Here is a 72,089-nt window from a genome sequence, read left to right as displayed (position 1 = left end):
TATACAGTTCCTTAGTCTTTCTAGCTTCATTTTATTTGACATAAATATTTCCAATTTATTCCAATTATATTAAAAGTTTTTCAATAAATAAGTATCAGATTTTAGGTTTAAATTTTAAATTTAATGCACAGCCCCCTTAGTCTCCCTGGTTTCATTTTAAGTGCCATAATGTCTCATGGCAGCAATGTCTAAAATGCAGAGTTCTAGAAACACAGGCTCTGTGCTCATGGGATTCACATTCCGTACTCACGGGAAGCTTGCTCTTCCAGCTCTCTGTTCTGCTTCTTCTCCCACATCGCAGGATGGAACATATCTTGTCTCTAGACTTTTTCCCATTTATTCCAGTTAATTGTGTTTTGTGCTGTGAGAGGTACACATTTCCCCTATTGAGATTCATCCTTCCTTTACAGTGAAGTGTCAGCCCACCCAGAGAAAACCTTTTTAATTATCTAAGCAAGAAATGTGCTGCATACTCTTAATCTCTGTAGCATTTGCATTCTGCCTTTCTTTTGACACTGATCATATAGTATCCTGCAGCACTTGAAGTCATATAAACCCAGTTTATATGATACTGGGTCCTGCCATTTGCTGGCTATCTTATCTTTGGCAACTTCCTTAACTTCTTGCAGGTTCTCTCCCTGCCTGAGTAAAATGCTGGGTTTTTTCATTATCTTTACTGTTATACAGATGAGTTTTGCAATATCCAAATGAGATTGTTAAAGTGATATAAAATTGAAAACATTACTTATTTGAGCAATGAGTCTATATGTAATATTAACTGAGCACTGAGTCTATATGTAATGTAATATTAACATATTCCTTATTTACCTAAGTATAATAACTTATAAGTAATAAACACAACAAAGAAAATGATAATAAAAATACATTTGTGCCAGGCACTATTCAATTGATTTATATATGATGGCGATCTTTCACATAGCTATATTGAAATATGAAGTATTTACTCCCCATTTCACAGGCGAAAGCTAAACCAAGAAAGGACTAGGAAGCTTGCATGTCACACAGCTAGAAAGAAATGCAATAACATTTAAGTGATACAAAGAGTGGAATAGAGCCTGAATATTTTTTATTAATGTTTTGCCTAACCTAGTTTGTGAGGTGGTGCATGCAGAGGTGCTCAGTAGGAGGTGAGCAGAGGGTAAGTGAACGGAACTTCATCTGGACCTACAGCTGCTTCTCACTGCTCACATGAGTGACAGAGTTCTGCCTCCTGTCAGATCAGAGGTAGCGTGAGATGCTCACAGGAGCGTGAGCCCTGCTGAGGGCTGTGCCTGTGAGGAGGCTGGGTTGCATGCTTCTTCTGAGAATCCAATGCCTGACGACTGGACGAGGAGCGGATGTGGTGACTTTACTGCTGGGGAGTAGCCACAGAGACAGGCTAAGATTAGGAGAGAGGCTTGACTGCGCAGATACCTTAATAAGTCAATTACTTGGATGCTTATATCAAAACTTTATCTGGGAATTAGAAGTGACAAATAAGCTGCATCTTGTGGCATGACTTAAAAGTGACAAATGAGCCAATGTACTTCAACTGTGCACCTGCTTCTGGTGATAGGTTTTAGGGCAGAACCTGATAACTATTGTAGCCTATGTGCGTGCTGTTATTTTATTTGTCAGTAGTATCTTTGCCTGTTTTCCACACTGCTTTCTTGTCTCAGTTTTGGTTTTGTAAACACAAACGAACCCTAACTAAAATGAATCAAGATACAAAACGAATGTCATCAGAGATTTTCTCTGAAAAGAAGATAAGATTCAACGATGAGACAAGAGAAGTCTCAAAGACTATCAACAAGACGAAAGCTGCATTTGAAAGTAACAAAAGTCCTACTTTCATTATGGATACATTGCAATGGTTGGTTCACAATCTCCAAGTCCATTTTGTGTAATAGGTGGCAACTGGCTAGCCAAAGAAGCTATGGCATCTTCCAAACTGCTTTGCCATTTGGAGATGGAATACCCTGCATTAAAAGACACACTTTTGGAGTTTTTCAAAGGAAAAAAAGTGAACATGAAGAATAGAAGTAGTTTTCTTATTGAGGACTGCCACTTTATCAAATCTCTCTGCCTTGAGAGCATCATTTTTAGTGGTTAACCACATTGCTAAAGCTGAGAGTCCCTTTATTATTGGTGAACACTTGATTCTGCCCCTGCAGGACCTTTGTTGTGAACTTTTAAGCAAGGCTGCATTTCAATAGGTGGCAAATGTCCCTCTTCAAGCTAGCACTGCAACTTAACAAACTGGTAAAATACTGAAGGATATTGAGGAGCAGGTGTAGAGGGGATTAATAATTCACTGTCGTATGCAATACAGTTTTATGTATCCTCCAGTGTTGTCAATAAGGCAACAATGTTTGTTTTTGTGTAATGGGCTTTTTTCAGAAAGATATGTACATTTTGCTAGTCAATATCACAACTGCAAAACTAAGTCTTTAAATGATTACAAGTCAAGAAAACTGAATTAGTCATTTTGTATTATTTGTGCATGCATAGAGCAGTTACCATGACTGAAAATCTTTCTGGTTTCATTAGTTGGATCAAGATGTTCCTTTTGAACATAATTCTTTGTGTTCTGTCATATGTTGATGCTTCCTACATGAAAAATGTTACCTGAACTTTTAACATTTTTCAGAATGTGAGTAAAATTATCAGCCACATTAATGTATATACCTTTAATGCACATCTGCTTATACAACTCTAGAGGGAAATGGATGTAGAACACAAATGTTTTCTGTTACACAGAAGTGAGAAGGTTTGCTAAAAGATCACTAACAAAGTTTCTGAATAATGAAAGTTGCTCCAGAGATTTCTTTTAGGAAAACAGTTACTGCTGGTAACAGATTAGTGACACTGAATAGGTCACATAACTTGCTTACTGGTATGGCATGTTGAACCTGATTAACAAGCTGAATGTGTCACTTTATGAGAGAAGGACAACTGTCTTCAAGTAAGCAGCTAGAGCAACTGCAATGCAAGCCAATTGGATCTATGGGACTGACCAGGCAGCAAGGGATTTTAGACATGTTACAGACATTAGCAGAGATTTGGAGGAGACTAAGCTGAAGCTTCTTTGTCTCAGGTAGTGCATGATCATTTGACTCAGTTTTGAGAAGAGTTTTAGCATTAGTTTCCAACTAGAAAGTACATATAAAGTGGGAGGAATGGGTTCCCGATCTATTTTTGTGTAGTACAAGTGAATTAGCTTGTTTGTGCTGGAAGATCAACTGTCTGAGATGGAAAATAAGAGACCTTAACAGTTTGAAGAAACATCAACTATCCATACATTATAGATTAATGGAAAGGTGGGATAACTTGAGAGTGCCCCAAAAACCTGAAAGATCTGCTTGCATTTCCACATCTTAGCTTTGTAAACAGGGTTTACTGCAGTGACAGCAACCTAAACATTACTTCAGAGTAGACAGGACTTAGAAAGACACTTCTAGTGTCACTGTCTCTCCCCAGATGGAACAATCTACTTAGCGGAAAACAAGCTCAGGACTCCCACTGACCCTGCACTATGGTGATTTGTGAAATTATTTTATTCTCTATTACAGTGCAGCCATAAAAGAAATGAAGTGTATAACAAATTTCACAAACTTGAATAATCCTGGGGCTCCCACTCTAGTCCCTGCGGAAAAACTGTCTTCCACAAGACTGGTCCCCGATGCCAAGAGGTAGGAAATCACTAGTATGAAGGGTTCAGCAAACTGTCTTGACCAGTGATATCTGACTGAATGCTGACCGTCACTGATTAGATCTATTTACTCAGGAAACTTGTTTAACCTCACTTAACTACACGTCTGCTTCATAAAATGGAAAAATGAAGCTAAGCAAACAGTCTACATGTAGAAGTTATGTAATGTTTATAGGCTTAAAGTTTAGTTGAATCCTTGAAGTTATTAGTTCTGATGTATTTGGCCAGTTAATCTCTGCTCTAAAGTTTTCTTATCTGAAGAATGCAAAATACGATGCTAAAGTTATGTTTGTTTTTAAGACTGAATGATGCAGCCTCTATAAACACTTCAAATTATAGCTAGACATAGTAAACACTGAAGAACTATCTAGGTAAAATGAAACCTCAAGGACTCTATGGAAGGGACTATGTAAGTCCTGTCATTCTTTAACGCTAAGTACATTGAGTTAATTTTCTCTTTTTTCTTCCTACCATTTTCTTTTTATATATTTATATGTTGTATGGACTATATTACTGACTGTTGTATATATATATATATATATATATATATATATATATATAGTCTCACAAATTAAATGATGGAGTGTCTTGAATAAGCTTTTATATTATTGGTGTTTTTATACAAGTGCATAAGTATTATTTTCTAAAAGTATAAAGTAGTTGCATATGAACCAGAGACAGTAAATTGTGAACAGCACATACTACTTCACATTCCCTTGAGCAATCAGTGACTTAGTCATGTTTGAGGCATTTTGAATTTCACATGCATAGAACTTCCTGCCCCTTATTCAGTCATGGCTAAACGGTTGTTCGGCTCTATGCCACATGGTCTTCCGTCTAATTCTGATAATCTTAAATTAGAATATCTTTCAAATTCAACTGCAAGACAACACAGTACTGAAAATGAATTCATAAGGGAGGCAAATATTGTCAGAAGCAGAAACAGAAAGATTTGAATAATGTAAAGTGTTACAGTAGAAATCATAGTCTTGCAATGAATATTACACATATTGCTTCTACTTCGTAAGTATGAACTTTTTTCTCCTTTGAATTTCTTTTATTGTTCTTCTAATATTGTTTAGCAATTGTTATGACCTGTCTAATCTCTGAGCAAAATCAGTCTCCTCTTTCTAAAATTCCTGAATTTCTCCCACTATTTCTCAACAGATCTTTATTTCAACTCAGTCTTTCATAAATGAAAATACCCATATGCCTTTTTCAAAGTGGAAACTTAAAATTCAGTGTTCATTCTTCTGACCATGAACAACCTACACCACATGCTGCAGGACAATCTTTGATGTCTTGGAATTCAGTCTAATGAGGGTGACATCACATATATAAATCTAAAGGAGGAAGAGAATATATTCTATCATACAGAAAATAACAAAAGGTTTGGAAATATGCAGAAAGCTTGAGAAAGACATGAATTTTATTGGCAGAAAGCAACGGACATTAGAGGTCTTAGCTGATTTGACCTTAAACCATGCTTAGACCCTTTCACTTACAGGGTCGACTGTCAGAGCATCTTGAGCGAAGATATTAAAAATGGAAAGAAGAAAACTATACTGTCAGTGAAGTGAGGTAGAGCACAGATTGGGAAAAAATCAGAATCCAGCTTTGAAGAATATTGTCAGCTGAAGTTTATAATTTCTTTTGATGTATTGAGACTCCATTGTGGGTTCCCAGTTGCCTTGAAATAAAAGTGAATTCTTTTGAAACATTAGAAATTTTCATTTTTGTTAATGAAAATTTAACCAATATTATAAAAATTTACTATTTGGTTCTGATGTTGCTTAAATTGAAAATATTAATAAATATTTTAAAATTTGAAAATATAGGTGACTATTAATCAGCACAGCTTTTTAAAATCACATTTATTAGTACAATTGAGAGATGTGTAATGATTCATCACAAAGAATTTGATTTGTACATGACAGATGTTATTTCCTCTTTTATTCTTCCCATGCCCCTCCCTTCTAAACTTTTCTTTTCCTCCGTATTTACAAAGCTTTGTTTACATGTTGTCTTTTTCTCTTGTGTTTTTTGTTTCCTCCTCTTTCACACCACCTTTCCCTTTTCCCTTTGAACAATTTCTTTCTATTTCACAATATCTATTATATCTGTATCTATATATCTATATCTGTATATGGTTTCTTATTTATACTTTCAGTTTCTCATATCCGAGAAATAATGTGATATGAGCATGTCTGTTCAATTTATTTCTCTTAATATTATGGTCCCAAGGTGTATCCAATTAATCATAAGTATCGCATTTATCCTTCTTTTTGGCTGAGTAGTAGTCCATTGCTTAAAAAGACACATCTTTCTTATCCATTCATCAGTTAATGGGCATTTGAGTTGCTAGCTATTACAAACTATGCTGCAAAAAAACATGGCTGCACATATATTGTTGTGGCATCATGCTTTTAATTATTTTGGGAAAATATCAAGATGAAAAGCTAGGTCAAAAAGGACCTCTAGTTTTAGATTTTTGAAGAATCTGCAGACTGATTTCCACAGTGCTTGCACTGGTCTACACTACTATCAATAGACGAGAAGGGTTCATTTTTCCCTACAATCTTTCTAGCATTTGTTATTGGTTGATTTCTTGATGATAGTCATTATTTGTGGGGTGAGAAAGAATTTCAGCATTGTTTAAATTTGCATTTCTCAAATGATCTGTGATGTTGAACTTTTTCTTATGTATTTATTTGATATTTATACTTATTCATCTGAGAAATGTCTATTCGTTTTACATGCCCATTTATGGATTGGGTATTTAACTTTGGGAGACTGATTTTCTCAGTTTCTTATATAGTCTAGATATTAGCCCTTTGAAGAATAACCGACTAAGACTTTTTTTCATTCTGGGTTGTCAGTTGACAATTAATTAGAATTCTGTTTAAGAACTGTCTTAGTCACTTCTCTTTGCTAGGATAGCACTCCCAACTTAAAAGAGAAGTTCATTTAGGCTCATCATTTTTGGGGTTCAGTCCAGTCTGTATTCCACTGGCCCCAGGAAAGGAAGGTCATAGATGGAAGGGTCCTCTTATTCATGATGGACAGGAAACAGAGGGCATGATAGGAGGAGCTGGGATGGGAGGGTTACCCTTCCAGGGACTACCTCCACTCTCACGGTGGCCACTGCTGAGGAGGCTCTGCTCCCTGTCTGCACATTCAGCCAAGAACTAAGTCATCTGGACTAATCTACTGCTAAGTACAGTGCTCCAATCATCCTCTGAAAGCACCCCACGCCGAACCCATGAGGCTTTAGCGACCACCTTAGATATAAACCATAACAGGAATGTACCTTAGTAACCTTATTCAATGTAGTAAACCGAAGAATTGTTTCTAAATCCACTTTTTTTCTGTTTGTTGTATTATAGTTTTCCTAAATGGAGATTGCACAACAATTTCTGTAATTTTTTCTGCTACATGATTATATTGGTTTCTGGTTGCTGTATAACACATTATTACAAACAACAACTGCAAACAAGATATTTCTTATCTTATGCATCTATGGGCTGGAACACAACAAAACCGGTCTTCTGCTCAGATTTCTACAAGGAAGAAATTAACATGGCAGCCAGATTGTCTTCCAAAACTCCACACTTTTCCAAGTCCTGTTAGATTTGAGTTCTTTTTTATTGGCTCTGTGTTCACGGTCACATTAATTTGCTACAGGTCAACTTTAATTTTTAATCATATGGTAGGAATAATTTATTCTTATAATAGCACAATTCCTTCTCTCTGGAAGAATTACTGAACTTTCTAAATGTAAAGATCTTTATATATGCATATATACATATTATTTCATGTACATATAAATTTATATATGTGTACACATATATATGTATTTACAAGATATGACCATAGTATCCGTCAGTAACATTGTATGTATCAGTAAGAACAGAGTGAATCATTTTAATGACTGTATTGTGTTCCATGATACATTTGAAATATAATTTGTAACTGTTTTGTTTCTATTGGTTATTTATCTTGCTTAAAATTGTCTATATTACAAATAAAATTGGAGTTCACATATATATCATACATACTATGGCATGCACACTTGTAGGATAGATTTTAAAGTGTTTAAAGTCAAATTTTGTACTGTTGGTCATCAGTACTTATATTTAGGAGATCTCCATATTTGTGTTGAAACAGTTTACAATATAACTAACTGTACTTCTAGAAAGTTACCAATCTTCTTCATAAAGTCAACAGCTTATGAAAGTAACTAATAGGATTCAGAACATATTGTTAATCCCACACATTTAACAGGTGTTTCCTTTATGCCAGAAATAAACTGTCTTAGTAGACACTGAAGTCTCTCTGGCAGATAGGAGCATGTATAACACAGGTAGAGAAATTTGGTTTTTCAATAAAAATTGCAAATCTCGTTGCTATATTATCTGAGAAGCTCTGCATATCTATTTCCTCACTTGTGTTTTTAAAAACATTTATTTTTTCCTTTTAATAAGACAAAACAACACATAACAAAGCAGATCAGAACTGTACAATGTAAGCAACACAGAGTTTCACTATAAGACAACCTTTAATTAACAGTAACTACCACAATGTCTCTTCCTTTGAGATAGCTGAGTATAACTTCATATGCAATAGTATCAAACATAACCAAATAGTATAAAACATTCAAGAGAATGAGAGTATCACAGGGCATTTAGAACCAAATAACAGAAAACAAACAATGGCTACTACATTATCTCATTTTCCATAGAAAATTTGTTTATACTTTCACATGTAATATAGTCCAATAAGGTACAACATGATAGAGCCAATAGCAACATAAGAGCAAAAGCATGGTAGGACTTCATAGTAGGATGATATTATAACAGTACTGGCTATTTAATGACTTGTTTTCCTCAAATTAGCTATTTATACCATCATAGTTAATAAAATCAAACAAACAAGGACAAATCCATTACAACTAACCAACCAATGCGATCATTATAAGGTTTCAAAACAATGTAATGGGAATCATGATTACCATAAACTCTTATGTACTCTTACTATTTCTCATACTAGGGAGACTATATGGTGTTTATACATGTGAGTTTGATTTATTTCGCTTATGAGTATGGTCTCAATGTGTGCCCATTTATTAGTAAATATCTCAACGTGATCATTCTTTATAGCTGAGTAGTACTCCATTGTATAAAAATACCACAACTTTTTTTATCCATTCCTCAGTTGATGAACACTTAGGTTGTTTCTAAGATCTGGCTATTACAAATTGTGCTGCTATAAACATGGGTGCACAAATATCACTTCGGTATGATATTTTCAGTTCTTCTGGGAATATATCGAGAAGTAGAATAGCTGTATTGAATGGGACTTCCAATCCCAGCTTTTTGAGGAATCTCTGGACTGACCTCCACAATGGTTACACCAGTCTACACTCCAACCAACAGTGCAGGAGAGTTCCTTTTTCCCCACAGCCTCTCCAGCATTTGTTGTTGGTGGTTTTCTTGATCCTGGCCATGCTTTCTGGAGTGAGATGGAATCTCAGTGTTGTTTTAATTTGCATTTGTCTAATGACTAATGATGATGAACATTTTTTCATGTATTTATTTGCCATTTGTATTTTTTCATCTGATAACTGTGTATTCATCTCAGGTGCCCATTTTTGGATTGGGTCTTTGAATTTCTGAGATCAGATTTTTTTAATTCTTTATATGTAAAACATTTATTTCTAAGGCTTTAAATGAACTAATTTCTTAGGTCAACTCATGGTAATTGCTTCATAAGATTCTAGTTCTTTCCTCCCTTCTTCCTAAGACTGTAAGAAACAACAGGGTTGACTCTGTCAGTTCTTTCCAGGAGGCAGGTACCCAGATTCCTTAACGAGGTATCATGTTGAGTGTTCATTTTCCTTCTAGCAATTCCCTGTGAATTCATGCTGACCACTTTTGCTGACTTACTTTTTAACCACGTAGTATTCTCAGTCACTTAGGGTGGCCTAGAATAACTGCAACAGATGTGGAAGATGACTAATTTGTCATTAAAAAATTTGATGGCTATAAATATGATCTTGAATAATTCTATTTAAATCATACCAGTGCACTGTAGGAGTATCAACAGTATAAATCATTTCAAATTATGTAGAAGACTCGGTGAGATCACATGTAGTATTCTATTTGAATGGATGTATATTTTCACATTTCCTTCCTCCTAAATAAATAGAATGAATAGTCTCTAATACATATTCAACACAGCGAAGAAAATGACTCTAATTTTGATTGAATCAAAAATTATTTTGCTATGTCTTAAAATGGAATGCATAAGTCTTGTTAAAAGCATTTGAATAATTATTTACGTTCAAAGTTGTATTTGTCAATGCCCCACAAAAACTCTTTCCCCGTGCTCTGTATCTTTATACTTCTAATTTGATTTTAATTTTAATATAATATTATTTAATTTGGTCTTACCTTTTAACTATTAAAACCTGTTAAAAACATCCACTATTGTGCTTGCAGCAGTAATATGGCCTTTGATTTTTGAAAATGATCTATTTTAATAGCATCACTGTCAAGTAAAATGGACTTGTGCTGTGGACAGGTATGTAGTCATTGTTCATGGAATGTTGGTCTTTGCCTCACCATCACTAGCCACACATTCTGTTCTTTCCCTGTGGGGCCTGGCAATGTGAAACAGACGTGACGTAGAAAGTCAGAAAGGTTTTCAGTTCACCTCGTGCTTTTTAACCTATGTTTAGGTTATGCAGTCTAAATTTTTTTTTTTTCAGTGCCAGGGATCGAACTCACAACCTCGCGTTTGCCAAGCAGGCACTTTCGCTGCTGAGCTAAACCCCTGGCCCTAAATTTTAAGTCTTTAACAAAGTTCTCAAGAGCATGATGATCTCAATAAAATGGCTTCACTTTCTCTATTGTAGATGCTAGGGTCTACTAGATAGTGAAAATATAATATATAGTGGACAAATGTAGGTTTGATTTAAAGATAATCCTGGATTCAGTATCTGAGTTCCATTGCTTCATGGCTGTATTACATTTTGCAAATTATTGGCCCCTTTAATCCATCTATTTCTTCAACTATAAACTGAGCATTCAATGTTTGATTTGCAACTTTTTACAAATGAAAAGCCTATCCGTTCCTCTATCTGTCCATCCATCTAGTGTCTACTCATCCATCTACTAAAGCATGATTCCTGACAGTTATTAAGCACTTTGCTCAAGGGTCAAGTTGCCAAAGGCTTTGGCTACTGTCAGAATCCTGAACAGCTGAGCAAAGCATAGTTTAAAGGAGTATGTATTGCCCAAATATTACTTGGAATGAGAATATGAAATTTAGACATCCAAAAGCATTTGAAATTATTGCAGTTTTTAATTTCTACAGACAGCATATAAGTGTGGTTTCTGCCAAGATTTCTTCAAGGAATTGCACCTCCCCTGTGTTTTTCCCCACAGAAAACCAGTTGGAATAGTTAAGATTTTTCTTGACTGCCATGCTCTCATTCCACTCTATATTAAGTTTAAGAAAATACAGATAGATGGGGGCTGGAGGTTTAGCTCAGCGGCATAAGCGCCTGCCTTGCAAGCAGGCAGTTGTGAGTTCCTGAAAAAGAAAATACTGATAAGAAATTCTGTGCTAATCTTTAGTCCTATTTTCATTTAATATAATTGTCTATATTGTGTATTTAGATCTGACATATTTCTGATTAATTTGTTTATTTTCTTGCTTTGGGATTTTTAAAATTTTTTTCTTTTTAATCCTCATTTATGATAATCAATTCTTGTCAGTATGTTGTTTGAATACTTCTTCTGGATTTATTGTTATATATGTGTCTATTGTTTGTTATTGGTTTTTCTAAGGATTGTGATTTGTCTGTGACTTCAGTATTCTAAGAATTCACATTGGAGGCTCTGCTTCCGGGTGAGATGGGATAAACACATTAACCTTATTCACTGAAAGTAACTACAAGTACTTGAGGGACTACATGAGCAGCATTTTATGAGCTCTGAAAAGTAAAGATTAGTACAGAAACTAGAAAATAATACCAGGTTTTGAAGTATACACAAAACTTGCAGAGTTTACCAGTGTTGTCTCTCTAGAATCTTTGACCTTAAATTAATTCCAGTCCAAAGATCTGATATGAGAATTGCACGGCACAAAACAGAGAAAGGCAAAAATCCTCCACTTAGGACTTGAGGAGTAGAAAATAGGACTCTAAAGCAGCAAAGAAAAGAGCACTGTTTGTTTTCACTGTCTTATTCAGTCATTCATCCTCAGGATCAAACCATCCTGCAGTGAATGTGTGGTGTGCTGAGGAAGAGTGATCTTTATTAATCTACAGTGGCCCAAGGCAGCTACGGCCTGCTGCTTTACCTCTGTTCATCTTGCTAGCTTTCCTCTATGTCAGCTGGGATGCAGAGCAATTAGAGAAGCTGGCAGTTTCTGCAGAAAGGATGAAAAGTGAGTACCAGGGAAAGAGACTTCTCTAGAGGAATAGCGGAAAGGGTGTGTGTCAAATAGAGGACAGTAAGACATACGCTTGTCTTGCATGAAGGTAAGCCTCATCCTTATTAGGAGAACTAATCTAGGTGTGAATGGTTGTTGGGAAGTAACCTGTAAAAGAAATTCCAGTAGCTGTGCATAGTTCCCATATTTAGCAAACAAAAATACAGAATGTTAATCACATTTGAAACAGAGATAAATAATTCATATACAGATCTTTAGTATGTGTGAATCTCATGTGATATTTGGCATCCTGTATTTTATCTGGCAACCTTAAATAGGAAGGCAATGCTAGATGATTTGACTTTGGAGCCATGTGCCACAGAAATGTCTTGGGACCTATGGATTTACAGTGTCTGGATGAGAGATTGTTAAAAAAAAAAAGTGTTGACATTCTCCAAAAAGTCTAAAAGATATAGATTTTTATAAAGTAATTTTCAAAGTATACAGGAGAGAGTAAAAAAAGAACTAGTCTGAAAACAGTCACATTTTTCTCAAATTACTTTGGAAAATATGAATAGCAGATGCAAATGACAAGACAAAAATTAGACAAAGACTTTAAAGTAGCTAATATAAAGGACTTGGGAGCACAATCACAAACCCTTTCTAATTAAAAGTCAAAGTAGAAAAGATACATGAGAAAGCATACTGTGTACAGAGAAACAAATGGAAATTTTATACTAGAAAATATAGAATGTAGATACATACCTACAATATTAATAATGAAAGAAAAATGAACAAGTTATTGAAATATAAGATGTTTGTTTTCTTGAAATTTTAAAAATGTATTTGACAATTGAAAACAAAAAGGATATTATATGTCCAATGCAGTTTTCAATATATATTATATGCATATATATATATGTTTATGATAACTATAAAATAAACTACTTAACTATAGCATAAAGAAGGAAGAATAATGGGACCTGTTTAATGGTAAATATTCTGAATTACAAATGGCAAAATAATGCAATAAACTATGAAAAGTTAAGTATGTATTTTGTCACTAAAATATGACTAGAAAAATGACTACTAGAAAAATGACTAATGAAATTTTACCAAGGAAAAACTCACAGTAAAACTCACAACAAAGAAATTAAAACAGTATTAAGAGTAATCATTGAATTAGTTCCAACAAAGTACAGAAAAATTTTAACTCTATCATTTCAATTACCTAACATCTTTGCTTCTCTACTGTAATAGCTGTTATGGCTGCCTCGATGTCCAGAATCAATTCAGAATGTTTGCCTTTCATGGTCATTTTGACTTTAGGGAAGAGCCAGGAGTCACACAGTACCAGACCCAGCGTATCGGGTAGATAAGGACACACTGTACTCTTTTTACAACCCTGCCTTGCAATTAGATGGTACTTGCTAGCTTCGTTTACTGTCGCTGTGGTCATTCTTGGTACTAATACTCATGAGGCAGGACTTTCAGATCTGCTTCAGAAGTGTCAAGAAGGATGTGACATATGTAATAAAAGTTAGCATGTGTGCTGAGGAGAGTTAATGACAATGTGGCCTTGTACTGTAATAAATTAAAAAATTTTAAATGCACATAGTAGAATTTGAATAGCTTTTATATTGATATAATTTTATACCCACAGACCTGTACAACATTATAATTTTAATACAGTGCTATAGTTTTTTACTTCATCTGTTATATGACTTTTAAAGAAATTAAGCAAAGAAAAAAAAAATACACGTAGCTCATGCACGTAGCCTCTTACGGAATGATAGTATGTGCCAAACCAGAGAAATGAAACAAAGAACTTCCCAGCAGAGATGACAGTGTGGATGAAGTGTGTCATGCACTTTGGCAAAACTTCAATTAGCTTAGTAAGGATGGGACAGAGCGAGTGAGTCAGGAGTGATGTGAGGGGACATAAAGGAGCTAGACAAGAGTCACGTCATCAAGGATTGACTGGCGCTTCCTATTGCTATGCTGATGGGTCTATCACCTGAAACTACCACAATGAGTAATAATTGTGTCATTTTTGTTCCAGGTTATAATGCTAGCAGGTAGCTTAGTGCCCACGTGAAGTAGATGCCCAACAAATGTTGACTGAGTGAATAAGTGAAGTGATTTCTCAATGAGGGTAACTCTCACATTCTGAGTTTATGTACATCACTCCATTATAGGTATGTACAACCTTTCCTTTTTGTTGTACTTCTGTGTCTATATCTTTGCTGTGGACTGTATGCCTCTGGAGGTCTATCATCTCACTGTTCCTATTTTAGGGGAGTGGGATGTCTCTGAAGCAAAGGAACAATGTATACAGTTGCCATATTTGGAATGCTTTGGGGGACTTGATAACTTTTCTTATGGGAAGCAGGATTTGTTATTATTGATATTCTCATTTTTTGAAAGTAACTATAGAGCAACTTTTCTGGGAAAAAGAGACACAAAATAAGAAAATATTAAAGAAATACAAGTCTAAGAGAATGTTTTCAAGCTAATATATAGAATAATATTTTTTTAAACTTTTCTCCTAGAATATTGCTGGTTTTGATTGTGACACATACATTCTAAAAAACTCCTTCAAACTGTGGAGTCTGTGTGGAATCAGCTGTAGTATTCATCAGGAAAGCTCACTATGGAGCAAAAGGCTTTGCACTCTATCACGATCTACTTAAGTGTTAGTGACTAGTACTTAAAGTACTAAGTTAGATTTGAAAAGTCTCAAGTTAATCTTTCTATATCATTTCCTCCAGCCTTGAGAGTATTGTTTGAATAGTTTTTGGATTTTAAAATTTATTATTTCATTTATTTTCCTAAAGATTAATTTATTTTCTAGGATAAGACCTAGTTCTCCCACTGTCTTTAGTCTTGAGGACTCTAAGTAAGTCTTATAAACAAAATATTCATGTTTGAAGATTATTGCAAGTCTGATCATGGATTAATGTGGTCTCCGGGGCATTTAGAAGTTAGGTACGTGGGCTGAGGCCATAGCTCAGCGGCACAGCACCTGCCTGGCAATTGCGAGGTCAGTCCGTACACGTGGTGAGAAATGCACAACATTTTGCCACGTTACTTCTACTGTTGCAAAAACAAATAGGAAGAAAAAAGAAAAATGATAAAGCAATTTCCACTGAATTATAGGTTTAAAAACCAAATGAGAAAATAATACAAAAACACCCTATTTACTTTAAATGTGGCTTATTTCAGTTTTAATATTTTATGGTCACATTTAACTTCGACTTCATAACATAAAGATTAATAGTCCTGGCTAAACTCAAATATATTTTATCCACTTAAAAATGCATTGACTAACACTAATTAAATTTGCTTAATCAATGCTACATGCTGTTAGTCATCAGAAAGTAAGTACCATACATATTTTACAGCGTGTTCAAAAGATTTTTTTCTGTTAGGGTATCCAAGAGTTCAGCCATCCATTATGTACTTTAATTTTTAATAAAATATTATTATTCATCTTTATTGTTAATCACATGCCTTACAAACAAAACAAATTTTATGATTATTGCTATCATTTTAACTGTACTGCAGGCGAGGAGAAACAAAAGAAAATATTTTGCATTCAGTTGTACCACCTTAATGTTTGCAAACTGTTTAGCTTCAGTGGCAGGAAGACATAGGTGTTACGCAAGTATTATCTAATATCAGATTATCCACACTCGCACTTAATGACATTGGCCTGATACTTCCAGTGCAATGAGCTTTTATTTTCACTGAAACAGGAAAACGTGATCCCCCTTAACACCCTGAAGGACAAGACAAAAGCTACGTCATTCTTTACCATGTTTAGCTTTTATTCATTTTGACTAGCTAATCACATTTTGACTGTTTTAACCCAGACCCTGCAGATATACAATAAATCATGCCTGATAGGGCAAGACTACAGCCTGCTGCTGGAATTTCCTTCAAGGTGCAATGAGCACAAAAACAGGGCTTGAGACAGGGTCAGATTCAGAATGCAGAGAGGTGAATGAAGTTCTCAGTACAGAGAAATTGTACATTAAACATACTTAGGGGGAAATTGGAGCCAAATTTCTTCAATGTTAATCTCCAGTGTCTTGATATGAAGCAAATACTTCCAAGGTGACATTTTAAGAAGGATCATAATGCTGGCAAAGAGGAATATGACAATTAAAGCTCAAGCATTAAGTGGATGAAGCATGCATTAAGTAGCACTGTGATGATGATAATACCTAGCATGTATTGAGTATTACTGATTGTCTTGGTTAGTCTTTCCATTGCTGAGATAAAATACCTGACACCCAGAATTAAAGGAGAAAATGTTTATTTAGCTCACACTTTGTGGAGGTTTCTGCCTGTAGTCAGCTGGGTGGCATGGCACAGGGGCAACACTTCAAGCAGAAGACAGCAAAAACAACCATAGCAAGAAGGGGAAAAGAAAGCTTCCTTTCCTCCCTTATATTTTAAGCAGACTACCCACCCTCCAGTGAGTGTGGCACTTTAACCATTTCTTTGCCTTACTGTGGCACAGCCTCAGGATGTTAAAAAAAAATTGAGGCACCTGGCCTGCTGCTGAGTCAATTAGTTAAACTTTAGACTTCTCAAGTTGACACAAAGTATCAACCATTATACCCATATACCAGATAGTGTGTTAGGTGCCTGACACATATCGTCATTCTTCATATAACCCTTTGTGATAGCCACTTTCACACAGACTTTTCAAAAAAGGGGACAGAATGAGGAGAGTTGAACTTCTCCACAGTCATGAGATTTTTAGCCTTGCAGTCTGAGGCTGGGTTCTCATTCATTTTGATTTTCTAGGGAACTAACAAAGAAAGCAAGATATCAGTCAATATTTGCTGCCTATTTGAGGGCAGCAGCATTCTTCATAGAAGATGCTTAATGATTATACATTTGAAAAATGTAAAAGTTAAGACAACTTTTAAGAAAAAAATCATTTAAGAATTATACTCCAAAGACTATGGGAAAAATGGAACAATCTAGAATTCTGGAAAATAACAAAACAAGGTACTAAAATTTAATCTTTCTTGGCAAGACCCTGGGTAATTCCTTTTTTTGCTAATTAAATATATTCCCGGTCCCTCTTGCAACAAAGAATTGAATGAGACAAATTAAACAGTGTCAAGGTTTACTTGAAAACTAAGGGTGAGGGAGAAACTGGCCATGCAGAGCAAACTAGGGACAAACAAGAGAAAAACACAAATAAAAAGAACACAGCCCTGGTCTGAGAGACACAGGGTGGGCTGCTATAAAGAATCATGATAGCAGGCTCCTTGTGGCATCTGTGTATTTGCATATCATCCACATCTTGTAGGAATCTGCAAGAAGTTCTACACATGGGGTCCTGGGAGGCAGAGCTGTGTAGATCCTGGGACCCCACCACACTTCTCTCCAGCCTGCCTAAGCTGTCCCCTACATCCTGTCTCAATGGAGTCCAGTGACATTCCAGTTTTAGGGGAAGCATTTATTTTGAGAAGACTAGATTTCCCAAATGTTCATGGAAAAAGTTAATTTTGATAGTAAAAGTCTGATAATGATTATTATTTACTTCTAGAGAGACAGAGAAGCTAGGTTTATCCTCTAAATTTTCTGAGGCATGAGTAAAAGCTTTGTGAGGAAGCACAAATGTAGCGTGTGACATGGCAGAGTAGCCAAAGCGCTCTAAAGATAAGAAGCATAGTGTGAGCTGCAAATATTTCAGTGGGTTCTTGGAGAGTGAGAACTCTCCGGATGTCCCCTCTAGTTATTCATACATATAGAGAAATTGGAAGGTACATCTGATTGTGAGTTTAATCATGCTGCAGTGTCTGTGTTTATTTCAGCAGAAATAAATAAATTAAAGCTGCCTTGTAATATTGTTCTATTGTAGAAACTATAACTGAGGAAATATTTCTAACTTGAATAGTTAAGATCTGATGCTTGAGATGACAATATTCATATACATTTTCACAATTTAAAAAGCAGAGTTAAGGGCTGGGGATTCAGTTCAGCGGCATAAGTGCCTGCCTGGCAAGCTCAAGGTCGTAAGTTCGATCCCTAGTACCAAACAAACAAACAAAAAAAATTTAAATTGAAAAAAAAAAAAAAGCAGAGTTAATGAATCTTATTTCTAGGGAAGATTCTGCAAAAAGCAACTGAGCACAGTTAGGGGGTAAGCACATGGAGAGAGGAGAGGCTGCTTCCTGAGCTCCTTCCTCAATGTGTTAGCATTGCATGAGCAACATCAAAATGCATTCCAGTACTCACCTGACCTTGCGGAGCTGATCATTAGCTAGGGAGGCTGAAAGTGCATAGACTGTAAAGGAAATCAGCCATAGTATATAGATGTCATCATTTGTTCCTAAACCTTATGCAGGGAAACTTTCAAGTCCTGCTTCACTTTTTGGAAAATCACTAGTTGGGCATTTTAGCTGCTGTTAGCCAGACAAAAAATATCTTCTATTTTTTAGTTTCGGTTCCTATGACAAGACTTTTCCTAATTATTTTTTCTATTATTCAGATCCAGTCCTTATTTTAACTTTCTGAGAAATATAGTTTCACAAAGTCATTCTTAATACAGAAGTGTTCGTGCTTAGGGCAACACATAGTCATTGTTTCATTTGTTTTGAGTTTATGTCACAACAAAGAAAAAAAAGTCTTTTGGGTTACAAGTCTTCCTTTCGAGTGGTAGGCATCCAAAGGCTTTTAATACTGGAAAGAATCCAGCCTTCACTTAGTAGATGGGCCAGAAACTTTTTCTCCTACTCCTTTACTAAACGTCCGGAAGGGAGATGGGAAAGCCAAATTCTTCCTTTGAAATCATCATACTCTTAATTAATGGCATGTGAGGATGCACCTGAAGACCAAGACTGTGGGAAAGACTAGGTTTAATTTTGTCTAGGTACAGGCAGATTGAAATCGAAGTGATACTGGCAAATATCTGGAAGGGAGGCTAGGTGTATATAGGGTTTGGGGTTGGGGGCTGTAATCTCAAGCAATCTGGGTGGAATGCTTGAGGTGACAGCTGCCAGGGCCAGCAGCACAGGTGTGACTATAAAGCTGAGTCTTCTGACATCAAGGAGACTGCATGTCAAGTCCTAAATTTCTTTACGGCCATCAGTTCTGTTTGCTGAAGGCAGCACAGATTCCTGTTGTTTGTAGAGGCAGCATGTTTTATAGGGAAGGTCTTACTCAGGTCAGCCCTGGCATATACCATGAAGTCTAAGAGCGTGGGCTTAGGGGAGCTTGGATTTAAGTTCAGTCTCATTATTTCTTAATTTGTGCTTTATACTGGTAAACAACTATGTGTTTCAATGGTTTAGATCACCAGATACATACATTAATTTTCCCTCTTAAGGTTGTTGTATTAAATGAGGTGAGATTATGGTTTATATCTAGATGTTTCCCTAAAGCCCCATGCAGTGTTATATGGTGTTTTTCCAGAGGTGGCTGAATCTAGAGTGTGGCATTAAGGGTGCATGATTAGTGAATCAGTCCACTAACTGGTTTGGTGTAGTTCTGGCTGGGACTAAGGGTGTGAGTGCTACACCTGCCTTAGGGCAGGTAGCCTACACACAGTGTAAGGGACCAAAAGAGTCTTATCTCCCCCTCCTTTGCTGCTTTTGCTATCTTCTGGGCACTGTGAACTGGATCCGATTTATTGCTTTTGCTGTCTTGCGGGGACCATAAATTGTTATCCTCTGGGATATCCCTCTGTCATGTGCCACTCTGCCTTGAGGCCAGCAAACTATGGACTAAAACCTCTACAAATTGTGAGTTAAATAAACCTTTTCTTCTTTGAGTATTGGATATTTCATATTAGCAATGAGAAAAGTAACCAAAATAATGTATACAAACTAGCAAAATCAGTCTGGTTGGTGGCTCCTGCCTGTAATCTCACTACTCCAGAGGCTGAGGCAGGAGGATTGTTGCAAGTTCAAGATCAGCCTGGGCTACAAAATGCACTCAAGCCCAGCTGGAACTGCATAGTAAGACCCTGTCAAAAAAAACAAAAAGTAGCAAAGTCCATTAAAATTCCATAAAAATTATTTTGTAGCATTATTATAATTGTGACATATATGTTTATGTTAAATGGGAGAAAACAAGTCAAAACATACATAAAACTTAAGTAGAAATTTTCAGGATTTTATAGGGATGTTCTTAGTATCTCTGGAGCATGCTCTGGAGCTATTTCTTTCCAGCAAACTCAATATTAATTGATGTTGCTGTGCAGGCAAGATATATTAATTTTATTCTATGTTTATTTACATGGTTCATTGGACATTAATAGTAAGGAAAACACCTCTTGGCTTTTCATGCATAGAAAATAGAGACAAAACCATTATAGATAGTCAAACAGGCTTCATTGTTTTTCTCTTTAAAGGAAAAGTGTTAGAATTTAAAAAGCTTGTTCTTATTAACTATGCATGCCTAAAGCCATAAAGGCATAGAAAAATGCAAAAAAAAAAAATGAACTTGGACTTTTAGTTCTTTCAAAAATGATACTTGCGCTCAGAGAAGCATTTCCAGAAGGCAGAGTATGTCGAAATGATAAGTAAGCTACAGCAGCTATCATTAGCATTTATCATGCCATCTGAATATTAACTTTCTTTACAGAACCTGGAAGCGAGGAGAATTAGAATTGCATAAATATAATTAACTAGGTATTTTAAAAAGTGTGTACGCTTATATGTTTTGAGCCTTTTGGACAAATTGGACAATTTGTTTGGGACAAATTTTAATTCACAACTCAGATTTCTAAGGTGCTAAGCACCTAAGCTTTATGTATAAATGCCACATGGGATAAGTACCAGGGCATGTAAGCATTTTTTAGGAGCCACTTTGTGTCAAATGGTGCTTTCTGAACATGATGCTTTGTGTCAAATGGTGCTTTCAGGGTGCAGTGTAATCCAAAGTGGGGGCCACTGCCGACAGACAGCTGTGTCCACAGAGACAGTTGCCTATCCTTACCTCCAGATTCCACTCTCAAAAATCCCATCAGGATTTCATCTGCGTCTGAGAAGCCTTGAATTGTATGTCCACATAATTTGCATCTCTGGCCTTGCTTAGCTCCTTGCTATTAGTTTTTTCTGGCTCTGTGACTGATACTTTTCATTGTCTCCCATTGGCTTGGGAGTCTTTTGGATGCTCTATTGATTTTTGCACTTTTTACAGCCCAAGGCTTCTCTGAGTTACCTAACAGAATTTTCTAACATCTCTACTGATACAGAAAGCTAATAAGGAAGCTGAGGCCCAAGATAACTTTCTTGGTTTCTTGCTCCAATATCTTTTAAATAGGTTGTCTGTTACATATACAATAAGGTAGCTGCCTTATCCTGAGGGAAAAATAGGAATATGAACCTGGAGTACCATGGAACAATTAATGGAATGAGATGAAATGGAATAACACAGGTAAACCTTATAATATAGAACCAGACATGAAGAAAAACTCAGTAGATTTGTGTACAAGGGTATATTAGATATTTTTATTTGCACATTTGATTATTTTCTGATGCCACGGTAGAGTGTATTTGTGAAACTGCAAATGAATTTGAGGGTTTCTAACTTAGGTTCCAACAGATGAACTGTTGCTTAATTCCTCCCAGAGAATATTAAATCACACCATGTAGTCTGCTCTCACCTCACCTGCCTGTGAAGTCAGTACTTCGTCCTTGTGGGCTTTCACATATTTGCTTTTGTCTCGCGGAAGTCAGACCAAAAGACAGTAGAATTTAGTTGTTTGTTTTATTCTAGAGCACACATCTTAAACTTGGATGTGCATAGGAATCACCTTGACATTTTCTTAAAATGCAGATTTGGATTTGAAAATCACTGGCAGTGGAGCCTGAGCTTCTGTTTCTCTAGCAAGCCTCCTTCCATTCACCTCTTAGGATGCTGTTGGTCTGTGTGTTGTGCTGTGCATAGCAAGAGTCCAGATCTTAACTCAGTCTGAGTTGTGGAAACTGAATAAAGTGAGATACAAAATATCCTTTCTCTGCTGGGAAACTAAGATGTAAACGTTTGTCTTCAAGTAACAACTCTTCACTTCAGAAAGCAGGAACTCAGCTATAGATTCTAAACAATACTTCAGTGTCTCCACATTTTAAAAAGTTCCTTCTTGTACTTCTTAAATCAAGTTTAGAATTCTTTTGAGAGAAGGTGCTGTGGCATACTGTAAGTTCAAATGAAGGTAGATATATTCCTTTAGCATAATATAACATTGAGCATCATTTTAGGATTTAGATAATGAGCAGGATTGATATTACCTTTCTTATTGCTGACACAGAACATCTGATACAACTTAAAAGGAGAATAGCTTTGTCTTATTAATTCTTTTCTCATTACTGAGATAAAATACTGGACACCCAAAGTTAAAGGAAGAAAATGTTTATTTAATTTGCAGTTTTTAGGGGTTTCAGTACATAATCAGTGGGTTACAAGGTGGGAGTTGCTTGGCAGAGGGACAATGCAAAAGAGAACAATTCACAGAAAACAGAAGACAGGAAAAGCAAGCAAGCAACCTTAACAGTGTATTTCTGCCCTTTTAACACTTTTATGTAGGCTATTGTGATTAGAGTGGTGTCAAACCAATCAGTGATGTGATTTAGATCATCACATACTCTACATCCCAGTATCACTACACAGACTCAAACGCTTCTAAAAAGCTTTATGTAAGACTACATGAGGCTTGGGGGGACATCTAGACATAGTGTTGTGTAGAAGATTCAATTTATAGTCAGCTGACTTTAGGGCAGGAAGGGCATGTTCAGGGAAGTTGGTCTCATCAGGGTAGTCAGGAAGCAGATAGAGATAGGAGGACCTGGGGATGGAGCTATGGCCTTACCCAGATCATACCCATGGTGAGCTGCCTGTTCCAACCAGGCCCTACCTCTCAATAGGTGGTGTAGCTGTGGATTCATCAGTGGATTAATCCACTGATATTTACAGTGACCGCCAGTTGCTTTCCAAAAGCCTGTCCTTTGAACAGATGAGGCACTGGGGAGACATTTTAGATCTACAGCACAACACTGTTCATAATGACTTTAAGGAAAAAGAAAACAGGATTAATCCATTGACAGTGAACCATACCTAGTATTATAAAAATAGATCAGATTACTTAAAATGTGACAGATAAACTACCTTTTATAGGTAGTTGTAAACAAAAGCATAGCCAGATTATATATGAACTTTGGCAAACAACTGAAAATGATTTCCAACAATTTCTATGGCATAATACACTTTTTCACAAACTCAAAAAAAGTTCCATATTCAATCCTGTGCTTCTGGTTCATTTTATCCTTGAACTATCAAAAAACATGTTTGTAATATTTGTATCAAAAAATACTGAGATTATAACTCTCAGTCCCCTTTTTCCAAAATATAAACAAAATTCTGGTCTAGTGATTTTTAGTGTTTTCCTCATACAGAAGAAAAATATATTTTAAAAAAACTTAGACAGGGGAGTTCCCTGGTCAGCTATTATGGGTCCCAGAGGCACTCAGCTTACCTAGCCAAGAACAGCCCAGAGTCCTGGCACCATCCATCAAGGAAGTGCCTAAGTCAGCAGCACAGGTCTTGGAGGTTCTGAGCTCCACTCAGCCGTGGAGTCATCATGTGAGTATGTGCCACAGCCTGTTGCACAGGTCCAGGAGGAGTTAAACTCACCCAGCCCACTGCAGCACCCTAGCACCATCCACTGGGGAAGTGCTCCAACCAGCCATGCAGGTTTGGAGGAAATGAACCCTGGTCAACCAAGTGCATTACCCAGGTGCCATCAGTTAGGCACCCAGGGGAGAGGTGTGGGTCTGGAACAGCCCCAGTTGGGGATGCTCTTCCATTAAGGAAGAGTCCTGGTGAGCCTAGGAAGGGCATAAGCCACACTTATCATTTTTCATCACCCTGTTAACTTCAGTTCAGAGGCATCCAAGTGCCTGGCTCACTACTTTACAAAGTGGGATGGTTAGCCAGCATGGGAGGTGCCTTGGTCTTAATCAGCTGGTCTGGAGGAACCTAGGAAAATGACAAAACAAGTAAATGCAATCTCAGACATCCAGAGCACCCAGAACAAACCCAGAAGACATGGAATAAATGGGAAGTTTCACTCTTGAAATTTTTGAAATCATACCAAATGAAGTAAAAAAAAAAAAAAAAAAAAAAAAAAAAAAAAAAAAAAAAAAAAAAAACTCCACGAGACTACAAAAGAAATCAGATCAGAAATAATCTCTTAGGTGAACAAAAAAAGAAATGATACTCATTATAAAAGAATTACTGAGTATACCTAAAGAAGATGTAGATAAAAAAAATGAATAGAGGACCATAGGACAATGACAAAAACCTTCAATAAACAATATAGGAAATAATTAGGATGCATGAAACAAATTTAAAAAAATTAAGAAAATTAAAAATTTAATTGAATGCTGGCAAAACTACTTGAATGAAACTGCAGATGGACTCTCAGACCTTGAAGAAATGATGGAAGCTAGTGATAATAAAAGGAACGATGTCTTAAAAATTACAGTCAACCAGGAAACAATTCAACAACTGAAGGATGATGCAAAGAAAAATAATATAATATTGATAGGTGTCAACAAAAGCAGGAGGCAACACAAATGACATAAAAAGACTATTTGCAGAAGTAATAGCAGAAAATTTCAGATGCATGGGAAAAGTATAGATAAGTGAGGCTTATAGAACTCCAATAAGCTATAACCAAAATAAATTTATATCCAGACATGTAATTAAGATCTCAGAAATTCAGCACCAAACATATCATTAAGCGCTGTCAAACTGAAAGAAACAGATCATCTACGAAAGCATGCCCATCAGAATGATGGCAAATTTCTCTACACAAACCTGTAATCAAGAAGAGCTTGGAGTAAAACATTTCAAGTCCTGAAAGAAAACAACTTCCAACCCAGATTCACATATCCCACAAAACTATCAATCAAATTTACTGTAAAAATGAGCTACTTCCTCGACAAGGAACAACCGAAGAAATTCATCACCACCAAATCAACCCTACAAACCGTACTGTAAGATATTTTACAAAGAGATAAAACTGACCACAATGTCAAGAACAATTATAGGAGAAAAGCAACAAGCAGGGAAAGCACTTAAGTAGGGAGGAAAAGTAGGGAATGAATGACAGGATGGATGAGACAGATGCATGTCAGATATAACCATCAATACAAATGTCCTCAATTCATCAGCTGAAAGAAACAGACTCACATAATGGATTAAGAAAAAAAAATCCAACAATATACTGTATAAAGAAACACATTTAACTCAAAAGGAAATTCATCGACTGAAAGTCGAAGGATGAAAAATCATATTCTATGTGGCAGGAACTCAGAAAAAAACAAAGGTAGCTGTTTTATTTGAAGATAAACTTCAAACTCACCCAGTTCAACTTGGTTTGAACTTCAAACCAAGAATGATCAAAAGAGATAAAGAAGGTCACTACATACTTTTTAGGGGAAAAGTTAAATAGGAAGAGATAACAGAAATATATATTCACCAAATATGGGAGCATCCAGTTATATACAACAAATATTAATAGACATGAAAAATCAAATAGACAATGATGCAATTAAAATGGGGAACTTAACCATTGCTGTCACAAAGACATAGATCAACTAGACAAAAAAAATCAATCAATAAATAATAGAACTGAACCAAATTTGTGAACAAATGGATTTAATAGATGTTTACAGAGTGTTTCACTGAACATTGTAAGAATACATATTCTTCTCAGTTGTACATGGGACAGTTTTCTATTATAGACCATATATTAGTCCAAAAGAACATGGTTAAGAAAAAACAAAGAAATTGAAATTGTCCTGTGAAAATTATCTGATCACATTGCATTAAACTTGGAAATTAAGACAAGAGAACCAACAAGAACCATATAACACATGGAAATTTAATACCACTTTCCTAAACAACCAATGGATCACAGAAAAAAATTAAAGAAGAAATTGAACAGTATCTACCATGGAATGAACATGCAAATACAACTTACCAGAACCTGTGGGACACATGAAAACAGTTCTCAGAGGGGAATTTATAGCAGTAAAGTTCCATATCAGAAAAATGGAATGAGCACAAATAAACAACCTAGTGTTTCTTCTCAAACTTCTAGAAAAAGATGAGCAAGTCAAGCTGAACTCCCAAAGAAGGAAAGAAATTATAAAGATCAGAGCAGAAATTAATCCAACTGACACTAAGAAAATTCTACAAAGAATTAATTAATAGAAAAGTTGGTTCTTTGAAAGAATAAATCAAATTGAAAAGCCTTTTCATAAAGAAAACAGAAAAACTTCAAATTCACACAGTAAGAAATGAAAAGTAAAGTATGAAATCACTACAGATCCTGTGAAAATTCAGAAGATCATCAAAACTTTCTATACTCTCATAGGTTGGAAAGCAGAAGAAATGGACAGATTCCTGGAAACACCTGAATTATCAAAGTTGATAAAGAAGATATAATAATCCTGAATTATCAAATATCTATTAATGAAATTGAAAACATAATTAAAAACTTACATAACAACTAACACAAGTCCAGGTCCTGATGGATTCAGAGTTGAATTCTACAAGAAATTTAGAGAAAATTTAATACCAGTACTTCTTAAACTTTTTAAAGAAATTGAAAGGGAAGCAATTCTACCTAACTCATTCTTCAAGGCAAGTATTGTTCTGATACGAAAACCATAGGAAAAGAGAACTACAGGTCAATCTTCCTAGTGAAATAGAGGCTAAAATCCTCAAGAAGATATTAGCTACCAGAATGCAGCAAATCATAAAGGATATTATATACAATGACCAAGTGGGATTCATCCCAGGAATGCAGGGATGGTTCAACATATGCAAATCAATACATACAATACACCTTATCAACAGAGTGAAAGGTAGAAATCACATGATCAACTCAATAGATGCAGAAAAATCTTTTAATGAAATGCAACACTCATTCCTGCTTTTAAAAAAAATTACAAAAAATCAAAATAGATCATCTTTTCCTCAGTGTAACAAGGCTATGTTTGACAAACCAACAGCCAATATAATACTTAACAGACACAATTTAAAACTTTCACTCTAAAGTCAGGAACACAACATGGATGTCCACCATCACCACTCCTATTCAACATAGTTCTGAAAAATTAGCTAGAACAATTAGACAAGAGAGAGAAATAAAAGGAACAAAGATAAGAAAGAATTATTATTTGCCAATGACATGATACTCTACATAGCAGACCTCAAAATCTCACAGAAAGACTAGATTTAGTAGTCAAATTTAGTAGAGTAGCTGAGTACAAAGTCAACACTCAAAAAATCAATAGCATCCTGTACACAAACAACACACTTACTGAGACAGAAATTATGTAAACCACAGTCTTCACAGTAATGTCCAAAAAGATGAAATACTTGGGAATCAATATAATAAAGTAAATAAAAGATTTATACATTGAAAATTATAGTTCTCTGAAAAAAGAAATCAAAGAAGAATTCAGTAAATGGATAGATATTCCTTGCTCATAGATAGGAAGAATCGACATTGTGAAAATGGCCACACTCACAAAACTGTTACACAAATTTAACGCAATCCTGATCAAAGTACCATTAACAAACCTCACAGATGTAGAGAAAACATTCCTAAAATTCATCTGAACCTGAAAAGACCTAGTACAGCAAAGGTCTCCCTGGGCGACAAAGGAAAGGCCGGAGGCATCATAATCCCTGACTGGAAATTATAGCACAAAGCTGATATTATAAAAATCAGCATAGAATTAGCCAAAAAACATATCTAAGGATTAATGGAGTAGAATAGAAGATACCGACAGAACTACAAACACACTCAGTCACTTTATCTTTGATAAAGGGGCCAAACATGTTCATTGGAAGAAAGATAATCAATGAAGTGGTGCTGGAAAAATTGGCTTTACCTCTGCTAAATGCTTAAAATAGACCCACACTTATAACCATGCACTAAACTGATGTCAAAAGGGATCAAAGATATAAATATTAAGATGAAAACACTCATCTATTGGAAGACAAAGTACCTAGAGATCTTGAGGACATAGAGGTAAGCAGAAAATTCATGAACAAAAACTCTACTGCATTGGAACTGCTTCATATAATCGACAACTGGGATCTTATCTTATTAAAAAATTTGTGCATCAAAAATTATCACCAATAGAGTGAAAATAAAATCTAGGATTCAGAAAAGGTTTTTGCCAACTGTCCCTCAGATAAAGGACTTCAATCTAGAATATATAAAGAATTGAAAATATCAGGTCTAACAAATTCAAAGGTCTAATCCAAAAATGAGCATCTGAGGTGAATATATGATTCTTAGATAAAGACACACAAATGGCAAATAAATATATGAAAATATGTTCAATGTAATTGATCATACAAGAAATTCAAATTAAAAAACACTGAGATACAATCTCACTCCAGAAAGAATGGCTGCCATCAATTAATCAACCAATAATAAATGTTGGTGAGGCTGTAGGGAAAAAGGAACCCTTCTCCATTGTAGGCAAGACTGTAGACTGGTACAACCACTGTGGAAATCAGTGTAGAGATTCCTCAAAACTAGGATTAGAGGCTCCATTTTACTCAGCTATTCTCTTGCGTATTTTTCCTGAATTGAAAACATCATACCACAGCGATATATGTGCATTTATGTTACAGCTGCACAGTTTGTAATAGCCGGATCTTGAAAACAACCCAAATGCCGGTCAGTTGAGAAATCGACAAACAAGATGTAATAATTTTGTACAATGGAGTACTGCTAAAAAGACTTGCATGTGTAAACACTATATTGTCTCCCTAGGGTAAGAAACTGAAAAAGTAAAGATCTTAAAGATACAATAGATACAGAGGAAGGGAAAGAAACTGCTCGAGGGAAATCATTATTTGACCAGATTCGCATGCCTATTTCTGATAATCTGGGAAACTATTTTGAAGATAGTAATATGCAGTGTAAGAAAGATTGTTAAATTCCTATCATCTTGTTTTGAAATTCTGCATTGCTATTGTTTTATTGTTGTCATTTTGCTTTTGTTGCTCATTTTACTTGTTTGCTTTTTCTATTTTTCTCTTTAAAATAAAATAAAATTAATTAATTTTATAAAAGCTTAGACATTTCTCTAAGGATATTCTCATCAACCTGGAAAATGCAGACTCTGTCAATTTCTGGAATTTTTGAAATTATATATTCTGGTAGACTGACAACTGGTGGCCAACTTGAAACACCCAGATGAACTGAATCAATGTGGTGTTGGGCATCAATGGCCCACTTAATGATTTTTGCCAACATGGAAAGGAGAACTGGACAGGAAGAGGTAGTGGTATTGGTTCTTCTGTTGCCATTAGTTCTCCTGGAGGAACTTTTCAAGCTGCTTTGCTAATTCTCATTTTCACAGGAGCTTAGGATCTCACAGTCTCTGAGAACGGCTGTGGTACCTTTTGAGGGAGCTCTGCTCCTTACTTTGAGGGTTACTTCCTAACTCCAGTTCAGAGCTCTCAACATATTGGCAAAGATCCTTCATCCTGCTGACATAGAGTTTCTAGGTTCCATCATTGACCTTTGAACCTTCCCAGTGCGATCTGTGAAACAGAGTTGCATGAGTTAATGTCATGGGCTCCAGACCTCCATTTGGACTTTTGGGGGGTATTTTCATGGGCTCTAGGTCTTCAACTGGACTTATTGCTGCCAGATTTAGACCCTCACTGTATTCTTTGGGTCTTTGGTGTGTGGAATTTTACTTTTCTATTTGACTCTGTGATTGACTATTATAAAATAATTCTATAAATTACATGTCCTGTGTAAAATCATTTTCCTTGCAAACCCTGACTACAACATATATATAGGAATGGAGGAGTGAAACTGACAAGCTAAACCTTCCTGAATTCCTTTACTTCTCTCAGGTACTTTAACCTTTTTGGGTTACACAGTTCTGTCCTCTTTAACCCCCAGGTTCGGCAAACAAGATGCCCAAATCTGCAGGTATTTGGAGACTTGACAGCACTGAAGTGGAAATCCATGATAGAATTTAGTCAGCTTAAAGGCCAGTGTTGTGCTTCTGCTGACCAGAGCAAGTTTCTTTATGTGGTTCTGATGCTAATGCGTGTTCCATATGTAGAGATACAGACAGAGTCTACAAGGAAATCTGCTAGTGATGCAGAAAAACAGAAGGAGATTAAGAGACCGACAGTATCATCTCTGTCCTTGTCTCAAGGTGAGACAGAGGGATGCCTCTGTCAAACAGAAGGGAGTATATTTGTCTTGTGATCTCAGAGAAAGAAAACAGTGTTTCATTTTTCTACAGCTTTTGCCAGGATAAGAAAACAAATCTATCTATGGTTGGATAGGGGTGGGGTGCTCCCCAAATAACAGATGTCCTTTTATTTTTTTCCTTCTATGGAGGAAAGATTTTTTTCTTAGTTTCTTATTTTCTTGGTTTTGATTAAACTACCACATAAGAGACTGCATGAAATGTGAGCACTGGTAGACACTGGATGGCATATCATAATTGAAATGGAGTACATTTCTTTTAAATGAGTAATTAAATTTTTATACCATATTTCCAAAAAAGTATGCCTTCAGAGTTAGGGAAGTGAGTAAAGGATTCTGACTCATACAAGACAATTTCTCTTCTTTTCCCCAAAGATAACTATGATGGTCAGACAAAATTGTGTAATATAAGGATGCAAGAGATCACCAGCTCTGTTCACTTTATGGCATCTGCTCCGTTCTTTTTGGCTGAGTCTATCAGGCAGAGAAAGGGCTCTGAGTTTTGAGATGAATGGCTCTATCATTCAGCAGGTGGAGAGCAAATGAATTGGAACAGTTGCTAAGACCAAATAGTGTTCTTTGTTTATCCTTTCATTTAATATTTTATTTGTTAATATATTTATTCCAGTCTGCTTCCAATAAATATTTGTTAAATGTTCTTTTTAATGTTAGGTATTGTGTTGGAGATACAGGGAAAAATAAGAAGTGTTCCTTGTTTAAGGATCTCACAATGTAGAGGAAAGGGACCCATTAACAAGTAATAATACAATGGTGTAGCTATACAGTTCATGGTAGAGGAGAACGGAAGATGACTTTGCCTGTCGGTCGGGGGTACATAGTGGGTTAGAGAGACATGGCACAGATTATTATGTAAGTTGAAGAATGGTTAGAAATATATATCAAAAAACTTAACTCTTTGTGTACTTCTCTCCTTGGTTATATCTATAGAAATAACCAAGGTAGCACCTATCTGTAATCCCAGCACTCAGGAAGGCTGACATGGAAGGGTCAAAAGTTCAAGTCTATTCTTGGTAATTTGATTACTTAGCAAGATTCTCTCTCAAAATTAAAAAAAAAAAAACAACAAGAAAGACATGACTGAAAATATAGTTCAGTGAATAAGTCTTGGGTTCAGTTCTCAGTGCATACACACACATACACACACACACTCATGCACGCATGCATGCACACACGCATGAGAGCTAGTGAGAGAGAGCATATATGTGTTACTTTACTTCAAAAATGTGTAAATATGAAAATACTATTTTCAACAACAAAACACTGAGTAGTCGTTAAAAATCATGTTGTAGAAGGTAGAAGAAAATGCTCTGTGTATTATCAGGTGAAAAAAAAATTAATGTTAATTCCAAATGTGAGTATATTTGTGCAGTACAAGTCTTATGTAAATAAGCCTATGTTTACAAGAGAGATAAACAGAATGTAAGCTCTTTATCTTTGAGTTGGAGGATTACGATGGTTTATTTTCACTCATTCTTTATGCTTTCCTAAATTTTCTTTGCTATGAATTACTTTGGTAGCCAAAGGTAAATACTGAAGAAAAAAAGCAATTTTACTAATATGAAATCTGGGATGCGTAGTCAATTGTCTGCAATTCAAGTCCTGCGATGATGTTGCATAGGGTGATTATATGAATTTAAACAATTTATTAATTTAATGTGCTTATATTTCATCATCAATCAACTGTGTACTTTTTTAAACAAATATTCATAGATTCATTATTTCCTTCTTACAATCTACTTGTGCTCAAATACCAGGTAACCTACTTAAATGGTAAAGAAGAATTCATGGTCTATCCAATATATCAAATCAAATAATCCTATCTATTAATAATGGGATTGTGGTTTTGTTCTATTTTTTATTTTCTTAAAAATGAAACAAATTTCATAATAAAATAGTAATAGAATAACAATTGTTGATGCACTATGAATCATTACCTTTAAAGCCTTTACTCAGAGCACAAGACAGACAAAAATGTTCTCTTACACAGAAAAAATAAACAAATATTGGTACAAAACTTTCATTTCAATAAACTAAGAGAAGCTAGTAGCATACATAAAAGAAATGAGCATATCCATTTAAATCTTTCTGAAACAATGGAATGAGGGGCCAAACAGGCAGTGAGGAGATATTCAGATCGTTCCTCAAATTAACTATTAGGACTGTGTTATCTCCATCATAAACACTGCAGGAGTGTATGTCTGTGTAAGGGGCCTTCGAATTTTAACATCCTTCTGAAAGTGCTACTTCCTTGGATTAGTGTGGTTAGTGGCTCCCAAGAACATGCATGGTCCAGAACTTGTGAATTTTGTTTTATACAGTTGAAAAGAACTTTGCATATATTGTTAAAGGATCTTCTAGGTGGGTCTTCAGTCTAATCACATGTGTCATTATAAGAGAGAACTGTTTGGGAAATTTCACTACAGTGAAGCAGATGGAGATACAATGGAAGCAGATAGAGAGATCTGCGGATGGCATTCTGGTGGCTTTAATGGTGGATCCCTGAGCCTAAGGAGGCAGCTGTAAGAAGCTCAAAATGGCACAGACGGGATATCAACCTTGAACCTTCAGAGAGATCACAGTCCTGCTGACATCTTGATTTTAGCCAAATGGGACTGGTTTTACACTGGTAGTCTCTGGGGCTAGTAGAGAATAAATAGTTGTTTGCTTAAACCACTCAATTTGTGGTGATTTATAGCCACAACAGGAAGCCAGCACTATCAGATTTTCATATATTTGACTCATCCAGCTCTCCCATGGAGCCCTTGGAACTCTTTGTGCTAATCTTTTCATGTTATTCTTTTATCCTAATATTTCAGGTCTTGGAGCTGGGCTAGTTCAGAGGCACAGCACCTGCATGGCAAGCACAAGGCAGGCCCTGTTTGATTCCTCATAGCAAATAAATAAATAAATAAATAAGTAAATAAATAAATAAATAAATAAATAAAATGCGAATCTTCAATAACTGGGCTCCTCACATTTCTTTTCTTTAAGGAAGACCATTGTAACTCTTATGGTCTTTCGAATTCATTTCATTATTCAGTAAATGTAAGACTGCATAAGAAGGCAATAGAGTAAAAAACATAATCGGCTAATAATTATATTTGAAATGGGCTACTGGACCACTTTAACTCTGATGGCTTTTGAATGTGTATTTTTAAATAGAGGAGGTGGCTATAGTCTTTTCTTTGAATATTACACAGTTGGGGAACACTGTTTCCCCTCATTCTAATCTATCAAGCTATTCTTTTAAGAGTATTAGGATATTAATAATTATATATCTAGTTCCTAGTCAATTGCTATATTATTTTAAAAATAAGTCTTTTATGCTTTTTAAAAATAATTTTTGAGATCTATGACTTGATACTAAATTACTGTGGTACTGGACCCAACAGATATGGGCAATATGATTTGGAGGCTGGGTAGTTTTACATCATTGGCCTTTCTATAACATGACGTAAGTGAGCCTGGCTTGCAATGATTTTATGTAAGTGCTGATCCCTTTCTTTGCAATCACGTGTGTTGGAAAAGTAGTTTCACTGTGTCTTTGCTTCCTTGCTTCCCTTAACTTTACTTCATCAAACCTGTGAGCTTTTGTTTTTCTTGTCTTTGCCTGGAAAGAAGTTTCTACACTGCAGTTATTTAACAGCCCTTTTAAGGTCAGTGAGGATCCCTTTGCTCACCATCCTCCAAAGAAAAGCATTGTCTAGATTATGCTTTACATTTTCTGGAGAACAGCAGCATGATCTCTATTGAAAATAAAAACACAAGACTGAGCACTGTTCACATATTATAACTTCAAACTGTTATCAAAATTATGGAGAGAAAAAATGTTTTAAAACACTTGTGATAATCTTTTCTCTAATGTTTTTTCTGCTCTCACCTTTAGATACAGTCAAAATGCTCTGCTTTTCTAATCTACAGGATTAGATATTTGGGCTGCAGCATCTTGACTGGTCTTTCTGACATGAAACAATATTTTTAGCTGGGTTTTACTGTATTATCCTAAGATTACATGAAACCATTGAATTTCCAAGTACATATCTTTAAGAATGCTATGTTCCTCTAAAAAGGGACATAGGGACATTAAAGGGAAATTTATTTTATAGAAAAAAAAATTTAAGAAATACATTTATTTTTCTGGGAACTGCCTTAATTTTATTTATTTATTTATTTTGTCTATAAGAAGTACACGATTGACTCCATTTCTGCCTAGGCTACTAGGAAGTATAAGTCCATATATGGGTTGCTTTATTTTAGCAACTACTTAGATTTTTATGACCAAAGCTTGGTATTATGAGAAGTTTCAGCCTGCATAGAAATCCTATTCATTTCTTTATGGTCTAGAGCATGGGGGAGAGAATCAGATATCCTCATCTACACTTGAAAGTGAAAGCAACACAAGGGATTACTTACTGTGTCCCAGTAGGAATGGGGAGGTGGTCGGACAGTGCAGTCAACAGTGTATTTGCTGGTCACAGTCTAGGTAATCTGCTTATTTACCCCACTTACTAAAAATTTTTAAACTTTCATCTAAACTCCTTTCTCTGAATTTTAAAAACTTTTTAGCATTAAAATCTGTATGATTTCATATCAATTCCCCAATACAATTTATAACATAAAGTATTTTTACAGCACAAAATTAACTTTCCCAAAACTTTGGATTTGAAATATGCAAAGTACAAATACCCATTAATAATACTTATGAATCCTCAGTCTATAAAATGTATTCAAATCAATATTTTAAAATCAGTAAATCTATTTCTTTTTCTGAGGAAAATATTTCTTTGCCTTATATTTTCCATTCCTTTTTAATTATCCATAACTAAAGAGTATGGATTATAAGTAAGAAGAATTCTTTCTCAGCTCTGCTGGGGTGAAATTAGCCTCACTTTTTTACAAGTGTTTATGGCATGCCGACCTTGTGTCCTGTGCCAAGATTCAGTACTAAATTCTATTTGTCACTGTTCCTTCCATTCTTGCATCTTTTTAGATCCAACCTTTTTGAGCCAGGTCTCTTGATCTTTTGTCTTATAAGGCACAATGGTGAGTAGCTGTTCCTATGGAACCAGGGACCCTATGTCAGAAATACTGTGTCATGGGGGTGGACAGATTATTCTTTCTTATTTTTCCTGCTTCTCATCCTTCTTACTCCCTGTTTTGATTTGCAGGGATAGTTGCTTTTCCTATTCTGCTTACTGGCTGTTAAGTCCACTCAGTCATGTAGCAGCAACTTGTCTGCCTCTTCTGTCTCTGATTCTATCCATGAATTTAACGTACAGAACTTGATAGTAAGTTGTCCCATTCTCTGTATAATAGTGCAGGATATAATTATCATTCTATGATCCTGCCTTGTTTATGGTTAGGTAATATTGATCTAATAAACATGGAAATCTGCAAGGTCCCTGGAAACTAACAATCTATGTAGAATGAACATTCTCCATTTCAAGTGATCTCTTTTCTGGTCTCTGTTTTTTTCTCCTTTTGCTACTTGCTAATACTAAGCAATGTTCATACACATAGACTAGATGTGTGCTCTTGATGAAAAGCCTTAAAATAATATTCATCTTTTGTGTGTCAATTGCAGCTCAATTATGTCCCTACAGAGAAACTATGGAACTTGTTGCTCTACAAGATGATGACAACTTTCACTTGAAAATTTATAGTCAGAGCTAATTAATGCTGCTGATGGCTAGAGGCATTGCTCCTTTCATGGCAGTTATGCTGAACTTGGTTAATGTGGTTTCTGGTTCAAGCCAGGAGGCTATTTTTTTTAAAGCAACAAAAACTTGATTCATTAAAACATTTTCAACCAGAAATTTAATAAAAATGATGCCTTAACTTCTCATTAAACTGTGATGTGCTATTCCCTCAGGCTTGAGGGTTTGCTCTGTTCTAAATCTATGCTAAAACAGTTACTGAAGCGTGCTTGACACAACTGAGGCTTGCTGTATGAAGGGCCATTGGGCTATCCCATCTTTTTTGGAGAGTTGGTTTTCCAAAGCTTTACTTTTTATTTCCTGAATAAAATGTGTGATAACAAAGTTAAACAAATCCTTGGACTGATTTTACATGGCTGAGGCCCTCTTAAGCCCAGCCAGGTGACTACTAGCTTTTGAGGGGCGTAAAACCTTAGGATACTCCAGTAAAAATACACAGAGACAGAGAGAGTCAAAGAAACAGGAGAGGAAGGGAGGGGAAAGGGGGGTGAAGGGAGTGGAGAAGAGAGGAGAGGAGAGGAGAGGAGAGGAGAGGAGAGGAGAGGAGAGGAGAATCTAAATTCCAAAGTGAGCAAGGAGGTCCACACCAGCTACTTAAAGTACCACGGGGAGACGCTCCAGGTGGCTTCTGTAACCTTTCACAGAATGATGCAGGAACATGTCCACTTCATTACCACTTCTGAAAAATGAAGTTGACCATCAAGGTCACATATGCAGTGAACTTTCTTAGTGAGTAATCCTTCAAGACCAGAGGGCCAGTTTGCTTGCTCAGCTTGCTGCAGTCCAGTTCCACTTTTGTTTCATGTCACTGTTGAATGTCACTGTGAGTCTTTCCTCTTCCTTTCTTTTTGGTTCTTTCTCATTTGGGCACGTGAGAGTTTTCCACTAAAGATATATGTCTTTTTTTTTTTTTTTTTTTGTAGGAGGAAAATCATAATTCAACAAGATGTGAGGTGATTTAAAATGCGGTGACTTAAAGGTGACTTTAAGGTTAGTGTGCCAATTTGGTCAGCAGCCAGTTGTTGCTAACAGCTCTGGTTTAGCAGCACTCTCCAGCCTACTCTCCGACAGTCTTTAGTACCTCAGAAGTGTAAAATCCCTGAAAGCTCACTTGCGCTGGGTATGTGCCTCCAGGAAGGTGGCAGCCTACTACGGCTGAGTCCAGCAAGATCACACCTCTGAGGAGCAGCTGTCTCTCAGAATGATTTTCAATACTGCCACAGGTAACTGCGTATGATGCAAGAAAGTCACATTCATCTCTGCGAGTATTCTACTTCCCTCCTGAGACTCCCATCGAGACCCTCTCATCCCACTTCTGTCCTTTCCTTCCCTATCCATGAGAGATGTTGGTCTCTCGATAGTTGGAGTAAGTCATTTCGTGTTTCACTCAGGCTCTCCTTTGCTTCTTCCTGGCCTTGGTTGGCTCTCTTAGTTTTAAATGTCAGTATAAATCAAGGTGGCCAGAGGTATCATTAAAGAAGTTTATGATAAAGTTTATCTCATAAGAAGTGTGTTTTCAGAGGGGCTGAAGGCAGAAAAAGCATCAGTTTAAAAATACAGAAGATGAATAGACATTTCACCAAGACATATAAAAGGCAAATAAGCCACATCAAAAAATTTTCACTCATTTGTCATTGGAGAAATGCAAACTAAAAATCAAAGCAATGTATTGCTATGCACTTATTGGAATGATTAAAATGAAAAGTAATAATTCAAAATGCTGACAAGAGTGGATAGAAATTCCATCAGATATTTTTTTCAGTGGGAATGAAGATGGTAGAGCCTTTTAGAGAATAATTTGAAAGTTTAATTCCAAAATTAAAATGGACTTATCCTTAATCCTGACAATTGTACTCATGTTTGTCCAAGAGAAATGGAGATTTATATAACACGGCTGGGGATTTAGCTCAGTGGCATAAGCACCTGTCTTGCAAGCGGGCGGTCGTGAGTTCGATCCCCAGTACCAATTAAAAAAAAAAAAAGACTTATATGACTTATTTTCACATAGGAATTGTAGACTAATCTTCCTAACCATTTTTTTTCATGATAACCCCAAGTAAAAAATACTCTGATTCCCCTTAGTGGGCCAGTGTTTAAACGAACTGTGCAATATCCATATCAGCAATAACAAGGACAAAACCTTCCTATACACACTTACTTGGCTAGAACCTACAGAAAGTATGTTGAAAGCAGAAAGCCAATTTCAATAGGGTAAACTTTTCATGTTTCACTTATGTCATGTTTATCAGGAGGAATATATACTTTGTCTTCCTGGGTTTAGGGTTTGGGGGGAAGTGGAAAGACAGGTGGATGAAGAGATAATATACGGGAGTCTTATGATATTATGGTTGAATGTCTTATTGGGATAATGATTATATAGGCTTTCAGAGATGATGGAGTTGTATAAAGCCATAGACATACGCAAAACAAACATACTCTCACATGTATACAAAGCTTAAGCAAATGAATAAGCTCTATTGATTGTACCAATATCAATTTATTTGTTTTGATATTGAACCATTATTGGTTAAGAAAAGCAGCATGAAATTTGCCTGTACATTAGTGGTCTGTCAGAAATCCATAATTTTTTTTTGTCTTTTTCATTTTTATCGGTACCAAGGATCGAACTCACGACCACCTGCTTGCAAGGCAGGTGCTTATGCCGCTGAGCTAAATCCCCAGCCCGAAATCCATAATTATTTTTAATTAAGAAAAACAAATTAGAGACCATGGAGACTGAAAAAGAGGGGACTTATAAAGGAGAGAATATCAGGTGTTAGAACTCATGAGGGCAGGCCATCTTTGAAGACTAACTAACTAACATCCCTGGCAACTCTGTCTCAGAGATCTATCTCCTATTCAGTATGCAGGCTTGCAAGATAAAAAGTATTCACTCTGTGTGCAGCAGAAACTTAGTGGTTGCTTGTTATGTAACATTTATATGACCCAAGGGATGTGATTAAAATGTACCCTGAATATGTAAATTTAAAAATTACAATAAAAAACACATTGCCATTAATCTCCCTCAAAATACAGTCACTGCAAACGCATTCATATCATTGTTTTGTCATTTTTAAAATAGTTCTGGAAATCTGTCATGAGTGCTGTTAGTTGCATGATGTGACTACCTCCATTTCATCAATCAATTCACAATGTTTATCTTTTATCATTATATAGAATTTGGGGAAAAGCCAGAAGTTACATGGTGCCCTATCCAGTGAATAAGATGGATGAAGACACATTATAATGTTTTTACAAGCCTACTTTCTTGTTGGGTGATACTCAGCAGCAGTGGTCATCCTAATTTTTATCACACCTCATAAAAACACTAATGAAAGAGGACTTCCAGAATTGCTTTTGAAAGTGACAAAAAAATAATGGGATAAATATAATAAAGCCAGGGGGAATATTTTGAAGAGGATCAATAGCACTGTGTGTTTTACTGTCATAATGTTAGTATTTTTAAAATTTAACTATTCCTTGTGTATTTTGATAACTACTAGTGGATATAGTATCTACTTCTATTTTTCAACTTATTTACATTATCTCAGTTAAACACTCCAATAAGAGAAAAGTCATAACTTACATTTATCTGTATTTTTTAGGATTTTTGATAGTATCTCAATGATATGATGATATTCAAGAAATATTGGTCTCTGAATATTGATAATTACTAAGTTCAAGACCATTTTAATGAAATTATTTTCAAATTCTTTGTCTAATACTGTATTAGTAATGTAAAAAGTGTTTGAGAGATGTTAATGGGTCTTGGTCATGAAACTCTGGAGTAGCCCAGTATGTTAATGCAAATGCTAAGCTCAGCACAGAAATAATGCTCTCATCTTTTCTGATTAATTGATAGGTTTTGTGAATATTGTTCAGAAAGAGAATTATTATCATATTCTTATTTCTGTCTTGTGACTCATGACTCTTTTGCTTCATATTTTTATCCAAAATTTTTCCCTGTTCTGCTATTTTTAAATTAAGAACTTCTTAATAACTTATCAAAGGTTTTCATGAATCAATTAGGAGATTGTCTTAGCATACTGTCCTTTGTTTCCTAGTAAGTAAGGCCTTCTATGGTTAACAGGTCTAAGTAATTTTAAATACAGTTTATATATAGAAAAATATATAGAAAAATGTACACATCACAAATGTACATCTAAATATATACAAAATGAACATATCAGTTGAATACTATTCTCATAAGGGAACATGACATAGATCAGATAATAAATTTTCCTTCATATTGTATCTAGTCATTATTTACCCCTATCCAAATGTATGACTTTTTCTTAATTCAAACCTATGTAAATAGATTCACATGCTTTTCAAACTTTATAATGAATAGAAGTTTTATGAAAAATATTATGTAAACAGTGGATATGTACTCTTTCTCTTTTCTTATTTTCAATAATCTTTGCTGTATGATGTTCATCCATGTGGCTAACTCAGTTTCTTTCTTTTTATTCTTGCATACATTCCTTATATGAACATGTTACTATTTATTCTACTTTTGTGGAATTTTTGATTTTGCATGTAAATGGAACAGTTAACACTGATAGGAAAAGTTACATACATGCCTTTGGAAACATATTTATGGATTACTTTGTGGCATATACCAAAGGAATCAATGATGAAGTCAAAAGAGTATATCTGGAATATATAGGCCTTATCAAATAGCTTTTCAACTTATACCTCCCGTAGTACTGTGTTAGTTCACTGTAGTCCTCTATATCCTGTCTCAGCCTTGGTATTACAAGTTTATTTAAGTTATTCTCTTGATGTGTCCCAGTGACATCTCAGTGGGTTTCAAGGAACATCTCCTGAAAGAAGATGAAAAGCTTTTCACACACCTGATTGTTATGATTGGTATCTTAGTTACTTTTTACTCATCGCTGAGACAAAATACCTGATGCCCAAAGTTAAGGAAGGAAAGGTTTATTTATTACAGTTCTTGAAGGTTTCAGTCTATACTCAGTTGGCTCTAAGGCAGGATGGCATGGTGGGACCGCAGTTCATGGCAACTGCAAACAGCAAGTCCAGCCGGCCTTCTGACTGTTACATCATATCCTGGCTCCACCCCCAGGTGGGTGTAGCTCACACCACCAATCCAATAGCTGACAATGAACCAATCATAAACACTAGATTTGGAGGAGTCCATAATTGCATGAGGCTTGGGGACCACTGATGTAAACCATGACAATTTGTTTCTAGCCCCTGGAGGTTAGGTCACTGTGGGTGTGGCCTGGAAGGATCTATCTCCTTCCTCCTCCTCCCTAAGTCTCTCTTTCTCTGCTCCCTGTGTGTCATCCTGTCAGCGACCATCCTCAGCTGTGTGCTGCTGCCATGCTGCCCTGTTTGGATTCTGCTGAGTATTGGACTATGAGCCAAAAGGTCTTCCTGCCTTCAATTTATGGGTATTGAGTATTGTGTTCCAGTGATAAGAGTACTAACTCAGACACTAATAATTCTTGGGTATTGCTTTTCTGTTTGATCCAGTGCTCATATGAACACCGTTGTTGCTTGGTCTAGCACCCTTGAATGCTGATTACTATTTCTGTGAGTCACCTTCCAGCTTCTGGATGCAGCTACATCTCATGATTATACCTGCAACTCAGTCCTTTTAGAGGACTGTCCTTGAGTTTCTGGAGTGTTGTTTTTCAGTTTGTTAGCTTAGATTTTCCTTTTATGTCTTCTGCAGGTTTGAAATCTAGTATGCATCCTTAATAAAAAGAGAAAAGGTGTCTTTCTTGCCAATTTACAGACACATTTTGGTAAGATATTGTTTCTAGCTGGTGAAAATTTTCATAAAATGACTCTTTTCAGCTTTAATCATGATTTTTATGTCATACCATCAATGGTTATATTCTTAAATGGGATCTCTGTGTCCCTAATGACATGTTGTGGTGTGCTTAAAATTTATGCATAAACCACAATGTAAACAAAGACACCTACATGCTTTAAAACATCAATTTACATAAAGACTTGCATAACTACTTTCATAATAAAACAAATGTAAATTTATTATGGAATAGGAAGCAAAAAATTTTAAGAAAAACTTCTGCATGACAATGCTATTGGTGTCTGTATTATTCCTCCTCTCCCTTACACAGATAATACTTTGGAATAGAAATTTGGGGAAATAAAAAAAGAATATTTTCCATATGAACAAAATGATATCATGACAGAGTAGAAAGAATGCATCTTTTGGAATTAAAAGAGATTGACTCAAATCTCAAGCCAATCTTTCTTTATTTTCTTGTGTAAATCATTCATTTATTCAGTAACTTTAATTCCAATAACTGTAAATTAGAAATAGGATAGAATAATTATGACAACACATATATGAAGAGTCAGTATAAAATTGACTTCTCATTAGTTTCACTGAAACTTTGCAGCAAACAGCAAGCATTAAGTATGGAGCCTCTGGTGAGTCTAAGAATGGTAAATGGAGAAGGCACCAGGAGAAAAGAAAACTAGAAATACTTGGCTAAAATGACAGTCACTAAGGTAGAGGGGATGAGGTAGGTGAAAGCAAGCCATGGATTACAAGTTCAGTCTTCTTTGTAATCCATGGCTCAGCACTCTTATGTAAGCACTGACCTGCCACTCTAATGTACTGGTCTGCTCAACATTTCAGGTAGGTGAACAGTCTAGGCCACATTAATTTCTCTCTTCTTTGAACTTCAGTAGACTGCAGTTGTGCTAAATAAGCACTTGCTCAAAGAATGAACTAGTACAATTTTGTTCCAAGTATAATTTTGTTCCCCCAAGGAGAATATGAGTTTCTGCAGGAAAAGGACGTCCTCTATCAACTAGTATCATGTATTCACGTGAATAGTTGAGATATAAATTGCTCTGTTTGCTATGGAAATTTTTTTTTTTTTTGGCTTTTTGAGACAGAGTCTCACTACGCAGTTTAAGCTGGCCTTGAGTTCATTTTGTATCCCAGGCTGGTCTTGAACTCGCAGTGATCCTTCTGAATGTAGGGATTACAGGTGTGCTCCACCACAACTGACTGGTTATGGAATGTTTGAGAAATATGAAAATAATGCAAATGAAGCATAAAGATAATTATTCTACTGTTGCTAAATTGTTGGCTCAGTGGTCAACAGTTCATTCAAAGGGAAGTGTAATCGTTCTAATAAGTGGTAGTAGTAGCTAGAATTATTTTTTCTTTGTAGTTAAAGGGCTGTGACTGTCTAATGTTCCCCTTTCCCATGAATTCAGTGGAGCTATTGCAGGGAACATCCATCGTCATAAGTAAGTGAAAAGATCTTTTCACCAGCTGCAGATTACAAGTAAACATTTGGTAGCTATTTTTGATTCCACATATTTTTAAATAAAATTTTCTTGGATGGATTTATGTTCTGTTCACTATGGACATAATATCTGATCTGGTCTCTGATCTTAGTAGAAAGTGATTATTGTGAAAAATCTTGCATTTTATGTAAGTAAGAATAAGCAATGAACAGGACTAATCTTGATTACAAAATATCTCTTTCTTGGGCTGCCACAGTTTCTGAAATTCTGAAACTCCTTTGGGATAACACTGTATTTTCAAAGATTCCTATTTTTATTTCAACTAATTTATATGAATAACATTATTAACTTCTTATTAATTTGTAATTTTGAGTAGTAGGTTTTGGGATCTAGTAATTTAGTTCCTTTAGGTATTAAAAGACTGCTCAGATAAGTTTTACACAGAATTTAAGAGACAAGAAAGACTTCATAGGGAGACCAAAATTAAGAAACTTGGAACCTGGATAATTTTTGATATAAAAGGAGATGATGAAAAGAAAAGCCTAAAAAGACTTTAGATAAATTTATATCTTCTTTCCATGATCCTTTTTCCATAAGTTTAAATATGTGTCTAGGGCTAAGGATATATCTCAGTGGCATAAGGACTTGCCTGGCAAGCACAAGGTCCTGAGTTTGATTCCTGGTGCCCAATAAATAAATAAATAAATAAGTAAATAAATAAATGTCTCCAACCAAGTAAGTACATTTTTTTCTAAGAGCTTTTAAATCTATAACTGTAAAAAAAAAAGTTCTGCACATTGCTTAAGTAAAAATCACCAGTTAAAATGTCTGTAAAGATTGAACAGGTGGCAAGTAACAGCACTCTTGGTGGAAAAGTGGTGAACTGGAGAGTGTAGACACAGTTAAATACTGTTCTAAATTTATAGTGAGCCAGCCCAGTCACAATGTCTACTTTTAATAACTATTATCTCACTCGGATAGAGGAAAACATTTAAAATAGAATAGCGATAGATTTTTTTTTTCCTGAGCTGAAGGAAAAACTTCAAAAGTCATGCTACTTTTTAGAAGTTAATATTCATGGTTTCAGAAGCCAGGGTGGGAAGCCGTAAATACCTCTCTTATTGATATACTGCCTCAGAAAATTTAAAGCATTTTTATTGAGTCTACTATGTAGTCAGATATCTTAAACATGATGTTGATTAGATACCATCGGAGAGCATACCAGGCTGTAATAAAGAAAGGGAAATATTACTTTAGGGATTTGTGTTTACATGTATTATATGCATCCAGATTTTTAAGGAAAGTTGGCACCATGTGATACTTTATGCTTCGAGACAAGGTGCTATGAGGAGGCAGGCCACTATCACATTTAAGGACCCAGGTGAGGTAGAAGGAAAGGTGCCTTTGATTTAGATGTCATTTTATCAGGACCACAGTGAGGTAGAATCATTATCACAGTAAGGCAGAATTCTGAAAAATAAATGTGGGGGTGGGGAAGTGAAGTTATAAGAGGTGATTATTTCCCCATTTGAGAGGGTAAAAGTTAAGAGTATAGGTAGGTAGGGATTGTCTCTGGTCCAAGAGTTGAGCTGGAAAGAATAAGAGGGATGGGGATGGTCCTGGCTGTGTCACTATAAGGGTGGTAAGAGCCTAGGCCGTCAAGGACCTCACGTTTGACTAAACAGCTGGGGGTAAAGAGAACTAAGACTAAGTTGTCACATAGAACAACATGAAGATGATCTTATGCATGATGTGGGAGTCTTTAGGAAAGCCTGTGAAGACTCCTGCTGTAAAAAGGATAATAAAATATGAGAAATTAGGAGCCAAACTGGATAACAAAACATGACTTAGCCTGAGAGTTGTGGCTGGGAGGCCTTGGTGAGATGGAAATGGGTGGGCGACAGAAGATGGGATGACCACTCAGGATGGTTAGATTTAGGGCTCGGAGGGCACCACTTAGCCTGAGTGATGCAAAACCAGGATGGGGGTCCAGCAAATTTGACCTCTTTTGGGGTTGCCAAGAAGACCAGAGAGGGGCTGCTCCACTTTGGTTGTATTCCTGTGGGATAATTTCCTGTAACAGGACTTTAGTAAGTATATCAGCACTCTACCTCATTGTGGGAAAGGCTTTTATCTATCCTGAAAAAATACAAACAAAAGTGAGAAGATATTTGAGAGTTTTGTGTCAGGGTATGTGTATAATATCTACTTGCCAGCCCTGACCAGGGTTGTGTCTGAGAAATTGATGAATAGGAAAGGAAGGAGGTGGTATGTGTCCCTGAGGAGAGGTTTTACTATAGAGATGACAAGTGTAAGTTGTGAATCAGACTGCATAAACTGAATTGTGAGACCTCGGATGGTCTGGGTCAGTGTGCATAAACACAAAGGAATAAAAAAGGTATTTTTAAGATCTATGATATAAAGAGAGTGATGCAGGGGGGGATATGAGAGAGCATGGTATAAGGGTTTAGCACCACTGGGTGGGTTGGGGTAACAGCACTATTGATTACCCTAAGGTCCTGTACTAGACGGTAAGACCCATCAGGCTTGAGTACTGGGAGAATGGGAGTTTTACAGGGTGAATGGGTAGGTTTAAGAAAAAAATTGTCTAAAAGGTGCTTAATTATAGGTTTAAGTCCCTGTAAATGTCTGGGAGTTATGGGATATTGGGAAACACAAGGAAAAGTTGAAGGATCCCTGAGACGAATTAAAATACACATGGCATGGGTAGTGCAGGTGGAATAGGAGGTATCTCAAACTGTGGGACTGACCAGAGAAGAAGCAAGACTGGACCCTGCATGGAATAGACCCTGTCTGCAAAAGCTGTGTAGATTGGCCATCAATACCCACTATGGAGACTGAGAACTTAATATAGTGGCCTGAAAACTCAGGAAGAACACTATACATGGCCTCTATGTCCACAAGTATAGAGACTCTCTTACCTGAGACCTCCAGTGGGGTTTGGGGCTCTTAGGAGGACACCTTAACGGGGGTTGTGGGCCCCAAGCCCTGTCAATTTTCAGCAGCAACTCCAAGTAGATCAGTCATCAATGAATCAGGCAGTGAAGGAGTCTCCTGTGAGGGCAAGGTGTTAGAGGATGGCTTAGCCACTCTCTGGCAGCTAGGACAGTCACTCTTCCAGTGGCCCTTGAGATTGCAATAGGGACAAGGGCCCAAGGGAACACCAGGATTGGGACTCTCTTGCCCAGTGTCCTTCTTTGCTGCACTTGAAGCATGGTCTGGGAGGGGCTTCACCTTGTGTCGTTTACCTGTCTCAGAGCTCCAAGTGTCACTGCTAAAAGATCAGATTATTTTTTCTTTTGATTTTTATCTCTGTTGTTGAAAAGATGAAAAGTCATATTAAGAAGGTCTCCCTGTGGGGTTTGAGGGCCAAGTTTAGCCTTTTGTCCTGGGATCTGACCCACAGTGGAAAGTATTTGTTTCTTCTACAGTTTTAAGACATCTGACTTTTAGCCTGGATAGGTGTACAGCTTTAAATTTAAAGGAGACAAAGGCAAAGAATCAATTAAGTATTCAGGAGTCAAATAATACAATAAACAGGTTGTTTATGATTTTAACTTTAGCAATGGCTTTCCATAGGAAGATAAGGTCCAGGGAATTTTAGAAACTGACATGTCATTCATTTGTCATATACACATTTAGGTTTTACAATTGTATAAGTACCTCTTATGCCTTTAGCATATCTAATGCCATTTGATTTTTGGAGGATGGCCTGTTTTATTAGTTTTACCTTTTTACTTAGGAGAGAGATCAGCTACGGTGTCATTTAACACCAGCTGAGTATAGTTAATTATGGCCCCAATATGCCCAGCACTCACTGGTCAGCAAAGGGCTGAGCCAGGGCCAGCAGATGGGCTGGGAAAGGCTCAGACCTGGCCCCTGCTCCAACCTCAGCCCCAATGTAAGTCTTGTTGCTCTGTCACCCCTTGCATTATTTAACCTTTTTTCTGGAAAAGATCTGGTGGATCCCAGCAAAAGGAATCCAAAAGGAATTTATAATTATCTCTTAATTTTAGCAGTTGAACATCCAGAAGATTGATAACAGTACAGTGTAGTAGAGGCAGTAAACTTAACATAGAACATTAAATGGAACTATTATTTTCTATTAGCCATGGGTGTTTTAGCATTTGAGCACTGAAGGTATTTGTGACATTCTTTTGACTGCTCACTATTTAAGCATCTCTAAGCATATCATATACATTATATAAATTTTTGTTTAAAAATTATTATTTGATTGGTGACATGTTGGTCTGATCTGAATCTTCTGGCTGAAACATAAGCAAGAGGCAGCAGATATCTGGATTTGAAAAAAAACACTTGTCATCATAAACAATCCCAATTTTATATTTGAAGGCATGAATATACCATCAGATCAGCAACAATGAATTGTCGTAGTCATATGAATGTTAGATGAGATGTCTCCCATAAAGCTATGGAGATTATTAGGGCCTCCAATCAATGAACAAGAGCTGGTTAAAGTTTCCAGGTGGCCACTTTCTTGTTTATCAGTTAGAGTCCTGTCCAATATCTCCTCACCCCAAGGGATTTTGTTTAACCAATTTTAGCATTATTTTGACCAGTTAGAAACCTAGGTGGAAGCATGTTTTTAAAATCTATAACCCAAATAAATGACCTGAAAATTGATTGAATGATCTTGATTAAATGATCTGAAAATATAAAAGGGGAGGAAATATGGTTGAGCTCAAATAAAAGGAAACAGCTGTTTACAGAGCAGGCAAATGGACAGACAACAGATATATAAACTGACAATCATTTTATAAAATTAGAGTGTACTTAAATATATTTGGCCAATTTGAACTATAATAAATAGACTAGTGTGAACCTTCTTGTAGATCAATCAATAGAGATTTCTTGAAATAAGAATACCAGAAAAAGAACCTAATTTATGACTAGTATGAACTGCCTCAGAAAGTTAAAAAGGAATGTAACCTTTGGGGTCAACATGTTCCTGAAGCGGGAGTAGAGATCCATCCAGCAGGTATACGTGGGCAATGAACATGGCTGCTGGCCACTGTGAGGCCTGCCGGAAGGCTGGAATGCCTGAGACTGAGCATGGTGAGCCAGCGGGGAAAATGGCGATGCAGGGGAAGGAGACAAAGAACCCTCAGAGGGGACAGAGCGTTTGGGCAGGAGAGACTGAGAAATTGGAAACTGAGGAGAGGAGGAGTAGAGACTTAGGGGAAGGGTTAGAGACCCTAGTGGGTGAAGGAGGAGGAGAGGACAACACAGGGGGCAGAGAAACCTCTGGCTGAGAAGGCTGTGGGGTTTGGCATGAGAGATACAGGGGAGAAGCTGTAAAGACAGGAGCCACATGATAAGTGTGGGGAGGGAGAGAGATTCTGGTGGAGCAGAGCGAGCCAGAAGTATTTGGGCCATCACAGAAGACAGAGGGAGAGAAGGACACATCCTTAAAGTGAAAAAGACATAAAGATAAAGGGTTTTTTCCTACTTGTCGCCATTGTGACAAAAGCATAAATAAGAGATCAGCTTTTTTGTTTTTGTAGCCTTTGAGAGGCCAAAGAGCACCTCTCTCTCTTTTTTGGGAGACAGGAAGTGGTCCCCGTGACCAAATTATAAGTGAGCTGAGAGAACAACTTAGTTGTTCTCTCAAGCAGTAAGAGCTATAGCTCCCCCTAAGGAGTATGGAAGCTGTGCTGGGTCACACATAACAAAAGTGGCCATCACCTATCTTGAAAGTGTGACAGGGAACTTCCCAACACCCATTCTCCTCCCTGCCTAGTCACCAGAGTACTGGGTGGGGTCCCAGAGAACAAAAGTGTCAGTCTTGCCTCAAGCTGTGTGGCCTAAGGAGCATGAAAACTGGTATCCCTGTTGGGGATGGCAGGATGGGTCTTCTGTCGCAAGGTTGCTAAGGAACAGAAACAAAAAACTCCAGACAGTAGCTCACCCATGTTCAGTGAGGAAGGTTGCTGTTGCATGTGGATTGGTGGTGGCAAGTAAAGAGTCCCAGAGGAAGAAAAAGGTGGTTAGATAAAGGTGGTTCTTAGGCAGGGAAACTCAAACTGAGAGAGATTCCCAGGAGCCACTCATTCTGCCTTCTTGGTCAGGGAACCAAATGATAGGATTTCTGGCACGGAAAAAGGGAGAATATAAAATTAAAATGGCCTTTATTCTAAGGACACGGAGAGAAACTCCATGACTGCCAGGGGTTCTGGCTTTCTTTGCTGGACATGTGGTGTGGGGGGCATACATATAGTTTCCAAGTGGCATGGTGCTTAAAGGTGGCATTGCTGATGCACGAGTAGCTGATTGGGACTCTATTCTCGCCACAGGTAAATTGCATGGGGGTTGGGAAGTGACCTCAAGATAAATGTCCTTTGGTTCTGCCTCCCGCTGCTGTAATGTCCTATCTAGGGCAAAATCCTTTCCATAAGTAAGGAAGATTCCAGACAGTTCATTGTGAATCTTATGTGTTAATGTGTTGCCTTTAATGCTTCAAGTTTTCAGTATAAATGTAGAAACTGCACCACAAATTTTTAAGTGATGTGATAATACTATGATTTTGTGGGTAAAGCTACAGTATGAGACTTGTTGTTGAAGTAACCATCAGTTTAAGAGCATTGTGAATAGGACATCACTGAAAGGTGGCTCGAATTCTGAATCTGGCTTGAATTGACAACTTTGTGTTTTAACTTTGCTCTATATGAATCTCCCTATTTACACATTTGATTTTGGTTCTAATTACTAATAAATTCTAAGAAAAGTTTCCTGAGAACTAAAAGCATATAAATTAAAAAATACCCAAATGTTCTGATGACTCTGAGGTGTCCCTACCAAGGTAAGTAACTGGATTTCTTTTCTGGGACTATTGAACATTGTGGTACCATTTGTTACACTGATGTGTCATGAAATCCCACTGCTTCACCAAATGTGAAAGTGTTGTGGTATTAAAATTTTCCAGATCCCAAGTTAACTCAGTGTCAAGACTTACAATTCTGGCTCTTAAAAAACCCAGATGGGCTGTAGAATTACAAAAACTTTAACATTTTATGACCTTCTATGTTTGAAAAAGAATTGGATTAGAAGTCAGAATCTGTGGGTTCTAGTCTTGGCTCTGTCAGGAACCAGCTGTGTAACTTTGGACAAGTTAATTTTTTTCCATGATACAGGATTTTCTCAATTATAAAATGAAGAAGCAAAGTTAAGTGATTTTACAGGTTCTTTCTAATCTAGTCCTATTTTAGCAAGTTACCTCTGGGTTCAAATCAAATATATCATCCACTAGCTAAGCCAATTTAGGCAAATTAATTTGTCGCAGTTTTATTATTGCTAAAATGGGTATAATAAAAGAACAGTATGAGGACTAAAAGAATCAGTTCATGAACAGAGATTAGCATGCAATTAGTGTTTCATAAAAGTAGGTATTTCTATAGAGTCTTAGTCTAGCAAACTGAATACAGTTACTGTCTTTCAATGATAAGGGTTCACCATTACCATGGTAAGAAAGTCACAAACACTGTAGAACCCATACTTTAAAGTTTGAATTTTAATCTTTTTTGGTCTAGTGCTGTGCAGGCCTCAAATCATCTGTAGTTGTGGTTTATATTCTCTATTAACCATGTGACCTTTGAAAAAGTAAATTAGTTTTCAGAGAAACTGCATGGTTTACAGCTTCCTCCATTAAGAATTTGGAAGAAATCAATAATAATCTGATGAAATTAAAGCTCTGAGGTATTTGTTCAAGCCAGAAAATGGTCATGCCATGATGATTTTGATGTTCTTAAGCACGTTTCTTTTCAGGGTTCCGTCAAAGTAGAGTTAAGTCTTCATTGCAGAGAGCTGTGGAAAGGGGGTGAATAGAAGCATGGATTGATCTGTAAATCTTTAAAATTTTGGACTAAATATTTTGCACTTTTAATTTTAGTCTAGAATGACTTTGATTTTACTAAAATAGGGAATATATAACTTTTACTGGGATGTTCAATTATGTAGTTAATATAAATGCTACAGACATGTTTTTATAGCTCTCAGGAAGTGTCTTGGAGACTTTTCTGTCTCTATTTCCATTAGTTACCTGTCTGGATTTGTGTGGAGGAACTAGGCAAAGATAGCACTGAAAACATCTAGTGACGCGAATAATATGGGAAAATTCTTTCTTAGGGCAGAAAGTTATACTGTCCTCTTATTCCTCCTCTGCCCCAGCTCCACTCCTAAAAGACAATTACTTCTTACTATTTCCATAATTAATTAATGTAGAGGTTATCTCAATAACTTTATGAACCATGCTTATGTTAACTACTGCTCAACATACAGACCTTAGAAATTAACAGTGTTTTAAAATTGTCTGTTAATATATAGAAAGCAAATTGTCTCCTAATATAGCAAATTTCTTAGCTATTTATAACACTTCCTTATTTATTGATGTTTGTGTGTGTGTGTGTGTGTGTGTGTGTGTGTGTATGTATTCTCCATTCGTTCACTTAAACTTCTACCTAAATTTTTAAATAGTTATTTCTCATTCTGTGATTTACAAGGACCACTTTGTTCTTCACCCTGGAAGATGGGAATATATTTTCTCTACAAATTGTCATGACTTCTTCCTGGAAACTTATAATAATGTATCCATACAAAGTCACATTACTGAATATGAGAATTTTGTGACTAGCACATAGATTGATTTTAAAAAATGAAAAGAAAAAAATAAGTTTCAATCATTATGAGAAATACTGTTCACCGCACAGTGAACTGCTTTAACACGATTGCATATTGTTTTCTATATTTCTAATATCATAACCCTTTGGCTCACAAATACACCAGTTATCAAATCAAGTTCATTATTTTTGGTACATAATTTGTGTCTCACTAGAAATCATGCCTTCTACTTGTCTTTCTTCTGAACCTGTGTTTCTTTTCCTTCCTCATGTTCCAAATGCTTTGTTTTATTCTTTCTTTGGTCTTTGCAGCTTACAAAAATTTTCTAAGTATCTTGGAAAGATATCAGAAGTTTGATATTCCTTTGTCAGAGATATGAGGCTGTCTCCCAAATCATGACACTTGTATGACAGTATGAAAACCAGAGGCCTTATTGCTGTGGCAATTGGATTTTGAAGACTAGGGATCAGGATTTTTAACAAGATAGGAGAGCAGTGCTTGATTTCTAGGCTCCCCCTTACATCTTGTTACCAAGACAACAGAACAATATCCTTAATTCTGTGGACACCAATAGCACCTTTCTTATCTAAAAATAATTTTATAATTCTGAGCCACCTATTTTTGAGAGTTTGGAGATGAAAGTGAATTCTAGGAGATATCTGCGAAATTTTGACATCAGAGCTAAGGTGCTGCTGGTTCAGAGTTCATTGCAGTCAATGTTTTTGTCTCTTGGGACATCTAAATTTTAATTACTTTGGACAGAATCTTGGGCAGCCTATTTACCTGTGATCTCTGAGGTATTTGGTTCATCTTGCATCCTCCTAGAATACCTACTTGAATGATCTCTGAGAAGATGGGGATGAATGAGATAAAGATTGCAGCTGGCTGATGCATAATTGCCACTTGATTTGAGGGATAGTTAAACATACTTTAAACTGCCAGATGGTACATGTATCAGACCGATATATTGTGGAATCATTGGATATAGAAACACTGGCTGCCCCTGCCGGCAGTGGTGTGGGTGTTGGTAGTTATGCGTGGGCTTAATGATATTTTAAAACTTTGCAAAATGTAAAAGCTAAGACAAGATCTGATCCTGCTGATTTTTAATTAAAAGATGTTATAGCTTCTGTTGCTCAATATGCCCTGTGATATGCAGCTTGGGCATGCAGACATTCCTTGTCCTCTTTCTGTGGGAGGAATCTTGCCTGACAATGACGTCTTTCTCATGGTCAAATGGCAAACCTGAGAAAGAACATACATAGCATAGCAGGAGAGAAAGAATATCTCTAATTGCTGAATTGATTGAACTACATGGTGACATCATTGTGATGACAGAGAGCAGATCTAAATCCCTAGTGTACAATAAATCCCTAAACAAAATGCACCCATCAGAAAATTATAAAAATGCAATGGTTTGCCTCCTTTCTGAGTGGTTTCAATGCAATTCTATTGAGTCAATAACTATTTGAATCTCTGGTTTCAATGTATTCAGGATTTCCTGGATCAGTAGGAGGAAAGGTAATAATGGATCTTGAGTTCACTGTTGTAAGAGAGAAAAGGTGGACTTTGCTACCATTTAAGCCATGGAGTTGTCAATCTTAATATTGTCAGTTAAGCTGTTCTGTCACAAATGGCTTAATTCCATGTAAAATGTGTTCTACTTAAAGAAAAGTTAAGTGGAATAAGGTTAGGAAATCAAATGCCCTAGAGTTGCTTAAGCATATAAGCAATAGAGGGGAGCAGAATTTTCTTCCAAAGGTCAAGTAAATTAATAATATTTTCTAGGCAATGTGTAAGATTATTCATTTTGATTTCGCTTGGAGGGCTCAATACTTCTTTTTCCATATCTGAAGGATTCCTTGTGAAAGAGGGACTTGATTTATTATGTGTAGCTTTAGGGAACAAAGTCAGCTCAATGGGTAACTGCTGAAAATCTCAGAGGCAAATAGATGGCCTATGTTTAGCATATTTGAAAGATCAAAGGACTTTTTTTTATGAACCATTTTAGCTCCTGGTTTTATTTCCTTTTTCATTTCTCTGATTCTTTCATTTATTTAATCTAAATTCAGTTTTATTCCATTTAACTGTGTGTATTTTCCTAAGTAATGAGACAAAGCATTGAATAAATAAATCATTAAAGAAGAAACCTATAGCCGAGCATGTTTTCCCTTGGTTTTGTAGGGGGACTCCAAACTTAGTGGCAGTCCTGAAATCACTGTAGATTGTTACTCATTATGTCATTACCACAATGACACAGGTACTAGGAATTATTCCATGGATGAGGTCACCATATTTGGCAGTCTTGTGCTAAGGTAAGGTTTAAAAAAAGTCCTATTTCCTATAAGTGTGTGGGTTACTAAGAAGGATTGTAAATAGAAGAATGTAAAGAAAAAAATACACCATGAACATCCCTTTTGGATACCATTGCTATCTTGTGCCACTTTTGCTAAAGATGGAAGGATAGATAAAAATTAGTTTTTCAATTGCCTCTAAGCTGCCTGGATAACAATAAAAAATGATTATGCTTAGAATTTTGAAGACAGCTGCTTTACAGGGAACATGCTTCACATCAGCTCATTTAGGTTGTAGGCTAAAATTGAGGCAAAAAAAAAAAAAAAAAAGAGTTGAAAGACTTGGCTACCATGGCAGCTGATCAGTAGCCAGGATAAGAAATAGATTTCAGCTTCCTGTAATTCAGGATAATTTGCCATTCGCCAGAATATGCTCATGATGACAATACTAAGGTGTGATCAAGTTGAAGCTGGATGCATATCTAAAAGGATGATTATGATAAGTATTTTTAAAAACAAGCCAAATTCAAATACTATACAATTGGTGCTAATGGAAGACAGTCAGTCTTATTTCAAACTGACATTCAGTGGACCACACACACTATCCACATATAGCCACTAGAAGAGATTTATTTTAAACATAAGTCCAATGTGAACCTTACCCAATATAATCCTCACAGAATTGTAGTATTTTATGATACTCCTTTTGGAGATACAAAACTATTTTTTGTCCCACTAGGCTTTGAATTAACAACTAGTATAAAAACCGCATGGCCCTATTTGTTGAGAGAGAATTCAGAGGAACATGGCTTCCATTTCCTGTGGGGTGATACGGTAGACAGGGCAAGAACAAACAGTTATAGTCATGTGCTTTGGTGTCCTTTGCAGGGGAGCCCTGGGTCTGAAGTAGGAGAATCTGGTCCAAAGTGCAAAGTATAGAACAATAGGAAGAACTGTTCTGAGTTTGGAAAATATTATGAACTCTCTTAACCAAGATTATAGAATGTAATTACACTAAGAACTGTATTTACATTATAATTTTTGAGGTCAGAAAGTTGGAGGTAGTTATGGACCATGAGAGATACAATTTTAAGACATCAGTTTTCTTCTAAATTCCAAATGTTATGAAGAATAGCCATCCCACATAGATACTTAGCCTTTGTTTTTAATTCATTGACCCCTATGCTTGTTTAATGATGAGGTCTCCAGAGAATATTCCATCTGGGGTAGAATTTAGATTCTTCAATGAAATAACTATGCTAATCTGTAATTTTGGCCAGCATCCCACTGTAATTCTTAAAATCCAGCAGATTTAGAAAATATGTATTACAAAAGGTGTCTTAGGAGCTGGTCATGGATACGAGCCACATCTGTGGGGAGAAGGTAGTTTGGGATTAATGCCTTGGCTCAATATGACCCTCTCACTCTCAATGCTCAACCATCAAGCTATTGGCCATCATAGATTCATGCCCAGACGTGGGGAACATTAGTGAAACCCAAATCTGTTTCAGAATCTATATTGGGCTGGTTTTCTTTATTCGTAAAGAACTGAAATTACAATTATTACCACTGTTGCCACAAAATTCCTCTTTAGGTAGAAAGAGAAACTTAAATTGGCTTTACAAGTCTTGTGAAAGACTTTATTTTAAGCCACAACACATAGTTAATTAAACGGGAAATCTGTATGACTTGACTGGCACCATAATAAGTAATGCATGAGACAATAGAAGAGACTCATCTTTGAGATGATAGAAATTTCTTTTAGAATAAAGGAGTGACTGGTGTTGTCCACTGTGAGTACCTTTATTTGTTTTTGTATCTTTATCCATCTTAGCTCAAAAAGAGTTTTAGCGCTAATACCATCTCAAATTTTCTTTTAAAACTAGGAATATGAGAGCTGTAATTGAGGTTACTGCTATCATAAAAATAATATGTGTTCTATGAAGTAAAAAGCTACACTGTCCAAATTCTTATTTTTGTCTCCTTTGTAGTATAATTGTGGGCTTTTTAGTTTAATTTTTCATGTCTAAATTTCTTTATGTTTCTAATGGAAGTACAAACACCTCATATGGAAAATATATGGGTTAACCATTTTTGTGTGTGTGGCAGACTGCATCGTTCCTACCCTTCACTGGCTTCTGCCATGTTGTCTTGCAAAGATGCACACAAGGCAGTGGCACATACTTCATACCCCTGAATTTGGGTTTCATCATGTGAATCATTCTGGTGTTGATATAAGGGCAGGTGAGTCATTGTGCCAGTAGTCCTCAGGTAAATCCTGCATACTTTAGTCGCCAAATGGATTATTAACCTGAAGTGTTAATGAGTTCTTCAGAATTTAGAGCTTGCACTTTTATGAACCTGTGACCTGCCACGAAAAGAGCATGCTTCAGGAAGCATGCTTTTCCTTTCCCTGTAGGATAATCTAGAATGAATATACACGGAGAAGTTTTGAAGATCCAGACTTCAGCCTGAAGCAGAGATGGCCTTGGGAACTTGAAGATCCATAGGTGAGAAAAAAGACCCATGTTCTCCTTAAGTCGAGGACTTTGGTATGTAGAATTAGTTTAGTAACAAAACTGACCAATTCATTGTGCAATACTTATATAGTAGGCCTGAAAAAGTACTAGTGCTCCCTTTAAACTTAAATTATAGATCATTTGGAGGAATGGTTATGATCAGTAAATATGTGTATACTGTTATCGAAGTGATGGTGCCCCTCCAAGAAAGTAAATGGAAAAATAATATAGGATAAAATAAAAGAATATATGGGGGGGTGGGATTTAGAGGCTTTTCCAAAAGAATTGCTCATCAAACTATAGGAAAGGACAAGGCAAGAGAATATCTAAAGAAGGTAAAGGAAGCAGTTCATTGGGTATTGAAAAAATGTAATTTGAAAACTTTTACCCAGGTTTCACTTAGTTTGCTAAGGTGCCATCATGACAGCATAAAGAATTTAAAGTATAAGAACACTAGGAAGGTTAGACACACAGGTGTAAACTAGCACTGTACCAGGCCATGGCTATGCACTTGGTAAATATTCTCTTATTTGCCAGTATGTTTTTATGTACTGTACTGACAGTACAAACTACTGCAACTGAACCTTGAGGGGATATGGAGAATGCCAAGACATCCTGCATGCTTTCCGAGAGTACAGTCTATGAAGGGGAGCTGAAAGATCCAAGCAGACCAAAATGAAGAAAATGAAGGCAATGCCATAAGTGACATTCAAGCAGAGAAAACATTTGTATTCTGCAAGGTCCCAGAGGAACTGTGTGCCTGTAGCCAAACACAGCCAAGAAACAAGGGAAATCAGCACTCTCAGAAATTTGATAGAAGTCATGTGCAAAAAAAAAATTCAATCTTGAATATGTTTTGGATAAGTGTTGTGTGGAGACGGGAGTTTGAGAGACTATGTGGTAAATACAAAACAGAATTTTCTGCATACTTTAGTCGCCAAATGGATTATTAACCTGAAGTGTTAATGAGTTCTTCAGAATTACTGCCAAGCATCGCAGAGTATGAGGCATTTAAAGGCATTTGGTGCACCACAGCCTGTGAACTCAAGGCATTAACTTTCTGGAAGGCTGCTGCCTGGTCACAGGAGGGAGGACAGTGTGAAGGGTCCTGCAGCCGTGGTTCTGAGGTCTGAAGGAAGGAGCACGGCGGGGTTCTATGTTATAATTAAACTGGAACAGAAAACTGACCTCCTTTCTAACATCATTCTTCCTTGATTCAAGTCTTGTATCTTTTTATTTCATGCTTTTCACATTGGATAGTGTAAAACAAAAGCATGTTTCAAGAATGATAACAATTGTTGCCAACTATTTATGAAACTTATGATGGATCAAGTATTTACATGTGTTAAAGCCATTTGTTTTTCACATCCACAAAGAACAAAATAAAATATAGAATATAAAACATTAAAATAAAGAAAAATTTCATAACCATATTACAAGGCTGTGAATCTTCCTTCTGTGAATTTAGTTTTCTTGTCCTGTTCCTTTATGCGTAGGGTAATTGAGTACAAAAGTAGCCTTGATGAGAAATTGCTTCCTTACAAATTAAAACAAAGATAACATTTCTGCTGAACTGTCCTTTAAACAGTATGTGCTGGATTCAACCAAGACAGCCTTGCAAGATCTGAGTACAAAATATGCAGGTACTTTACGAACCAGTTGTTAATCACAGCCATTATTTAAAGGTAAATTATATATTAAAAATTAAATAAATTATTCTCAATAAAGAAAGGTGATAAATCTCAGACTTCACTATTATTTTTTGCTGAGTATTTGAGGCTGCTTGAATGTGCCGGCGCAATTTAATGTTGTGTTATATCCCATGTTTTCCCATCTATGAACTGAACAATATCTCTTCTGTGATTTGAAGTCAGCCATGTGAGGATATTTGCACTATGGAAATCTACAACTGCAATGAAAAGAGTTTTATTTATTGTTTTGTTGATTGTCTAGACTTAAAATGATGAAGAAAATGTTAATAATAAGGATTAAACTTAAAAAGTGTATCATGTCAGTGCAGAAACTGAAAGAAGTTTCAATTTAATGAATGAGATTTATGTGCCAGTCAAAACCGGTTTAATTATAGATCACTATCACGTTAAATGATGACTGTATTGGGAAAAGGATTACTGGATTGGGATACAGTTCTATTTGCTAAATCATGATTGAATTGGTTAGCTATAGATAAAAAGCTTTGTCAAAAAGTCATGAATGTGTTCAGTGAGAATAAACTGGAACTGAAAAAAAGTGATATGCATTTCAGTTTTGTAAATTGTGTGCAATGTGTATTTTATATGTTTAAAACTTACAAATATATATATATATATATATATATATATATCTCCACATATTTCTTTTACCAAGGAATTGTTTGTTTATTGGCATGCTATTGAAAATAATTGAATTTTCCTCCCACGTTAAAATGAATAATTGAATAAGATAATTCTTGGCAAATCATTATGAAGCTGGGAAATTGTTTAACTTTCTAACACTGGCAAAAATAATAAAACAGGAAAGGCAAAAAGAAATCTGTGGATTAAAATAGTATTTGAATACCACTGAATCTATGGGTCCTCCAGGTCATGTTTATTTCTTAATTAAGTGACAAAATATTGGCAGCTGAAGTGTGAGGGGATTGTAAATTAGATTCAGCTCAAAATTTCCCCTAGTATATATTGCCTTTATTATGAAACACGACTCCCTCCTAAAGGCTTTGAATTTTGAAGCCCACTGAGTTTGAGTCCAAAATTTTAGGCCTAGGATGGGATTTAGAAAGATAAAGCATCTCTCATCTACTGGAGGAGTGTGGGGAAATCTAACATTTGTGGTTCAGAAGAAAACACCAGAATATAACAAAACATTACATCTAAGCTAAAATAAGACATTAAGCAATAGACCAAATTTTCCGAGCAAGGTAATATGGAACAATGCCATTCTTTTTTTATTAACTATTGAAAAGAGTAGTACTTAATGTTGAGTCTATATCTAATCTTGAAAACAATTTTGATAGACTTGCAAACCTAAACATGTATTTATTAGAGAACCTAACTATTCTCAACTTTGAGATGCATTTTTAATTAATGACATTTGGGGATTAGGTCAACAAGAGGCTATTTTTAGATTCACTATTAATCCATATTATTGATTATGTCTTGCTGCACAGTAAAGTATCGCACAATGTAGTGACTTAGGACAATGAAGTCCTCTGTTTCACATGTTGTGGGCTGGTTGTGGAATGTTTGTCTGTTTTTTGCTTCTGTCACACATGCTTTTTTCTAATTCTGAGGGTTAGCTGGGGTAGGTTTAGAGGGTGTAATGCTTCTTTACGTGTATGGCTGAGGCACTGTGAGACTGCTGAAAGCTGGGAGCTTCCTATCTATGGAATCAGTCACTGTGTATGTACTTGTAGTTCAGCCTGAGCTGTTTTCCACAGTAGGTAAGAACAGAAGTCACCAGGACTTCTGAGACCTATTCCTAGATAATATTAATCCTGCCACATCTTATTGGTCCAAGAAGTCACAAGTATATTAGAAAGACAAGAAGAGAGGATCTGAATTCCTCTTGGGAGAGAACTGCAGGGATTCATTGCCAAAGATCCCGAGAGAGTAGGGTGTCTTTTCTGCTAACAATCAAGCTCAGTCACGACACCTGCAAAACCTATGAAGAATGCTTGATGTTCTTTCTTTGTAGCTTTGATTGTTATATTTTAATGATGAAATTTGTCATTCTACCTGCCTGAAACCAAATTAAATCATATAATTTTCAAGCATTAAAATACATAGCATTCCACTGATGGATTGTTTAAGCCAACAGATTGCATTAAGCGATCATGTTAGTAAAGTGAAAAGTATACATCAATTTCAAGTCTCTAGCAGTACTGATTACACAAGGCTGGCAGTCAGTGGTTTTGTAGCTGCCTACCGAACAGTGACTAAAAGGTCCTTCTGCCCAAACAGGTTAGATGTGTCTATATTTAAAATTTGTCCCCCATTACTTCCTTTTCTAAAAGCCAAGTTCCTTGACCTTTTAAATCAGGAAAGTAAACTATAGTGTCATTGTATTGATACAAATATATTTTGAATATCTCCTTTAGAAAGTAAAATAAGGAAAACAGAAGACTGGAGGTTGCCAGGACTTTGACTTGGCTGTGGTGAATATTAGCAAAGAAGCAATTTCTCTTCTTTCACATTCAAATTCATTTTCTTGATACCCCTTCCTTTCTAAGCCTTGAGTCTCACAACTATAGGAGAGAGTCAATATTAACAAGGAAGAATGCTTTGGGTGGTTGCTCCAGCGAAAGAGAAGAGAACTGATCTTTTCTTCTGAAAGGGAAACAGAAAATTGGAAAGAATAGGATTGAGTTGAGCCACAGTGTTTTCTTAACCCTAAACCAAGGTGTGCAGGACATTTTTGAAAACAGAAAGTTTGACAATGAAGTTTCTATGAATGTAGGCAGGAAAACCTTTTGGATGAGTCCAGAACACAAGTTATTTAATTTACTATGATCTGAAAGTAACAACAACAAAAAACATTGCTTCCTCAAAGGGTCATTATGAGGATGGAGCAAGTTACTGTCAGAAATTAGCACAGCCATTTCCTTATGGGGTTCCAAATACCTGAAAGTCACAGTTATTGCTATGGGTAATTATACATTAGCATGATAAAAACATAATTACTTAGAGATTTTAAAGCCAAATGTAACTAAAAATGAAACTATTAAATGAGTTTATGAGATGCTATGTTTATGTGTGTCTTTCAAAATTAAATTTATTTTGAATATAAATCTACAAGTACCTAATTTGCATTGATTTAGTAAATTTATGTCAATAGTAGGAAAATAAAAAAGTACTGTATTTGCTTCAGTTCCTGAATATCTACAACCAATTACCTTGTAATCTAATTCTGTGTTGGAAAGCTCTCTGCTACAAAGGGCAGATATAACCTTAAAGATTAGGGTAAGTGTTACATACAGATTTTCACTGAATTTAGGTGCTATTCATTTCTCAGAAGTTTTTTTTCACTTTGAGATCTCCCATTTGGGACACTTTTCATTCTTCTCTAATCTTCTAATACATTTTTTCTAATTCCTACATTTTTCAAAGCAAATAATTTTTTCTATAACCCTTTCTCATCTTGGCTTCAAGAAGTTTTAACTTAATAACATGAGGTTCATTGTAAAAGTTATTAAAAGTTTTGAATTTTCTTTGTTAGAAGCTCCAAACTCTTCAGCAAGTACATTTTGGACAAGAACATTTCTCCCTTTAAGCGCTATTTTATTCTTATTTGTATTGCTTGGTCATTTTACCCTTTATCAAATGACATTGCCATGACAGAGAATGAAATCAAGGCCTTTTAGGGAGTTTCTCTTTCAGGTGTAATTTATTTAAAAAGCACTGGAATAGGTCTGGTCTGTGATGGGATTTTGAATCAATGTAGATCTTTCATCTGAAATTATGGGCTAGTTCCTCAGCTCCATCCCCAACCCTTAGGCATCTATTCTCATGCACCGAAATGCATGCAACACATCAATACGTTAGGAGAGAATTTAGCATGGTGAGCTGGTAACCTCAAAGCAAGGAGCTGCAATTACTTGAAGGATTGTATTTTTGCACACCTAGGAATTGATGCTGGCTGTGGGTTACAGTATTACTTGGGACTGCTGGTGGAAACACCTACACATAGTGTCTCCATTTGCTCTGTGTTTTCTAACAATATTGTATCTGGCTTCAAATACTAGATCTGGAAGGGGGAGAGCCAGAGAAAGGCTGTATCCTTTTCATGATTTAGTCATAGAGGTTACACGACATCATTTTTGTCTTAATCTGTTGTTTGCAACAACTATAAAAAGCCTGTTTGGGTTCAAGGAAAGTGAAAAGATAATCTGTTTCTTTATATTGGATGAACTGCATGAGACCAAATGTAAAGCTGTTGTCAATTTGGGAAAATACAATTTTTCATGAGCACTTGGGAGTTTGCAGAAGTCCTTGGGACAGCAAGTTAAGCGATTTGAGAGAGGTCCTGAGGACAATGCAGTAGCAGTTTTCTTCTGCATCATCCAGGCTGCAGTAGTCCTAGTGCTGAGTATGTCTTTCTCCTGGCTTTTAGGCAAAAGGTAACACTGAGAAGTCCAGCTAGTAAACAAGGAAGCAATGATGCCAGTCTTATAACCTTCAGCACCTCGGAAAACTCTGATGTCCTTGCGGCACTCATGAGAAAGATGGCTGTTTTCCAATGAAATTTGCATATCAAGGTTGATTTGCAAGACTTGTTCTCAGGCTGGTAAGGTCAAAAGGAATGCAGTATAACAAGAATGTCCAACGAATTTCAACCAAATACAGTCCTACACAGCAAGTTTGTTTCTCAATATCATGTAATTATTTTTCTTTATCGATATATATATATATATATATATATGTATATATAATCATGTATATATATATTTACTTTATGTATATATATTTATGTGTATATATATATAATTTTAGTATTTTAAAGAGAATAAAACAAAACAAAACAGAACAAAGATCTGAACAGAACAATGCAAGCAACACAGGACTCTTTTTCCTTGAATACATCTTCAAATTGATTCTTTCTTGAAATTGAAAACAAACCATATGGAATCATTTCAAGACAATGAACAATAGTCTTTATTAACAGAATTTTATAGAAAATCATAAATAACACTTTAAAGTTTATATTTAAATCATTCTTTTAAAACTACATTTTTGTTTTATCTCATATATGCTTATGTAGACATTAAATCTTCTTTTAACCAGTTCACTTCCAAGAAGAAATTTTAGAAAGTTTTGATTCAATTTCAATTTTCATATAATTATTGGCAAAAGGTAAATTTTAAGTGCTTGGGTTTTTGTTAGAATCCTAAAGCACTGAGTCCATGTGACAGTTATCATTGTTTGTGACTGATTTCCATTTCCCTAAACCAGAATCATTGGAAGACACAGAAATCAGACTCTATCCCTCTTAAATCATTCAGTTCTTCCTCTTTTTCTCTATTAAGTAAACTGTATATTAGTTTCCCATGAATCAAGAGGGATATGTTCCAAGAGCTCAAGAGAATATCTGAAAACTGGAAAGTTCCTAATTCATACTGTCTCATAAATATATATATATATGCTATTTTATTTATTTGTATATAAACATATGTATTTATACATATATTTATATATACATATATATACCTACATATCTATAGGAATATTGGTATATATATATGTATATTGATATATATGTATAAATACATGTATATATATATGCTGTTTTTGCTATTCATAAACAAGTATGATAAAGCTTAGTTTAAACCACTAACAATAGCTAATACAACTGAATGACTTCTAATCTTTTATAACAATTTGCATTTGGAGCTATTGTTAAGTAAAATAAGGATTCCTTAAATACACACTGATACAGCAATAGTTAAGGTGGCTGTCATGTGACTAATTGGCAGTGCCACCATACGTAATGGGCAAGAGGGCAAAGATGAGAGGGAGAGGGATTGGCTGGAGCAGCAGAATAATTCATATGCTGGAAGAGATGGAATAGATTTCTGAGACTTCATCATGCTATGAAGAATGGCACAAAATTTAAGATATTTCATGGTGCGTTTCTGGAAATTTCTGTTTAATATTTTCAAATTATAGTTGAGGGGCTTCTTGAAAATGCAGAAAGCAGAACTGCAGCTGACGGGGCCGTGATGTATTCAGCAGCACCAGAGGTAAAGCCAAGCCCTCAGGGCTCTAATATTGTCTTCACAGACGCTCAAAGATTTCTTCTATGAGTTTTCACAGAAATTCAATCAGTCTTCTGCTTTTCATCCTTTAGTGATTCTTTTTCTTAATAATCCATTATAAAGATGTTTCAAAGGCTTTCTCAAAAATCAGAGCAAATTATGCTGACTGGGTGACCTAGTATTCTATAGTACATCCTATTTAAAATAGAATTTACTAGATTAGAGATACTTCCTTTGTTTGAGAGTCATTTTTTAAACTGGTTAAACTTTGGAGTCTTGGTAACTAGTTTGCTCTTAATGCAATTCTCAATTTTCTTAATTAAGAATTAGTTTTAATTGGTCATGTGTTCAAAATTTTCATTTGCATTTCCATATTTTCCCTATAAGTTCTACATTAATGACAGTTGTAAGTTATGTGAATTTTGAATTTTGGTTCAATGTAGAAACTAATTACACAGATTAGAAAAAACACATGTGAAATGATCCCCACATCCCTGCTTGGTTTGAGTTTTAACTAGTGAAATTTTCTAGGTGACATTAGAATCAGACATATGGCTACTAATAAACTCTCATTCATTCTTTAAAGGACCTTTTGGGGTATTCTATTCAGGATAAATATGGTATTGAAAGAGGTTAATCATGACAGTAAATGTGGGCTCAGGACCTAAGGGAGATGTTTTCTAGCAAGATGGTGCTCCCATGGAGAGTAAGCAGTGGAGTTGGTTGGAGCATTTCTGACCATTGGCAGCATATCTGTATTAGCTTTCTGTGGCTATATAAGAGTTCTTAAAAAATAATTTTAAAGAAGGCAAGATTTATTTTATCTCATAGTTTCAGAGATTTCAGTCCACAGTCAGCTGGCTCTGTTACCTATGGTCCTGTGGTGAGGCAGAAACATTTTGGAAGAAGGGAGTTTGTGAGGGGAAAGCTGGTTAGCTCACAGCAGCTATGAAGGAGAGAGAGAGACGAGAGAGAGAGAGAGAGAGAGAGAGAGAGAGAGAGAGAGAGAGAGACAGAGAGAGAGAGAGAGAGAGAGAGAGAGAGAGAGAGAGAGAATAGGTCCCAATCCTACGACCCACTCTTTTCAATTGGGCCTCATCTCCTGATAGCCCATACAGCTAATGAACTCATCAGTGGATTAATTCTTTGATGAAATTAGTACCCTCTGGATCTGATTAATTCCTCAATGAGCTCCATCATTGAGTACTGATGCACTGGGGACCAAGCTTTCAATCTAATAAGCCTTTTGGGAACAGTTTAGATCCAAACAATAAGATCCCAACAATAAGGCCTCATTTACAGAAAAGTCAGGATATCATAGAAGAGACTGGAAGGAAGGTAGGCATGTCCCTGCTTCTAGCAGTCCCACCTTATTGTCTGAACACTGGGAATATTTCCTAAGAGACGGTCTCTAGCTAAGTTGAATACTAAGTTGAATACTGTTTTAAAGGCAACAGTTTCCACCCTACTCCAGTATAAGCTTTAGAGCTATATTCCTGTACTTGAGTAGGATGGCATATGATATAGATTCCTGAGTCACCGGTCACCAGAATTTCTTCTTTATGACAAACTCTTCCTCATCTCACACACACACACCACCACCACCACCACTACCACCACCACCGTCACTCCTACCAGATTTGGAACTAAATACACTTGACTTCCACCTGACCAGCCTCATAGTTGATTCTGGATCAAGGGCCCCTAGGTTTTGAGATTTGAAGAAGTTGTTCTGAAGGAGGAAAGGGGCAGAAGTCATTCCATGTAGGAGTCAAGGAGAATAGTATCTACACTATCTAGAGAGGTTGATACTGTATTGGAAATTAAGGTGGGGTCAATGAGTTCTCAATTAAAATATAAGCAACTAGAAATAGGCCAATTGGTAATACTGACTTGAGAGAGTGTCTGCCAAAACCGAGTACAGGAGAGGCTGAAGGCCTTGTGGGCGACAGCAGACAGCTCTGTCTTTTGCTTGGAAAAGCAGTTAAGGGCATCCTACAGGATCATAGTGCAGGCTACGGCTGTGCTGCTTCTCTTTTTGCTGTATATCCTTTGCAGAACTGCATAGCTCCTCTAAGTGTCCCTTTCTTTGTCAATACGGCAACAATGATTCATGCACAGAGTCTACTTACTGTAAGTATTACTGATAAAGAATATAAAGTTATTCGAAGACTTGGCTGCCATAGTGCTCATCATGTGGTTACACCCAGAACACTTGTAAACTTTGTGTTCTTGGGAAATTCCTTTCACAACTGTGAGTTTCAGTGTCTTGTCCTGTGCATGATAAGAGGTTAAACAGGATCTCTAGATCCCCATTCAACTCAGTCATGTCTAATTTTTTTTTAAATTCTTATGTTGCAAAAGAGTCATATTTTCTAAGACATAGCCATCCTGCAACTCAGGTCCAAATTCTGAGATTAGTTTAAATTCCATTTTTACAAAAACACTTTTGAAATATTAAGCCCTGCATATATGTTTAAATAACCTTGTCAAAGTTGCTCTCTCTGCACAGGGCTTTTCATTATTCTTTTTCATTAAAATAAAAATCCCTCTGGTTGACTTTCTAAATGTGTTTTCATTAGACCTTCAACCGGTTGTTAACCACCTTCAACCTAATATTAAACTCTGTCCACTGATGCTGAATGCTCTGCTACCTTCTGAGAAATCACCTATGATGATAACAGAGTAGGTACTTAATATGCTAAATAATAATAATATAAAATCAAAATGTATAGTGATCACTGGCTCTCAACAGGAGTTTGTCATTCACTTTTTTTTATCAGTAATTTTCACTAGAAAATTCTATGTTAAAAGGGGATTGAAAAAAAAAAAATAAAACCCTGTACAGTAAATGTAACCTGGCTGCAGGCTGTGGTAAATAGGGTATCCAATATAAAAAAAAAAAATGATTATGCAGCCTCAAGAGAAACATGGGTGGTGAAGGGGAATGATTCTCAGATAAGGAAGTTTAGTTCCAAGGAAGAAAAGGAATTAATTTGAAAGACAAAAGAATAGATATAGTTATTTTCCATCTTTCTCATACAAATCTACTTTTTATAGTTTTTTTACTTCTTTGTTTCAAAAGATATAATAGTCAAGGTTTTCCAGTTCCTTTATGATCCGTAAATTAAGTCATTCAGATAAATCATCCTTTGCTTTATCAACTAATTGCTTTCTGATTTGCTTTGATCTATTATTTGGGCAGTAAATTCCAGCTTCATTGCACCCATGATGTAAAACTCAAATGTCATCACTGTTGCAAAAGTAGATAACATAAAGTTGTGGATTTGAATGAGGCATTAACTTTTTATTAGGAAGCCTTGTGTGTGACACACACTTTCCATGTGGTCCAGGCAGCTGACCTTATTGCAAGCCTAGTTTTCACTCTGCAAATATTCTACCTGAAAGCAATGATTTTAGGATCAATTTCTTTGGTATTTTTACTTATCTGTAATGTTGTTTTGTTGGCTATTCTCATAAGTTAATAATTCACTGCTAATCATGAATTGTGTTTTTGAGAATAAATTATGGAATAGGTCTTTCGGAGTAAAATTCCATATGTGTTATCAATTTCAGTATAAAATTATTTCATTTTTGGCTCAAGCATCTTAAAATTATTCCTTCATTGATTATTTTTCTCTAAATTCATCTGAACATCAGATGGGATTATAAATTAGAATTTCCTTACAATCTATTAAATCCATACTAGCCCATATGTTCAAAGCCGAATTAAAGGCTTCCTTGATTTTTACTTTAATTTTGTAAAAATACATTTCACTATCCACTTGACTTTAGTAAAGTCTGTATTTGTAAAATCATATGCAAGTAAGAGTTTGAGTTCTCCATGTTTCTGTAAACTGGACGACATTCTGGAGCTTGACTCCCTGGTCGCGCTTGCCAGGCAGGCACTTACACCCCTGAACTAAATCCCAAGCCTGACTCACTGGTCTTCAAAGTCATTCCTTCCCTTTCTTATCTATCTCCCTCTTTATATCTCTCCAAATATGTGGCCTCTGCCTTATTCTAGGCTGAGATTAGCTGTGGATATGAAAAGTAAATCATGAAGCACCAATTTCAAACTATCCAGATCTTTTAAAACCATTTCTCCTCCAGACACTGCCTGGAAAGTCTTCGGATCCTATGCAAGAAAGTGAGAATTCCATCATATTAGATCAGCTCTGTGTTCAGCGATGCCTCTTCAATAGATGTTGCTCAAGCTCTTACTTGGTTTTAAAAATAGTTGATTGTTATTCTGAAGCATCTTCCTTTGTGGATCTCTCCTCCTCTTACTCCTCTATTTTCTAAGCTTAGCATAGCAACTTCTCTCGTAAATTTTATCTGGTCTCCCACAGTTATCTGAATTTTTCTAGGGAATTAAGAATTTGGTTCAAAATAAAACTGCCACTTTCTCCTTTATTTTACCAGGCAAGGTCTCTGGAACAAGTTGACTTTTGTCCTCTTTTTGAGAGCCAGAAGCTAGATAATAATTAACTTTTCTGGTAACCAGAAGGTAGGGAGGAATTTGAAGGCTGTGATACCTGTTGCAAAAACAGGGCCAGTTGTTTGGTCAATTGTTCTTTGTGCAAAGAAAAGAATGATTAAAATGCACTCTGGACTTGTCTGTTATGAAAAGCTCCTGATCTGCAAACATAACTGAGGGGATTTGTGCAGCACATAAAACACACATAAAATACTTCATGAGTTTTCAGTTTGGTCTCCTAAGAACAGAAGTATATGACTTTGTAAATACAGAAGTAGTCCTATTAAATGTTGTGTTTACAGTCGTAAAATTAATGACTGAGAGTTTTTAAAACTAATTTTTGCTTAGGAAAGTTGATCCATTTCCGTATTTTTCAAATATCCTGCAAAGTGCTTTCAGACTCGCCTCATGTGTTCCATATATGATTGAATCACCATTTTAGGCACGTGAATGTGAGCAAGGGAGTCCACATGCTGAACCCACTCTATTATGAGTGCATTGGAAATCAGTGCATGCCTGCCAGTTAGATTGTGACAGGATCAAATGAGATCATATAAATTGATTTGATGAGATAAAACCTAGTTTTTGAACAGTACCTTACAACTATTTAATACAAATTGGCCTTTATCATCATCATCACCTAAGTCATTTGGCTCCTGATGAGTTTAACCTTGGAAAGAAATTGGTACTCTAGGTAGATGATAGAAGACTTATTGAGAATTATACTTTTTAATCTCCTGCTACCAGATCAGTCAATCTTAAGATTGAACTTACAGTCAAAACCATTTTTGTTTGAAGTAATTATTAGTAGGTAAACACTTTGAGTTGCATTTAGTTAAATTCTTTTCTATGTTATAATTTTTGTTGATACCTTTCTCTTTTAGTATTTTCCTTTGTAAGTTGATGACTTTTTGTGGTAGAATGCTTGATTCTTTTCTTTCTACCTTAGGCTCAAAGCCACCTTTGAGCCCCTTGTCTATGTAAAAGAAATATTATAGGATATCATAGGGCTGCATGTCAAGATAAAAACATCTTATCCATTTTCCTCAGTCATTTTCCTTTGAACTATAGAAACTTAAATAATGGCTGAACTTTTCAAAATCCACTGATCCTCATTTTTACCTTTTATGTGTGTTGGGGTCTTTCTGGATATTTTTATATGCATCAGATTAAAATTTCCTATCTACATAAACTGTTAAACCACAAAGAGCACAGTCTATTGCAAAAATTATTTTAACAGCAGCAACTTGTTTTGTTTTGTTTCATTTGGACCACTGCTTAAGGTTTTCCATGATCTATTAGAGAAGTCTTTAGTGAGTTTTGCTGACATTTATTGGCTCCCAGAACATACTGTTCCCAGTGACCAGTACTTTTGAGCACAGGCACAGGACTGAGGTCTAACAAGGCCATTTCAGAAGTCTGAATTGTGATCCACCTTGCTTGACCAAATGTGTGAACAGATTGGCAGGCTGGGGAAACATAAGTGAAAAAAAAAATGACAATGAATATTGAATTAAAGTACAGAACAAGAGAGGCTAGAATGGAAGGAGCTAACATGTCCTGGTGGATGGTTATAGAGCTCTAGCTCTGCACAAAGAGAAAGCAGAGAGCTTATATGTGTAATGTGAGTAAAGTGTGCAAAGCACTTTATATTAAAAAGATTGTCCTCACACAAAAGCAGCACTGTGGATCAATGGAACAAGATGAATGTTGAACAGGAAAAAAACCAGACAGGCATATTCAACCATCTGATCTTTAACAAAGGGCCCAAAACATATATTGGAAGAAAGATAATCTCTTCTAAGAAATGATGGTAGGAATACTGATGATATATACACAAAAGATTGAATATTTCTCACTATCGACTAGGTTAAAATTAAAATATATCAATAATTTAAATAGTAAGTCATAAACAATAGGCTGGAAGATAAAACTCTTGAAAACAGGGGGAGACTGTCTTAACAGAACACTAATTTCACAACAAGTCACACCAAGAATCAACAAATTAAATTAAATTAAATCAAAGCTTCTGTTATCAAAGGAGCAATCAACAGAGTAAAGAGACATCTTAGTGAATAGGAAACATTTTGCCAGCTATTTCTTGGACAGAGGACTAATATTAGAATATATAAAGAACTCAAAAAATTAGGTGTCTCCAAATAAAAAACCCAATCAAAAATGAACAAAGCTGAACTAATAGATACACATCAGAAAAATTATAAATGGTCTGTAAATACATGAAAAAATGTTTGACATATTGGCCATTGGATAAATGCAAAGTAGAGCTTTGATATTCACTGTTACTCCAGAAAGAATGGGTATGATTAAGACATCAAGTAATAACAAATGTTGGCAAGGTTGTGGGAAAAAAGGAAATTTCCACATTATTAATAGTAATATAAACTAGCACAATCATGATGGAAACTGGTTTTAAGATTCCTCAAAAACTAAAGCTGGAAATTCCACTCAACCTACTTATTATCATTCTATGTATCTCCCCAGAACAGTTAGAGAAATCATACCAAAATGATACATGCATTCTCATGTTTTTTAACAATACAACTTAGCTAAATCTTCAAAGCAGCTTATGTGCTCATCAACAGGTGAATGGATAAAGAATGATATTTATTAATAGGTAAAAATGTGATATTTATATACAATAGACTTACTGCTTGCTAAAAAGTAGGACAAATTTGAGACTTTGTAGAAAAATGAATGTACTATAATATTAATTGAAATAGACACATATAAATATTGCATGTTTTGTATATAAGAAATCCAAAGCATAGTCATAAAGAGGCCGCTATTTAGCGTTTTCGTATATATTTTATGTTATCCAATTTATTGATCTCTGAGATACAAGGAAACTTCACACATAGAAAAGTTAAACAACTCATTAAAAGTTTGTTGTCTTGGCACTAATTTCTACAACAAGCCA

The 72,089-nt window shown here is 35.9% G+C and overlaps 1 long non-coding RNA gene across 1 annotated transcript; it reads left to right on the top strand.

Annotated features, from left to right (window-relative positions):
• The first annotated feature begins 14,183 nt into the window (after positions 1-14,183).
• On the top strand, positions 14,184-59,166 carry LOC134470579 (uncharacterized). The gene is made up of 4 exons (XR_010039518.1): positions 14,184-14,349; positions 37,114-37,180; positions 56,825-56,915; positions 57,462-59,166. It is a non-coding gene; the product is annotated as an uncharacterized LOC134470579 (long non-coding RNA).
• The last annotated feature ends 12,923 nt before the right edge of the window (positions 59,167-72,089 follow it).

This window comes from Cavia porcellus, unplaced genomic scaffold (genome assembly GCF_034190915.1).
Source record: "Cavia porcellus strain 051 isolate PalLab524CR breed Dunkin Hartley unplaced genomic scaffold, mCavPor4.1 scaffold_15, whole genome shotgun sequence".
NCBI lineage: Eukaryota > Metazoa > Chordata > Mammalia > Rodentia > Caviidae > Cavia > Cavia porcellus.
This window is presented reverse-complemented; position numbering and strand designations above follow the sequence as displayed.